A 72,089-nucleotide genomic window follows, 5' to 3' on the forward strand; every position below is an offset into this window, starting at 1 on the left:
AAAGATTGTAACATCTTTTCCTTACCTTTATTTATATTTATTATCTTTTCTTAATTCTGCCAGATTTTAAAGGGACACTATAGTCATCCGAACAACTACAGCTTAATGTAGTTGTTCTGGTGTGTATAATCATTATATATATATATATAATATTATATATTTCATGCAAACAATATCTTTTCAGAGAAAAGGCAGTGTTTAGGGACACCTCCAAGTGGCCACTCCTCAGATGGCCACAGGAGATGCTTCCTGGCTCAGGGCTGCACAGTAGGCAGCACAGCCGTTCAGCGTCTCCACGCTCTGCATGGGGACGCTGAATTTTCATCATAAAAATGCATTGATTCAATGCATCTTTACGAGGAGGTGCTGATTGGACAAAATCACCAGTGGTGGCTCAGGTTGATGGGAGTCAGAGTTCCCACTCTGACTCCCTCTCCTTCCTCCCGTGCGGTTCTCTGATAGCTGGGAGGAGTGACCGGGGCAGTCACTCATAACAGGGGGCCCGGTCGCGCCATTAAAGCGCCGCCGCGCTGACCGGGCGTCCTTGGAAATCCATACCCATCCGCAAAACATGGCGGCTGGTACCCGGTCGAAGGGGTCTGCAGGGCGGCCGGGCCCCCTGGAGTGACGGGCCCGGTCGCTGCTTCGACCCTTATATGTACGCCACAGATTAGAATATAATTGAGATCTAAGCTTGTTATGTAAAATTCGAGGATGATTCTGTGCTGTGCAGTATTACTTCCTCTTGTTGTTGTGTAACTCGACAGAAGCAAAAGTACCTAGGGAGTTTTTTGCAAATTTTAGTTTTACAATGTGTAAAAAACAAACACCAACTGGAAAAATAACTAAAACAGACACATTCTTATTTATTCACACGCACAAAATTATATCCAGGTACAGAGAGCAATAACAAATGAAAATTAAGTTTCTACATAAAATAACCACATATCTGGACAAAAGCATCTACTATCGACAGGTTAATTTCATAGAATTCATAGAATGATGAAGAGGACAAAATGATGTGATCAATAGCAACTTTGTACTGTAAAACCACTCTCCAGGCAACAACAGAAACATTTTGCATTAAATAACTGTTGCTCTAAATTGAAAAAGAGGAGTGGGTGTAGTTGGACTCACCAGCTCCCACACACTCCAAATAGGTTACTAGAGGTATATAAGGGGCTTAACCCCAGGGAAGTCAGAAAAAGAAAAAAATAGTGAAAACTGAATATGGGGAACACTCACATACAATGAGTGTGGACCAAATCCGTCTTCATGGATTATATACCTCAAAGTGGTGGAAGTCACATATAAAGGAAGGGGGGAAGGGAAAAAAAACGGTAAACCTTTATTAGGAAGACAGATACAATTTAAAGTTAAAAAAGGGGCCGTGAAAAATGGCCACAAGTAGGTGCCAATACACACTAGAACCTAAACGGTGGGCAAATAAATTGTCATAGAGTAGATACTCATGAGGGGCCAGAAGCTCCAAGGTATAGGTATCTGAATACAGAGAAGACAAAGAGGGGGGCAGGAGAGAAGGAGCAAAAAATATATTATATCCTTGTGAGTACTAAAGTGCATAAACTTGTGGTAAGGGGTATAGAGGGCTATGATTACTGCAAAAGGCAGGTGTGTAGAGAGTGGGATACACAGGAGCGAGGGAGGTACTCCAACAAAAGGAGACACAATCTTGCTGCTACACAATGCGGCCCGTGTCCATACCTATCCCATAAACCCCACAAAACGTCTCAAGCTTGCCCTAGGATAGCTGTCTAGCTCACATCTGTGAGTGTCAGGACTAACTGCTACTTCAAGGCAGCCTCAAGATATCCCTATATCCCCAAACAAAATGACATGCAAAAATATATCACAATCTCTCCCACCCCTTAGTAGATAAACCACGTAGTGGAAACTTCAAACATTCAGAATATTGGCCCATCCGGATAAAAAAAGGTTTAAATAAGGTTATAGACTCAATCTAAGGAGTAAGCATCGGCTTAAATCATTCCAGGTTTAAAGTAGAGAATCTAAGTGTGAGCATCGGCTCAATATAAACGCTCAACGCGCGTTTCGGCGTATCTACACGCCTTTGTCAAGAGCTGAAAAATCGGCAGTCCAGTTGCCGGTTTTAAAGGGGGAAACTGTGCTTCTATTGGCGGAAAAGCCGCCAATCACTGTGCAGGGGGCGTTCCCAAAGCGCCCCACGTGGATTCCCTCACACCTGCCCTCATATTGGTGGAAGCTTCACCAATCAGTATGTAGGGGGCGTTGCGGGGTTGCACCACGGTGTGCTGGTTCCCTCCTCCATTAGATGTCAGCCACTCCGAGGTAGAAAGGGAGGGGCGGGGGAGGAGAGATCAGAAGCTCCGTTTGGATCCAGAGTTAGAATAAGTTTACCAGTAAGTCCCAATACATTATACACATTTCGCATTGGATCCAAAGTTAGGATAAGTTTACCAGTAAATCCCAATACATTATACACATTTTGCATTGATTAAAATCGCATTAGATGCATATTGGACTCGATATAAGCAGCCATAAGAAAGGTCTCAGTGTATGAATAGTGATTCAAAGTAAATCGGACCATAAATGTGCATAGGGGACACCGGTAAAGATCTCCTAAACAGTGCTAATCAAGCCAAGCCTCAGATGTTATATTAGTTAACCCCTTAATGGAGTTAGTCTTTTCTGGTAAAGAAAACTGGCTCAGTATAATGCCTGATGCCATCACACAAATGGTATAATACAATACAATATGTACCCCGGTAGGTATATAGTATATGATGCAAGCGGGATTTAATAAACTTGGAGAATGTTCATAAACGGTGCACGAATATGACTTTATTAAAGCGCACGATGTGGATGTGCCAAACCCATAGGCAACAGATGGATAATATTATTCCCATATTTACTGTTATTTGTACTTTCAATAGAGAGTAACAGTAATGCTCAAAGGAGAGAAAGAAAATAGGAAATAAACAGAAGTTTAAATATTATGTCGCCAAAAAATATATATGGGAGGCGGGAACCAAACAAATCCCACTAATTATAGTGAGAGAAGAAAAAAATCCCCCCAAAAAAGAAAAATATGATGTGTACAAAAATTCATTATAATAAGACAATACAAAAATACATTAATTTGGCGGGTCTTCTATCCAAGAAAGTATATCTGATGAGGACGTTAATGTAGTGGAATTATTGAAAATAAGCATAGGCATAACAAATCATTCAATATAGTAGAGTTTCAAATACTGGATTCAACCAGGAGATAAATGGCTACTCTAAAAGGGTATTAATATATAGAGCCGATTGCGAGACGGTGCCCAAGATCTTGTAGGGTGCTTATTAATATGATTGAAAAAGGAGGGGTATCTTTGAGCGAATGGAAAGAGAGAGCAAAGGAAGCAAAAGGTGGCTATCATACTCAGATGAATGGAGCAAAGGAAAAGCCCTCATTGAGCCCCTTGGGATTTAGAGTCTTCAAATTGAAAATCCACCTGCATTCCTTCTGGCGCAGGATTTTATCAAAATCCCCCCGTCTCTGTTCTCGCTTCACCAGTTCAAGCCCGCAGAAACGTATGTCTTTGGATGAGCCCCCATGTTTATCTTTGAGATGTCTGGAGATTGGTGTCTCCATACGGTTTTTTGTGCATCTCGCATGTTCCTTCATGCGTTCCTTGAAGGGGCGGAAGGTCTTGCCAACATACATTAGTTTACAGCTGCAAGTAAGGAGATATACTACCCCCATAGAGTTGCAGTTGAAAAAATGTTTAATTTGAAAAGACTGTTTTCCTTCGCTATCCTGGACTCTCTTGGAGTCTCTTAAAATGAGTCTGCAGGCTACACATCTGCCGCATTTGTAAGTACCAACTGGGATGGAACCGCTTAACCAGGTGGTCTGGGGGTTCTGTTTGGCCACGTAGTGGCTGGGGACCAAGATGTCACGTAGGTTCTTCCCCCTACGAGCAGTACTGATTTCAAGTGGGTGTCTTTAAGTAAAATGGGCCAGAATTTTTGGAGAGACCCTTTTACTACGTCCCAGCCGGTGTCGAATGTGCCAATCATTCGAATGATTTTATTCGGAGTGGTTTTGGAGTTGGATGTTTCTAATAGGAGGTCCTTCCTATTGGTGAGAAGGGCCCTTTTGTATGCCTTCTTCAAACACTTGTTTGGGTACCCCTTTTCTTTAAATTGTACTCTCAGGGCTCTAGCTTTAATTTGGAAGTCTTCTAAGTCCGAACAATTTCGTCGGAGTCTGAGATATTGTCCGGTCGGGATCCCCTGTTTAAGGACTCTCGGATGGTGGCTCTCCCATTTAAGGGATAAAGAGTTCCACAACTGGTAATCCTGCAAGTGGGTGTCTCCATTTTAGCTCCCTGAAATATCATTATCATAGGCTGTGTCCTTGGCACCTTGGCATTGGATAGGGAAAGCACACAGAGAAAGGGAGACATTAAACAATGTTTCTATTACTGATTTTTTGTTTGTTGTCCTGATTTAGCTTTTTTCTAAACTGGAATTTGTAGTCATTTTATAAATCTGTAATATAAATTTAAAGGGATAGGAGCATCTCATAAAAAAGTAATAGGTTATTTTGAATATTTTACTCAATGGAATGAACTCCAGAAAAGTGACAGTTCCGCCTTAAGTAAAACTTCTCACAAATGTACCAGTTGTACTTCTGTGAAATATGAATATGGGTGAATTATATTTGTTTTGTTTCAAAACAAAGTATTTTGCATTTCTTTCACTCTGGTACAGTAAGAGCAAGCTATTCTGCAGGTGGGGGTTTGGAGGGGGGAGAGGGGAAAGCAGAGGGGGAGCATTGAAATGCCCCTTTAAGTCCAAACTACAAAATTCAGGCTCACAGGCTCTGATCAATATTTACCCTGAGTCAAAATATACAGTTTTTGGCACATCTCAGTACGGTTTCAGACCACTGCTGCAACGTGAATATCACTGTAAAGCAAATCACAGGTGTTTTTCATCTGCTAGTGTATGTAAAAGCCTTCAATCATATTTATACTTATATACATTATATATATATATTAAGTGCCCAATAGTGCTAGACAAAGAAAATATGTAATAGTAAAAATAATGAATAAGAAAATTGATACCATCATGTGAATTGCTTACTTGAAAATAGTGGATAGCCATCATCTGACTATAATTGACAACTGCTGTACTGTATTAGTAAAATAATGTGAGGTATACCTGTATGCAGTTGTTAATGTAGCATCTTGTTTCAAACTGAGCGTCATCTGCATGGCCGGACTGGGAACTAAAAGCAGCCCTGGAAAAAATTCTATACCAGTCCAACAATGCGTCGCGCTAGCGCATTGTTGGGCTGGTATAGAATGCATCACCCCCAAACACGCACACAAAAAATGCATCACCGCCAAACACACACACAAAAAATGCATCTTCGCTTGTTTTCTTGTGTTTCTTATTCCCTCTTTTGATTTTTTTTTTTAACTTGTTTAGTGTATCTTGTCTCCAATTTTTCTCCTTTGTATTTTACAACCCCCCTTATGTGTCTTTCAACTCCCTCGTGTATCTTTTACTTCATCCCAGCCTGTGTGTCTCTTTTTACCCTTCTCCAGCCCTCTGTATGTCTCTTCCCCATCGCTGTTTGTGTGTGTCTATGTCCCCCCCAGCAAACCTTCTGTGTGTCTCTTTGTTTTCTCCAGTCCCTCTGTGTGCATATTTTTCCCCCAGCCCAGCTTTGTCCCCCACAAATCTTTTGTATGTCTCTTTGTCCCCCAGCAAACCTTCTGTGTGTCTCTTTGCCTTCCCCCAGTCCCTTTGTGTGCCTCTTTCTTCCCGCAGACCCTCTGTGTGCCTCTTTCACCCTCTGTCTCCCCCTCCGCCTGTCTCTCTCTCTTCCTCCTCTGTCTCTTTCTCCTCCTCTGTCTCTTTCTTCCCCCTCCCCGTGCCTCTCTTTCTTCCTCCTCTGTCTCTTTCTCTCCCTTCCTCCTCTGTCTCTCTCTTACCCCTCTTTCTCCCCCACTACCCTTCGGTCTCACTCTCCCCTGTGTCTCTTTCTCCCCCTCCCCCTGTGTCTCTCTCTTACACCTCTTTCTAACTCTCCCTCCTCTGTCTTTCTCCCCCGTACTCTGTCTCTTTCCCTGCCTTCCTCCTGTGTCTCTCTCTTTCCCCTCTTTCTCCTTCACTCCCCTTCTGTCTCTCTCTTCACCCTCTTTCTCCCCCACTACCCATCTGTCTCACTCTCCCCTGTGTCTCTTTCTCCCCCTCCCCCTGTGTCTCTCTCTTACACCTCTTTCTCACTCTCCTTCCTCTGTCTTTCTCCCCCATCACACTCACTACCCGGCCCGGCGGCACCATCATACACTAAGGGGCCGGCCACAAGGTAACTATTGAACACGGCCGGCCCCCTCAGAGTGTGCCATGGACGGGCACCCGGCAACACCTAATTGTGGCCAGCGGCCGACGCCGCATGACTCCCTCAGAATTAGAGCTCTGCAGCCCCCAGGTGCCGCGGGAAATTTCCTGGTATCCCGGTGGGCCAGTCCGGCCCTGGTCATCTGGATGATGAACAAATGATTTCAGGTTTGGATGAAGTTCCTGACAGGGACATAAGTAGGAATCACCTGACACCGGTGCAAGAATCAAAGAAAGGCTCCTCCTTGCTCCTTCTAAGCAATACACCTGAGTGCGATGTGTGTTGTGGCTGAGTGTGATTGAGTTGGTTGGCTGAGTGTATTATCTATGTGTGGAGTTGGCAGAAAGTGATTGTGTGTATATATGTGGCTGGCTGAGTGTGCTTGTATATGGGGTTTGGCTGCGTGTGAGTGTGAAGTGATTGGCCCTGTTTGGAAATGGCACCAGTCCATCTTATATGCAGTAACGCAGTGACAGAGAGCAAGAGGACCACCTGTCACTCAATCTATGGCATTAGACCTTGTGTGCCACTAGAACGCAGGTCTAATGTAGAGGATTCCACTGACATGTAAAAAGGGGACCATATTTTTTAAAGGAGTTTAAGTTAAAATCTATATATTTGCTAGCATTTTTGTTAGCACAATGTATAGATGAAATTTATTGCTCTTTAACATACACTTATTTTATATTTACATTAATATAATACAGATATGTTTATAAAAAATGCACATGTATATATTATGTGTTTTCATTAAACATTTTCATTCTTTTAAGCATACATGCTAATATAGACCCATAAATGCACTCATTGCTACACACTGTTTAACCAACACACACCTTCACTGACAGACACACACACTCTCCGATACACATACACTGACATCAGGGCTGCCATCAGACATTTTGGGGCCCCTAACACAGCTCAAGATTTGGGCTCTTGGGTCCCACCCCCAAGTCAGACAACAGGGCCTGCCCCTGAATCTGCCCACAGTGCCCGCCTTGAGTCTGCCACAAAGATGAACATGAAGATGATGTATGTATTTGTGTAGAGGATACAGTGTGTGTAAAGTGGATGTGGTGTGTGTGTGTATATATGTGGGGTAGGATATTCTGTGTTTTTTAAAAAATGTAAATATTAGTTTACGATTTTTATTCCCCCCCTTCATACCTCATAGATGTGACCAGGGACGGTGGACATTTCACTCCCTGGTGGCATTGTGCAGGGTGCCAGGTGCTGTGTATTGAAAAGGGGTGCAGCCAACATGATCTTTAGCTTCTGGCAGCTCTTCTCTCTAACTCTTGTGAGTCCAGTCTGCGTGTCACTTGGAGGGTTGCCGTGGTAACCCGCGGCAACACTCTGACAGCCAGGGGCTCGCAGGAGTTGTAAAGAGCTTATGGAATTTGAGATTGCATGTGCTGCGCCCACTCTTCACTGTACAAACTGCTGAGGGCCTGCAGGGGCAGTGCTGGAACTGATGTATAGAGGGAGCTGGTGCAAAAAATGTTGTTTTGGGATGCCCTCTAGCACAAGGGTGGCCAAATCTACAATTTGCCCATCTTTGCAGGGTTGTGTTTAGCACTGAGCAGTGTTTGTGTGTTTGAACGTAAGCATGTTTTTGTATGGAGTGTGTGAATGTTGGTTTTGAATGCAAGTTGCATTTGTATGTAGTGTATACACTGCCACACACAGATATAAACATACACACACACACGCACACACTGATAAACATGCACAGACACACACCAACATACATGCAAATACAGAGACATATAGATACAAACACTTATACATACACAGAGATACACACACACTGGCACATACACACAATGACACACAGATACACACACTGACACATTCACACAGACATCAGTTGAGTAAGTGTGATAGGGTTTGAGGAGCAGGTGTGCATGCCACAGTTAGGGAGTGAGCATGACAGGGTGGGGAGGGGGGGGGAGTGAGTGGGAGTTTTTGGGTGCATGAGTGTGACAGGGTAAGGGGTGGTAAGTGATTGTGGGAGGGTGGTGAGTGTGACAGGATTAGTGTTACAGGTTTGAGGGGTTAGTGTGAAAAGATTAGTGTGACAGTGTTAGCGTGACCGTATTGGGGGGTTAGTGTGACAGGGTTAGGGGGTTAGAGTGACTGGGTTTGAGGGACAGGGTTATTGTGACAGTGTTAGGAGGTCTAGTTTGACAGAGTTAGTGTGACAGGATTAGTGTTAGAGGGTTAGGGGGGTTAGTGTGGCAAGGTTAGGGGGGTTAGAGTGACGGTATTGGTGTGACAGGGTTAGGAGGGGCTACTGGGACAGGATTATTGTGAGAGGGTTAGGGGCTTAGTGTGACAGGATTAGTTTGACGGGATTAGTGTAACAGGGTTAGGGGGGACTAGTGGGACAGGATTTTTGTGACAGGATTAGGGGGCTTAAGGTGACAAGACTAGTTTGACATGGTTAGGGGGGTTAGTTTGACAGGATTAGTTTGACAGGGTTAGAGTGACAGGGTTCGGGGGGTTAGTGTGAAAGAGTGAGGGGAACGTGATAGGGTGTGTGGCAGGGAGAGGGGTGGCTATATGTGAGGAGTATGTGTGACAGTGTGTAGGGAGGCTGTGTTAAACACAGTTCCCCCAAAGTGATTAAAAATGCATTTAATATATATTGTTTTGGCCCCCTACAGGGGCAATAATTCTTTCCATGACGGTACAGTGAGTCTATTAATTTGGGCTATTGGCAGATTTGGCGCTCTCGATGCGCCAAATCTGCTTATAGCCCAAATTAATAGGCCCTGCAAGGGATAAGACACACAGGGGGCACTGTATAATGTAGGGGGCATGGTCATTGATGCCAGCGTGCCAGATGTGTTTCCGCAGCTGTTATGAGCACATCACATTGTGAAGGGGGGGCCTGTGACAATCGTCATGGTTGTCACCCCCTAATGGCGACCCTGACTGACATACACTTACTGACACACACACTCATTGACAAACACACACTGTTTTACTTTCACTGTCAGACACACACATTCTCACTGATAGACACACAGTGGCATACACTCAATATCACACACACTCTCAGATACACATACATTGATGTACATTCACTGACATACACATCCTCACTGACAGAAACACACTGACATACACACACACTTACTGACAAACACACACACAGGGCCGCCATAAAAAATGTTGGGGCCCCTAACACAGCTCAAAATCTGGCCCCTTGGTGCCCGCCTCCAAATCCCACCCACAGGAATACACACACAGACACAAACACAGACACAAAAGGACACAGAGACACATACTAACATACATACAGAGCCGGAGAAGATGGCCGCTTAGACCCTGAGCTCCTCGTGGCGCCCGCAATCACTGACCGCACATCGGCGAAACCGGCTCTCATACCCGCCGCAGATGGGCCGCACAAAACGACAGGCAGACCCTGCCAGCACCCCGAGACCCTCCGGACACGGGGGAGACCACACAATCCGGGCATACCTCCAAGCTGCGGCCCGGGCGCAGTCGCCGCAACGGGAGATGGAGGCTGCAAGCCAGTCCAACGAATCACTCCCATCCACACCAGCCAGATTCTCCCCAACACCCTCTGAACCCCAGCAGAGGCAGCAGGACGGTGAGTGGAGAGACATCCTACCTAACCTACTTACCAAGTCAGACTTTGACGCCCTCTCAGACCGACTAGGCCGCGTGGTCCGCGAGGAAGTGGCCCAACTACGCTTAGACATGGCAAACATGGAGGCCCGAATGGCAGTGACGGAAACAGAGACCAGGGCACTGAGGACAGACGTGGAGCAGACAAACACGGCCGTAGTGAGCCAAGAGGCAGATATAGCCTACCTTACTACATGGGTAGACGACCTAGACAACCGCGGCCGCAGAATGAATCTGCGGGTACGCGGAGTAAGGGAGGGAGGCCCCTCGGAGAACATACCAGACCTCCTCAGGCAAATTTTCACCCAAGTCTTGGGCGGCCAACAAATACCCAGAATAGGCCTGGTCCGAGCGCATAGGGCCCTGAGATCGATACCAGCTCCAGAAGAACAACCCAGAGATATAATATGCTGCCTAGACAATCACCACCTCAAAGAAGACATACTACGCACAGCCCGCCGCATGGGCACTATCCGCATGGCAGGCCAAGCCATTTCCATTTACCAAGATTTGTCCAGATATACCCTACAAGCCAGAAGAGCCCTACGCCCAGTAACATCAGCCCTACAACAGGCAGGCATCCAGTACCGCTGGGGCTATCCGTTCTCACTTTCTGCAAGACACGGACAAGACCAATTGTTCGTAAGGAAGCCAGGAGACGTCCCGGGATTCCTACGCAGCCTGGGCCTCCCGCCACAGCAGGTACCAGACTGGTTGGCGAGATCGTTCCTCCAACAACCACCGGGACCACAACTACCACGCAGACCCAACGCTGGCCCGCAAAGACCCCAGCAACAGCAACAACGCGATGGGCACCAGGGCCCAGTGAGGAGGGAGCAGTAACCAAGCACCAAGCAGCGCAGCCGGGGCACGGGATGGGGGACTTAAGCACAACCGCACAGAGCATCGTAACCGTGAGTAACGACAGTGGGGATTAACCCACTCATACCACACATGCCTACAAAAATTGGGGTGGGGGAAAGTGGGCTACGGGGTACAGGGGACACCAGCCATATCAGCCGCACACCACGGGGGATTCCACGCAAGGATAACCACAGGGACACGCATAAACTGCCAACCGAGACGCAGGGGGGGCAGCCAGGACACTTTGGGGAGGGGGACTGGTGGGACCACCACGGTGGGCAACGTGGGGAGCAAACTGACGCATGAACGGACACGATAACTGCCACCGGAGGTGCAATTTGGACAGGTTTCCAAACAGACTCATACTTCAACACTTAACCGGAAAGGGGTGGGGGGATGGGGTGAAATATACGGGACGACACCAGGGGAGGAGGGGGGAGGGGGCATCACACCCGCATCACCGGGAAGAGAGTGAGACAAGTTAGGGGAAAGGAACGGAGGAAACGCAATTAAGGCAGGCAGATGGGATACACTCAAGACAGACAGGCGACGGAGGGAAGGGGAGAGGTGGGAGGGGAGGGAAGGGGAGAGGTGGGAAGAGGGGGAAGAGAGGAGGGTGGGGGAGGGCCGGCGCAGGGAGTAAACACCAATATATGTTAAGATGGGTGGTGGGAAATAGGGGGAAGGAAGGGGGAAGGAAGGGGGAGAGACGACCCAACCCAAAAAAAAACAAAAAACAAACAAAAAAAAACCAGGAGATTGATATGCAAGCCCTCAGCCCCCCAGAGGAAGGCACACGAGTCGGGCACAGCGGTTGGGATCCCATGTCGAGGCGAGAGGGGGTCAGGTTAGCCACCCAGCCCGACCAATCGGGGACACAAGATATACACAAACGGGAGAAGGGAGGCAAAAAAAAACTGAATATGTACAATATGTAACTGTTAAATGTTATGGCTATATGATATACCGCACAAAATTTATAATCCCTGACAGGACAGTGATCAGTCGGAGCAGCTGCCTCGCACAGACGTACGATAGAGCAGAGCACGACACACGTCTAGGGAGACAAACACGAAGATACGCACAGCTCAGAGGCCCAGACTTAACACACCCACTGCTATAACAGAGGAAAAGCCAATACTAGGCGGCACGACAGGAGGGCACCAGACCACCCACACGCCAAATGGCAGCCAGCGCCGAGACAAGGTCCAGAATCTACATAGGCCCCCCCCACACCGCAAGGCGCCCCACCCCATAGGCCCTACAGGACACGCACAAACATTAAATGCCAAATAGCGACATTCCCCCACTCCACGATGATGATTAGCCCAGCCCTCACTGAACTTCAGCTAAACAGTGCGATAGACCCACCCCACATGGCACAACTGGCCCACGGCAACACGACTTCAACTCAGAACAGAAGTAGGAACGCGGCAGGGAAAACACACATAATGCCTAGCACATCACGCACACATGGACAAAAACCCAACACACAATGAGAGACCAAACAGAAGCCACAGCCACAAAGCCACTTAGGAGACGAAGGACCACAGACTACCAATAGTACTACTTACTATTTCCGCCACGCGGAGGGAAAGTCCACCACGGACGAGATACCCGACACCCCCACAGGTATAGGACACAGTAGCCCCCGACACAAAGGGGACGCACAACTCCCAGGAACAACCCGAACCCACCTATAGGTTGGGCAGACAGGTCGATCCACCGGGACGATTGTCCATTCACCAAGAGTGCACAGTTACTATACAACACGCACAGACCCGAACGACGCAAGCCCCTGACAAGGCCTGACACGAGACAGTACAAGGTTATACAAGCTCACGACCCACGACCTTACCCACAGCCCTTCTAGTACCTACCCGACTATCCACCCCCTGCGGCTGCCCAGACGATGCCGGCTCCGGGCCCCAGCGGGTTCACCCGGGAAGACCTGAGCATAGTCTCCTACAACGTACATGGCCTCAACATCAGAGAAAAACGCACAAGACTCCTGAGGGACCTGAAACACTACAGGGCATCGGTGGCGTTTATCCAAGAAACGCACTTCCAAGAAGGCAGGGCACCAGCCCTGAAGGACCGCAACTTCCGAACAGGGTACTTCAGTAACAACCCGGATAAACGCACACAAGGCGTGTGCATTCTTTTTTCAAGCAGGATTCCATACACAGAACTAGCAACCCTCAGGTGCAAACAAGGCAGGTATATTTTCACTAAAGGCACAATTGCAGATCAACTCTACACATTCGCCAACGTATACGCTCCGAACACGAAACAACACCACTTCCTTCGGGACGCCCTAAGCACCTTGATGAAATTCGCGGAAGGCACCCTGATCGTCGGGGGGGATCTGAACCTGGCACTACACCCGGACCAGGACTCCACGACCCCGCACGAAGCGACACCACACAACAGACACGCCAACACTCTCCGCCTCCTACACCTCCACCAATTAGCGGATTGCTGGCGAGCGCTACACCCAACAACCAGAGACTACACCTTCTACTCACAAACACACTCGACGTACACGAGATTGGACTACTTCCTGATGTCCCACTACAACCTAAACCTACTTCAAAACGCGGAGATTCTGCCGATGACATGGTCGGATCACAACCCGATACGAATACGGCTGAAATCGCCGTTATACAGACCCAGGCAGATGTCATGGAGACTAAACGAATCCATCCTTTCAGACGTGGTGGAGACGGACAAGATAGGCAACACCATAAGGGACTACTTCCACAACAACGAGACGGGGGACGTGACGCCGCTGACGTGCTGGGAAGCGCATAAAACGGTGGTAAGGGGCCAGATCATTGCCATATGCGCAACCCGCAAGAAGGCGGCAGTGCAGGAGACGCTTGAACTCGGCAAGGACATAGCGACCCTAGAGGCCAGACACAAACGCACCCTAGACGCACAAACGTACAGAGACCTAACGGCCAAACGAACACAACTCACAACACACCTCAACCGAGCTATCCAACGCTCATACCAACACTATAGACACATGATACATGAACATGGAGATAAATGCGGGAGATTGCTGGCGAGCCTACTGAAACAACGTAAAACACAACTATACATCCCCAAAATAAAGGACGCACAGCAACGGCTTAAACACCTCCCAGATCAGATTGCGAAGGAATTCCACACCTACTACCAGGGTCTATACCACCTCCGGCGAGACGAACCGGGAGACCTGCAACCACACAAACTCCGGGCCATACGTAGCTACCTGGACTCGGCTCATATGCGAGAAATACAGGAGGCCGACCGAGAAGCACTCGAAGCCCCCATCACGCCGGAAGAACTGACACTCGCAATTAAGAAGGCAAAAACAGGCAGGGCACCGGGACCCGACGGACTCCCCCTTCAATACTACAAAGTATTTGCCCAAGACATCGTCCCGAAACTACTGCAAGCCCTGAACTCCATTCAGGAGGGAGCCACGCCGACGGCCCAGTTCACCTCGGCGAACATTACCTTACTCCCAAAGGAGGGTAAAGACCCGACACTGTGCCCAAGCTATCGCCCGATATCGGTGCTAAACACAGACATCAAACTCCTCGCCAGCGTCCTGGCGTTGAGACTGGCGCCCTTACTACCAGCCGTGATCCACCCGGACCAAACGGGATTCATCCCAGGCAGGGAGGTGAGGGACAATACAATACGGGCACTAAACATCATAGCACACGTCAGAACCCAACGGCACGGAACCCTCCTCCTGTCTACAGACGCTGAGAAGGCGTTCGACAGGGTGGACTGGGATATGCTAATGGAAACCCTCCATGCCATAGGCATAGGGCCGAAATACGGTGTTTGGGTGAGGGCACTGTACACCTGCCCAACGGCACGACTCAGGATCAACGGCGCACTGACGGACCCGTTTCGGATCCACAATGGGACCAGACAAGGCTGTCCACTCTCACCGCTACTATTCGCACTGACGCTGGAGCCATTCCTAAATAAGATCAGATGCAACGCAGACATCCAGGGGCTCAAGATAGGGAACACACACCACAAAACACTAGCGTACGCTGATGACATGCTATTTGTGGTCACGAACCCACAGACCTCTCTACCAGCGATACAGAAAGAATTTGAGGACTACGGAAGGGTGTCAAACTTAAAAATTAATTACTCTAAGTCGGAGATACTGAACTTAACCATCAAACACGCGGAAAGACTGACCCTTCAGAGACAACACCCGTACCGCTGGTGTGACCACCGTATGCGATATCTAGGGGTCTGGCTCACCCCAAACCCGGCGGACCTATACACGCAAAACTACCTTCCCATATTGAAAAAAGCGACGGAGGAACTGCATAAATGGAACGCCCTATACATCTCGTGGCTGGGAAGGATAAATGCGGTCAAGATGACACTACTGCCCAAGCTGCTGTTTGTGTTCCAAGCAGTACCGATACATGCCCCGCAAACATTCTTCAAGGCACTGAGGGCAGAGGTCCGCTCGTTCGTCTGGAAAGGCAAGTCCCCACGCATAGCACACACCCAGTTAATCCTACCTAAGCTTCGAGGGGGCCTGGCGCTCCCCGATTTTGAGAAATACTATCACGCGACACACCTGACAAGAGTCGCCAGCTGGACAATAGCCAGCGGCACAAAGCCATGGACCCAACTGGAATCGGACACCATTAACTGTGACCTCCGAACACTACCCTGGATACCCGCGGCGGCATACAGACGCAAACGCATCGCCAACCCCTTCGTGGCAGCGACCATGAGGATCTGGCACAGACAGGGCCACAAACAACACCTGACGACCGACCCGGGCCCGCTGCTGCCACTAAGGGGCAACCCGGACTACCCAGCGGGAGACCTAGGCCCCACACCGAGCCCAGCAGGACGCCCGACAATCCCTCGTATGGTGGACGTCCTCGAACACCCATTCAATATTCGGCAGTTAACAGACCTCTTCCCGGACAGACCACTGACGTTCTCACACACGCTGGCCAGAGCACAACTCTCCCAATACGCCAGGTCGATCCCGCAAAGGCCATCCCTGACGAGAGACCTGACACAATTCGAACGCCTCTGCACGCAAGACGCGGAAACACCCAGAGCCGTCTCACAGATATACACTATACTGATCACCAGTAGATACATACTGGCACCGCCCTGCATAAGAAAATGGGAAGAGGCGAGGCCATGTCAGAAGCGGACTGGGACAAATGCCTCACCCTGATACAAAAAACGCCTAGCTCAGCACGCCTACAGGAAAACTCCTACAAGATCCTTACCAGGTGGTATCTGACACCAACGGCATTACACATCAGGAACCCAGACATACCAGACACCTGCTGGAGATGCGGGGAGGAGGCAGGCACATTCCTACATGTCTGGTGGTCATGCACACGGATACAGCCATTCTGGGACACGGTCAGAGACATCATACACGAAGTAACAGACGAGATGCTCCAGAGGTCCCCGGCGGCCTTTCTCCTCCATCACACTGACATGGCCACACAGCTATATGGCAGATCCATAATACCGCGGTTGCTGAACGCAGCCAAAGCGACCATCCCAATCTATTGGAAGCAGGCAAGCATACCACCGATATCAAGATGGGTGGAGGAGGTGGATAACACCAGGAAATACGAAGATATAAAAGCAAACACCCCGAAACTCAGAGACAGATACACCAAACGCTGGTTCCACTGGCTGAGAATAACCACATCAAACGACTTCCAACGACACCTGGCCCCGCAATAGCCGGACGGGTCGAGAGGCGGGAGAGAGCGACCGGGAGACCAGACGGGGAACGGAGGGACGTGGCGAAGGGGGGCAGCAGCAGGGGATGGAGACACGCATAACCCCCCCCCCCTACCTGAACCACACTACCTACCCCCCTCATACGGACACCAGACCTGACCCACTAACGCACCACACAAGACGGACACAGAAGCAAACCTAGACGGACAGATCTAAAACTGGACACCCCCGCTCAACACGACGGACGGGAGACACCGTACGAACGACACAACACTACATAATGCCAAAAATACCCACACCCGATATGAGTACACGACCAACTGCGACAAGGAGGGGGACACTAATGTAAGCCACCCAGGGAAGGGGGAAAAAAAAAAAAAAAAAAAAAAGCGCACAGGGTACAGAAACCCAACACTTCACAACGAAACACACACACATACATACAACTAAGCCCCGACGAACCTCACAAAGAGTGATACCAGGACACGGGAACGGGCACTACTCACCGAACATCAATAGGCACAAGACCTCGGCTTAGCCGAATAGGGAACAGCACACGGGAACCGAATCAGCCACATAGTCACACCACAATAGAATACCACCCAGGACTGTAGCAGCCACACTTGGCGGCGGAGATACCAATCCGCCTACAACACGCAACGACAGTCAGATACCCAAACAAGCTATCACAAAGCGGAACCTAGAGCCCCGCAGCGCCCAGAACACACAAACTACCGAGACACCCATAGCCATAGTTAGGGCAACATAGCAAGACACACGCACAAACTACACCTATTACCAGACCAAACGAGATTAGGGTACAGCCAACCACGACCACAACACGACAAGAGACACAAGGCAATGGATGCTTGGCAGCACGGGCACCATACCAAAACACGAACTGGTGCAACACAAGACACGGTAAAAAGTTAGAGATAAGCCCCTCAGGAGGCACTGGGCAGACACACTGTACCAAAAGACACCAGAGCAGACTAGACAATGGTACGTCACGAGCACTAACGGGGTCAAGTGAGAACAACTGACCAAGTATAAGCAAACGGTATTACACCAACATGAACCAGATGGCCTCTGCATAGGCGACGTAATGCATACTGACATAAGCACCGTATATATGCGCCCTAGCGTGGGCGACCTATGCATACTCATACAAGCAGGAGCCACACACACATATGCTACGGCAACAATAAGTATACAACAAAACTATAACACAGCTGTAATACTAATCTGAGTACATAGGCCAGTTGACAATATGAACCAATCCTTTATGTCATGTTATACAGGCTAAGACTAATTCGCTTCTGCGTAAGCGACAAACTGTTTATACCTTTACTTACCAATGTTTCGGCCCCTGCGTGGGCAAAGATTTGCTTTAATATGACTCGGTTCGCTAAATGCGTCTATATTATGACAAAAATAAAGATATTCAAAACTAACATACATACACACACACACACACATATACATACATACACACATACATACTGACAAACAGATATACATACATACATACTGACAAACAGACACATACATACTGACATACATACATACATACAGACACATACATACAGACATACATACATACATACAGACACATACATACAGACATACATACTGACATACTGAGAGATACATACATACACACACACACATACAGACTCATACATACATATACATACACATACTGACATACATACAGGCATACATACATATAGACAGATACATACATACATACTGATATATAGACACATACTTACATACTGGTATACATACATACAGACACATACATAAATACAGGCATGCATACTGACATACATACAAATACATACTGACATAAACACACACACACTGACATATATATGTATGTATGTGACATACATATGTGACATACATACTGATACATACATACATACTGGCATACATACTGACATACAGATACATACATACTTTCTTACAGACACATAGATACATACTGTCACACATACACATACATACAGATGCAGGAAATACACAATATGTGTGTACACAAAGTGTAATTAGTGCAAAATAAGATATTAGCAGACAGAAACTTCCCTGTACAAGTTGAAGCTTCCATAGGTACCCCCACAGACTTCCTCCTGTCTTCCATGAAATATATGCAAAAAATAGGGGATGATCTGCTAAGCCATTAACAAACAGAAAAACATAGCGTATAACTGTGTATATGAATAAGCCACAAGTGTTGTATTCACAAACAGCCACTCGCATATTCACTGAAATTAAAGTGCCTTCAGTATAAATTCCCTCCGAGAATTCAATCTGTATTCAAATCACCATGGGTTGGCTGGAGTGTATTTAGTTAAAAGCAATGGGTGTACTATTGCTGATTCACCACCAGGGGTCCTACGCCTTTCATCTGTGTATAGGACTTCCTCAGGGTGTTTGGTAGCGTGCAGTAACAAATCCAAATAAATAATAAAACCCCACTGTGTATCAGTGACAATGTGTGTGCCAGTGTCTATTTCCCAAACACATTGTCACTGATCTATACACTCACTGAGACGCACACACATTTACTAATTAATTTCTATATAGGTTTTTTTTTTAATTCTTATTTACCTACCTGTGAGAGACCTGGTGATGTCTTCTCCCCGGGATTAAGTGGTGCTAGGGTTGATTCTGTCCCTGGGGTCCAATGGGGCTGGTACACTCTTCATGTTCTTCCAGCACTGCTCCCTTACAGACCATTTAGTGATGTTGGGGAGAAGTGATGTCATGTCCTGGCTTCTGACATCACCACAAGGCATGCAAGGGAGCAATGCTGGAAGAACATGAAGATCAGCTCTTCATTTTTTCTCCGGAGGCTGTACATTTGGGCAGAATAGGCACCTGCCGCCCCTAGTAAGAGGGTTCCTAATCTGAGATACTGCATAGCGGCCAGCTCCTGGGCCCCCCAATAACAGGGTGAACATAGAGGGTCCTTATCAAACCTTGTTGTTCTGCCAATGGCTCGTGATAAACAGATCTTGTGCTGATCTGTGATTTTTTTTTTATCCAGTGGTAAAAAGCACTACAATGGAGATAAAATGATTTGTACTGACTATGTTCTTAATCACTCGATAGTCATCTTCTATGTGCTTGTGTGGCCAAACCCTTTACAGCTAAACTAATGTTGTTCTTGAACATTTCTCCTTCGCAATGCAACGCTTGCAAATAAGACAAGCTAACTTGTTGGAAAGGTGGGATTCTAGGACAATGTCAAATTGAAAATCACAGAACTCTGTAGCAAGGTTTACTTGACTCCAAATGTTTGTTTATAGAGTAATCAAGACTAGGTGTATTCAAAGCAAATTTCTAATTTAAGATCAGACCAGCCGAACTGGAAAAATTATGTAAGTCAGCTATACTTTTATTTCTGCTTGTGGAAGAATACTCAAAGCCAGTATTGGCACCTTGAAGCGGTTTATACAGAGCCTGTTACATCTCTTTACTTGTGAGTTTATCCATATTATTTAGCACTCCCATATTTATATACAGATTACACTATGTATATTTGCATTTATCTTTTTTAGATGCCTGCTGATTTTATCGTTGTCATCTATATTTGGAAATGCAATATTACGTATTTTGAGAAGTATATATTTTCTTAACACTGGGTGGTATATGTTATCAGTTGTTTTCAACTATTGGTACTGTATTTATATGCTTTAATTTCGGCGATTCAGGTCTTAAATTTGAAACTCACTTTGAATTCCTGAATAACCCTATGTAGTTGACTTACCCGTCCATCAGACATAGCTGAATGGACAGAACGAGAGGGCGAGTACTACCATAAGGCGCCAGGTGACCTGATGACACACACATACAGATACACTAAAGGGGTTAAGATATTCAAAAGGCGGCTAACAGACAAAAAAATGTTACAAAGTGCCTTTTTGTGATTCTTTGGAATTTTGGATGATAAACAATAAATCTGAATTCCATATCTCTGAAGCACCATATGGCTCATGAAACAAACAAAATGGACAATTGACAAGTTGTTTCGTTAGCTTCACGATTCACCTCTGTAAACAATGTTGCAGTGAAGATAAGAAAAAGAACATGTTTCTATAGCAATTACATTTGCAGGCCGAAATTGTTGCCCCATGATGCACTAGGTAATCTCTTACTCACTTGGGTACATTCTGAGATCTGCTGCATTAGTGCATGAGAGATCACCCATGCTTTCAAGAGCCCATACTTGTTAATATACCTGCATGTTTGGCATCATCATCAGTGATTTAAATTATTTTCTAAGATATGCACTGGTTTTACCAGGATAACTAGCCATACAATATAAATTAAACAAAATAAAAATGGTGCTGATGTTTTTTTTCTTTTTCTTGCGCAACCCAACAGCCCGTAGCTTTTACTTAGCTATCAGGCTGAGCAATAAACATGTGACTGTTCTAATTTAATCTTTTTTGAATGGGACCCAAATTGTGTGCATGGCAATAGCTTGGTGACTCATTATTGAGTTACAAAATTAGCTCAGTGACCTGTTCTTCAAATGTAATATAACGCATAACAAAATAAATCCAACAAAAACCCTTCCACGGACTCATAACAGCGCGAATTAAGGAATGCAGTGCCACTAGAGTAAATAATTTTTTGATGGCTAGTTGCCTAAAATCTGATTTACATAATATAATTATTTGAACTAACAAGGATGCCCTGAAATAGCACCAGAGCCTAATTTTGAATTTCAAACCAGGGATTAAAAACAGCTGGCATAGATAAGGAGAAAAACGAAAGAAGTCCACAGAAAAAAAAAAAGTAATCCACAAAGCAGGAAAGGGAAATGAAAAACATAACCCAATGGAGTATAAATAATACTTTATGTGCCTACTCTGGGGACTTACTTTATCGTACTTAACTTTATAACATTAGAAAGTCTTACGTAATACATTCACAAAGCATTTCAAAGACCAGTTTGTTTAATCAGTTTTATTTTTCAGTGTCAGGAAAAAAATAAAACTAACAGAAATAAAAATATCAAAGAGAGCAATAAAATGAATCCTACGCAGGAAGCTCCCATCTAACTATCAATCCACTCTCCTAATATCCAAGCTGAAGTCATGGAGCTGCTTTTAAGCCTCAAATGAAGTCTTAGCCTCTGTCCCCAAAACTCAAAAGCTGCACCCACTCTAGTAAATGAAAGCCTTCAAAACGTGTGTTCCCAATGCTTTTTTGTTTTGCAGATTTTCTAATCTTTTGCTCGCCAAGTCTTGTATAGAAAGTTAAGATGCTCTCCTAGATTGTAACATGGGAAAAGGTCAATGGGGTATCATAAGGTGTCCTAAGGAAAGAGCTGCATTTGAAGGGGGCATTACGGTTACTATTGTAATTATTTGGCAGCTTTAACTGTATATAGTAATCAACATTGCAGAGAGAAGCTATAAAGTCAACAGAAAGGTGTGAAATGAAGTGCAAGGAAGTTTTAGTTAGCGCTAATGGTAGAACGACAATGCTCAAAGCTCAGATGCTGCTTTGTAGAGTCACCTTACAACTTCATAACTTTCATTGTATTTCCTTACTTTTATCATAGAGTGTGAGTCATATAGTGCTAGAAGTAATGCAACCCACCATACAATAATACGGATATTATGTAGCTTAGTTTGAATTATGAGTAGATAACATTCAGAGAATCTAGCATGAAAATGTACAGTAATGTTCTTTGTCACAGTAAATATAAGTACACACTTAAGTTTAATATATATATATATTTTTAACCTTGATTTTTAAATCATCATCTTGATCTGCCAGAAAGTAAGTCTTACTCATTTCAGTTGATAACAGATTCTGACAAATGGTGATTGCTGGGGATGATTTTTGGAATTGTAAAATGGTGTTTATTAGAGCCTATTACTGTTTACAACCCTATAAAGTATATTGTAAAGCGCTACGGAATCTGTTGGCGCTATATAAATTGCAATGATAATAATAAAGTGGCAATTAATAGATCACAATTTTGGTTTGGTTATTGATTACCCCCATTTTAACATAAGATTTCTCTGTAATGTTGTTTCATTTAATTCCCTCCCCACGATTAACAGTGCCCATATTTCTCATTCTTCCTCTTACAGTTTGTAATCCTCCTCTTTCATTTATTCCCCCCTTTAAAGCCTCCTTACCATTAACAGATTCCTTAAAATGTCCTGCTTTCCTTCCAGCAGGGTCAAAATGTTAACACATTCCTATTACTTTTGTAACACATGTTCTGTATGTGGTTAAGGTTAGCACAGGAGATACTGTGTTCTGGTATAACATCTCAAATTGCCATAGTGTACACAGAACAGTAACTGAAACTGTAATTGTATGGAGTTTTGGAAATCTATAATATCCTAAAATCCTAAAATATTAATGCCCAATTATAAGCTTCAAGCTTGTAACTAGTTAAACAAAAGGACATCATTGTGTCCTATAATTGAGTCAATACGGTATTTTCTAAAAATAGGCACTGCAATGTCAGATAACATTATCTTATACCTCTTAAAGTTACTTATAATGCAGCTATTCAATATTCTGATGCTACATTTATTTTAGTCTGTTTTCAATTATGGAAGATTTAAATAGAAAGCAGTGTGCGGGGGGTGCACAGTGAACAGTCAATTAAGTTTCAAGTTTTGGAAGCACAGACCATGACAGGTAACTTTTATGCAGGATCTCTAAAATGTCACTTACAGTATGTTTCAATTAACCTTTTACCACATTAATGCAGAATATGGTTTACATTTAAAAGCACATATATGACATATGTCCCGCATTAACCCTTCTAAATGGCAGGATCATTTTAAATTACCGTACATCCTACTTCAAGCCATGTAGCTTAACATACAAATGTCCCAGTTGTGAAAGCCCAAAAGGTTCTCCCTCAAACTTATCTTAAACAAAAAAATATATATTTTTTACATATTACTGGGAGGGGAGTAAACAAAAAACATGTCTTGGGCTGGTTGCTTTTGAGAAATTCATCTTAGTTCCAATGTCTATCATGGAATCCAAAACTGAAAGATTAAAACACTGTGCTAGATACATCACAGAAATACCAATGGACAACAAAGGGATTCCTGACAGATGTTTTTTTTTTTTTTTTTAAACAAAGCGGAAAGTAGTTATTACCTGTATCCCAAGAATATTTCAACACTTTATCACTGGGTCATTTCCCACCTGATCCCCGAAAGCTTCCTATCTTGTGCTTTATCTACATGTTTTTATATGTGAAAATCAAGGTCTAGTTTATTTAAAGCCATTCCCCTAAGACTCATAGAAGTGACCTGAGTGAGCAGCAGAAAGGAAATCTTACTACAAGGTAAGGGGTCAGTTAAACATCCTACTGGAAGATCAAGGAGATGATGGTGATTTTAAATACAGCAGCACCAAGGCATCTGTCAGACACAGTAGGAGAAACACCCATCATGCGTCAGAGTTCTGCACTGTGTTGCTACGTTTAGTGACCCCAAATACAATGCACTAAGTTAGTACTCCAGTGGTTGGACCATTGATATCTTTCTGAGTCCCCCTCCATTTATTTTGGGTAGAGTGTTAGGAGGTGATGTTACCCCACATGACAACTTATCTTAATGTGCAAGGGAGGGTGGATGGGTAGGCCAGTTAAGGTAATAAGAATGCCTTAATGACAAGATGAAGACACAGATAGAAGTTGTCATGTAGTCTGTCTTGTAAGGACAAGATAAAGGGGGGTAAGAGAGAAAGGGGATCAACTGCATCAAACTAAAAGCTTTAATGTGTTGATTTTGTATTACCTTCCCAAATAAAAATACTTTAAACAAACATTTTCCTATGGTGGGAGCTGGAAACTGTTTTTGTTTTCATCAATCTGTTTTTTCAGTATTACAAAACCAGTTTGCTTTTTTGTTGCAGTAAGTAATAAAGACAAATAAAAATGGTATATTATAGTATCAATGGAGACAGAATGAAAGAAGGGAGTGAAAAGGCAGAACAGTAGGAAGGATGGACAGATACAGACATCTGGTAATCACCCATGTGACTTGCAGGTTTGGTTTTAGTTTTCTAATTAGCATCATTAGCTCCACCCCCAAGGGACAGATAAATGCTCAGCCCCCTCACATGTGGTGAGGGTGGCATGGCAATCACTGGTCACCAGCTTCACGGCCTTTCAGCAGGTCACCTCCGTGAAGGTCCCGGGAGGGCTTTGCCCCGATTCGCTGCTCTGGGACAGAGTACGAGAGCGTGAACGATTCCCCTCGCTGGAGAGAGAGGCGGTTCTGGAGCGAGAGAGACGAGTCATACATGAGGAAGCCACTGCAATTAAAAAAAGTTAGGGAAAGGTAGAAGAGAAATATAATTAATCACCTTTTTAAAATGAATTCAACCTACATATCTAATTGTTTAGATCAAATGAAACTTTGTAGTTCGAACAAATAACCAAAACGACAATCAGATCTTGTTACTTTACATTGCTTGCTCACACAAAAACACACATAGATACATACACACAATTCTGATAAATCTGGTGGTGAAATTTATATCTGCTGAAGAACAGATAAATTATCTTAGTGATCAGGTTTTTATAGATGTACCTGTAGCTGTTCCATTACTGTTAAGTTATCTTGAAACCATTTACTCTTATAAGCTGAGCAGTATCTTACCTGCAACTCTACTCTAAATAATTATTTGTAATAGTCTACCTTGCTCTGCAATAATCCTTTGGTATTTCCCCAGATTATACCACCATTGGATTTTTTTATACCATTCCAGTCAATCTGCAAAATTGAGACATACTACAAGATTCTATAATGTTATCTGGGTGAAGTATGCAGGCTGATGAGCTGACTGGTATCATCAGCCTAGAAAGGAAAAACATTTACTTGTTTTTTTTAGTTGTAAACGAGCTTTAAATGTTTACCCTCTTGTAAATGTTGAAAATATGTTAAGAACGTAGAACTGTGCCACGGCCACATTGTAAGTTATAAAAACGTGAAATCACAGTGACAATCATATTTAGACATAACAAGTTGGTGTAGAAGTAGGATCTTGCAAACGTAGGTTGAACAATAGTTATCAGCAGTTTAAAGTAGGTTAGTCATGCTGCCAGGTGTAGGGTGAAAAAGCATAAGGAAAATATATATTACGAATAAAAATAAGTACCTAACTTCTTTTTAGTCAGAGGGGTTTACAATGAACTGAAAGCTCGTCTGGCATTGAGGGGAATAATAATTACACCAGGAGCTATATAGACAATAATATAGAGAAACACAGAAGGTGAGAGGGGTGTCTCATGCCATGGACCCAGTGAGACATTGGGTTTTATAAGGTATATAGCGAGTTAAGACCGTGAGAGGACGGGGTGATTGGGAGATCTTCTTAACAAAAATACTTCACCCCGTATTGCGCTTCTTATCCAGGATGTGGGGGACTGGAAACAAGAGACATCAAAACACATAAGAACTGCTGGAACTGAGTAATATAGGTGGAGAATCTTGACAGAGGTGATTGAGACATATCATGATAGTCTCTATGCTATACATATTGCAGGGCATAACAACCCTAATACTTTCCCAATAAATAGACAGGTGAAATATATACAAAGCAAATGGTGCAAGAAAACAGTAATTTTCACAGACAATTTGTGTTCTTTAATCATCATTCTATAATATGATACATAATATAGGTTCCTCTTATGTTTGAATAAATAAATAAATAAATAAGTACTCAAGACTAGAAATATTGAGAGAAGGTATATAAATTCTACCGTTCTGTTGCCTTGTAGATGTTTTCTGGGTTGCACATGTTATGCCCATATTGTGAAAATAGAGGTTTAGAAATTTCCATGATCCTGCGTCTAACAAGCTTTTTACAATTGTAAAAGAGCAAATTCTAGAATTTTTTTACATGTTTTTGAGACCAGATGGCCTCAAGTAATCTTCAATAATGCCATGATTCTGCATCTGTGTGTGGCTTGAATCTTGAATCATCTGAACATGCATATTTTGCCAGTCTGCTGCAAAAGCAACTGAGCACAGCATCTGAAGATAATGATGCCCATCACTGGGAACTTAAGGAGGAGGTATTTTGGAATAAGGAACCCCAAATCATCTTATACATTAGACAAGGTTGAGTTAGGCGTAAATGAAAAGAACTTGGGAACAATGATAGAAAAAAAAAAAGCATGGAAGAAAGGCATACAAGTTTAATATGTAGTTGAATTTGTTTTTGAACCAAGGAGAAATCTGATTGCCATTAAGGAGTCAAAATTATCTTTTTGTGGCATAATTGGCCATCACTTGAAATTATTTTTTTTGTTTTGCCTCCTTTGGAATCAACATTATAAAAAGATGTGGTTTGGAGGTTGACCTTAATGTATCTTTGTTTCTACTATCCCACATTGAATACCATAACCTAGTAAATGTTTCAATGATATTTAGTGGGGTGGAGAAATGAGAATATATATATATGACTACACCAAAAAGAAATACTTTAATGTTCACTTGCAAAAGATTTGTTTTCTTAGAAGAGCATCCTGTGTTGCACTCTTTTGGGGTTCATGATCAGAATATTATGAATGCAATGCCATGTACAGAGGCTACATGGTGCAGATATAGAGAAGAGCTGATAGTCTCCTATATATGAGACCCAAAGCTGCCAAATAAGATGTCCTATGACAATGCCGGGGGTCTCTCCCAATAAACAAGATTTAAAAAATTTATATATATATATAGAGAAAGAAAAGCTAAAATAATACCTTCATTAAAATATATTGAAAGAAAAAACTGTACAACTTTAGGTCAGGGCTCTACGCAGTAGGTAGGCAGAAGTAAAACACTAAGGACATGAGGGATGAACATTTATAGTATAAGTAGTTTCCTTTTTAGCCAGGAGGAGCGTATCCTGTGATTGATGTACATATATCATTTAAACTATCAGCACTAAAAGCCCTTTATATCAGGTCATAAAACACGGTGGGATAAAACACCAAATATTTGGATGATACAATTAATTGACCATACACAGTTTAACGTTATTTTGGGAAAACATAACAGGATTGTGAAATACACACAAAAAAAAATCAATGCTAAGATTGATGGGACAGTGTGAACAAGATAGATGGAACATTGGTTAAAAATGTCAGTAATACTCACTGTATCCCATTCCTTGAACAAAGTATTTGAATGCCTCTGTCAGTTTTCCTGGCTACATTGGGATAGACAAAGAGAAAAATGAAGGGAGGGAGAGACAGAGTAATAAGGGAAATATAAGGAAAGGAAGAAATAAAGAAATAGGTGGAATGTTAGTGTTGGAAAAAGCAATAACTAGGTTAAGATGAAGGGAAGGTAGAGTGGCGCATAAAACAGGGAAAGGAGAAAGATAAGGAATAGATTGAGAGACGCTAAAACAAGGTTAGAAATTAAGCTAGATTGTATGACTGATTTGCAGTCTGTGTTAAGTATTGTGTACTTTTTATTGTGCGTAATGGATATTATCAAACTTGCAACAAAAGTGAAAATGACATTAACATCAAAACTATGGAATATATTTATCACATCCTTCTGTAGAGTTTTTTCTGTCCGCATGTGGTGCATTGAACATAGAAACATAGAATGTGACGGCAGATAAGAACCATTCGTCCCATCTATTCTGCCCAATTTTCTAAATACTTTTATAAGTCCCTGGCCTTATGCCTATATCATGCATGCTTAAACGCCCTCACTGTGTTAACCTCTACCACTTAAGACTATGCCATGCTTCCACTACCCTCTCAGTAAAGTAATACTTTGTGACATTATTTTTAAACCTGTGCCCCTCTAATTTAAGACTATGTCCTCTTGTTGTGGTAGTTTTTCTTCTTTAAAATATAGTCTCCTCCTTTACTGTGTTGACTCCCTTTATGTATTTAAATGTTTCCATCATATCCCCCTTATCTCATCTTTCCTCCAAGCTATACATGCTAAGATCCTTTAACCCCTTCCCGACGGCGGAGGTATCAGGTACGTCCGACAGAAAATGGTCCTTAACGACCGCGGATGTACCTGATACGTCCGCGGGTAATTTGAGCGCTGGAAGTGATCATGATCGCTTCCAGCCACTCTGATGGTATTGCAGCGATGCCTCGATGTCGAAGCATCGTGCAATACCTCTCCTTACTGATGGGCGCCAGGTGATCGCTCCCCCTGGAGCGATCATTTCCGTGTTGCTCCATGTGGAGCCCGGCAGTTAAGCAGAGCATCAGAAGCCACCAGGCAGGCTTCCGATGCTCTTCCTGTGCTGAGTGCCTCAAGGGGTTGAGGCACTCAGTGAAGATAATTATTATTATTATTATTTTTTTTAAATAATTTTTTTTTTTTTATAAATAAATGTAAGCAGGAAAGGGACCTTCAATCAGCGCTTGCCCCTATAACAATGTTTATTCTAATTATGATCCCCATTTGTCTGATCAGGTCAAAATTAGTAAATATTGACTCTGATCAGTGTGGATCTCCCTCAATTTATATGCCCATCAGTTCCATGCTTCTAAGCCAGAGTCTTTTTTGGCAAAGCAGCAATGGGCCCCCATCGATGTGCCAGAATGTAATAAATTCTGGGCACTGACTATGCTGATGGGCATCATAAAGAAGCCCTCAATCCGCTCCTACTGGAGCAGTAGCCCCATCGGCTCAACCCCCATTTACTCCCAGTGTATGTCGAGGAAGAGATATGAAATGATTCTACATTTCATCCACTTCAGCGACAGCAGCCTGTGCCCCCCTCGGGAGCATCCCCAGTTTGACAGGATGTATAAAATCCGCCCCCTGATTACCCACTTCGCTGCCAGGTTTGCAGAGGCTTATACACCTGGAAGGAATATATGCGTGGATGAATCCCTGATGAAGTATAAGGGAAGGCTGGGAATCCCTGATGAAGTATAAAGGAAGGCTGGGATTCAATGTTCCTTCTAAGCGCTCTAGGTATGGTGCAAAGATGTATAAGCTCTGTGATCGTGAGACTGGGTATACTCAGGCCTTCCAGGTGTATGAGGGAAAGGATACCCACCTTGACCCTCCAGGTTGCCCAGAACATATGGACCTGATATTCCCCCTGATGAACAAAGGGTATCACTTGTATACAGACCATTTTTATACAAGTGTCCCTTTGTTCAAGCTACTGTATTGTTTTGATACAGTAGCTTGTGGCACAATCAAAAAGAACCGCGCAGGTTTCGAAAGACAACTTGCACGCACCTGGCTATGAAGGGGGGAGATCTCAGCTCTGCGCCAAGAGCAGCTGTTGGCACATAAGTACAGAGACAAGGATGTGTACCTTCTTACCACCATCCACATTGAGAGGACTGTGGAGGTCTCTGTACGTGGCAGAGCTAAGAGCACAAGGAAGCCAGTGTGCATCAAGGCCTATAACCGGCATATGGGTGGGGTTGATCTGGCAGATCAGCTGCTGCATCCCTACCTTATGATACGGAAGACAAGGGCCTGGTACAAAAAGTTTGCAATCTACTTGATGCAGATTGCAACCCACAACGCTTTTTTGTTGTGCACAAAAGCAAACCTGGAATGCAAATGACTTTTTTAAAGTTTCAGCTCCAGATAATTTCGGGGATTTTGTACCGAGATGCACCTGCTCCCTGGGTGGTGATGGGAGAGAGCAGAGTTGGGGCTACACATTTTATTTTTAAAATCCCACCTACTGCGGCATGCAGAATCCCCAAAAAAGATGCAGAGTCTGTTTTAAGAGGGGGCAGAGAAAAGATACTGTATATTACTGTCCAGATTGCCCTGGACTCTGCATTGGGGACTGCTCCAAACGATACCACACGCTGGTCCATTTAAAAAAATAATAATTTACATTTGCAGTTCAGTTTTTTTTTTTTTTTTAAATCACGTTTACCCTATGTATAGGGGGCATAGGTGTACTCAGGAGGCCTTGCAGAAAACAACCTGGAGTGTTTTCTTGCAATAACCAACAACAGGCTCCCCTAAATCACACACAAATGTATGTGCAAACATGGAAATTGAAAAAAACGATTGCATCAAAGGCATCAAAACACTCCATATACAACACAGTGGGTGGCAACTTTTCAAATATATGCACGCTCATGACAACAAACACATGTCAAAAGATTGGCATTGCACCCCCCAAACAACCCAACAAACCTATGCATAGGTGGTATCACTGTACTCAGGAGATGTTGCTGAACACATATTCCATGCCTAAAGTACAATGTGAGAGAAAAATAACACAAAGAAATGACTACCCAAAAGTAGTTTTCAAAAATATATGGTTTGATGGGGGTAAATTACATTGGCCGGCTTCAAAAATGTCCCAAATAGGACATGGGTGCATGATGACCAGCTGTGAAAATTCCAAGTTAGAAAACTGGAATGCGCACCCTCCAAATAAAGTCTTTTAGCCCACAGAGACCCTGACACACCTATACATGGGTGGTATCACTGTACTCAGGAGATGTTGCTGAACACATATTGGGGTGTTCCTTGGCAGTAACACCTAACAGCAGCTGAGAATCCATGTCTAAAGTAGAATAAAAATAACAAAAAAATTACTACCCAAAAGTTTTGACAAAAACTGGTGGTAGAATTAGTGCATGGAAAGTGTTAAAATACCACCATTTGAAATACCCTAGGGCAGTGATGGCGAACCTTTTTGAGCCTGAGGGCCCAAACCGCAATACATGCCATCTTTTTTTTTCCTCAAAGTGCCAACACGGCAATTAAACCTCAATACTGAGGTATAAAGTTTAGAAAAAACAACTCATTGTCACGGCCCCCGGCACGATCACACCGACGAACTGAGCTTACCTGCTCAGAGGCGAGTCGGGAGCTGCTCCGCTGGATCTTCCGGGCCGCCTGCCCTAAAGAAAAATGTTGCCGACCACGCGGTCGCGGCCATTTATAGCCCCGCCCCCAGGATCATACGAACGTGCGTGTGACATCACGACGTCGGTGCACACGCACATTCTGGGGTCAGAGGTCATCCTCTGACCAATCACAGTCAAACGAGGGATATTCAAATCTCTGAAGCTACCCAGTTCATTGCCCTGTCGTGGTTTCCGTTCCTGGTTCCCGAGAGGGCATTTTCTGTTCCTATTATTGCTTTTCCCGGTATATTGACCTTGGCTATTCCTGACTATTCTGATTTCTGGTTTCCCTCACTTGGCTCGTTTAACGGTATTGTGTATTTCTGGCTTCCTTGATCTCTAATATTCCTTGACCATTCTCGGTCTTTAACGTATTAGTCCGGCCATTCTAAAGGCCGGTTTATGTTCTGTCTTTGTAGATCTTACATAGTTTTGCGTGCTGGACCACACTAGCAATCGTGACACTGCTACAGTTGTCCGAACTAATTAACATCTTTTGTTTTAAAAGAAGAACACAACAACAGAGAGTTTAATGATACAAATTATAAATAATGATATAAATTATAGATAAAATTAAGCTTATATTTATAATAAGGTCTTTTAGCCCCCAGAGAACCCGGCACAACTGTACATGGATGATATCACTGTACTCAGGAGATGTTGCTGAACACATATTGGGGTGTTTTTTGGCAGTAACAGCTAACAGGAGCTGAGAATCCATGCCTAAAGTAGAATATGTGTGAAAAAATAACACAAAAAAATGACTACCCAAAGGTTTGACAAAGACTGGTGGCAGAATTAGTGCATAGAAAGTGTTAATTAAAATACCACCATTTGAAATACTATAGGGGGCCTACTTTTCAAAAATGTATGGTTTGAAGGGGGTAAATTACATTGGCCTGCTTAAAAAATGTCCCAAATGGGACATGGGTGCTTGATGACCAGCTGTGAAAATGTCAAGTTGAAAAACAGGAATGCGCACCCTCCAAATAAGGTATTTTGGCCCCAGAGAACCCAACACACCTGTACATGGGTGATATCACTGTACTCAGGAGATGTTGCTGAACTCATATTGGGGTGTTCTTTGACAGTAACCCTTAAAGTTCTCCGTACATGTATTCTTAAATTGCTATGTGTGTCAAAGAAATCACCAATTATTTGTAATTTTTTTAATTTGGCATAGATTGGTGGTAAAATGCTTGCATGGAAAGCATTAAAATACCTTAGGTTGTCTTCTTTTAAAAAATATATACACGTGAAGCGTTATTCAGGGATTCCTGACAGATATCAGTGTTACAATGTAATTTTGAAAATAAATGGTTTGGAAACAGGAAAGTGCTACTTGTACTAATTACCCGTTAACTTGCAAAAAAAAAAAAAAAAGCTAAGAACATGTTAACATTTGGTATGTAAAAAATCAGGACAATATTTAGAAACTATGTAGCATGGGTGTTTTTTGGCAGTTGTACATGCGCAACAGATTTTGAGGGTCAAAATTTGAAAAAGTGTGTTTTTTTTACATTTTTTCATCATATTTTATAAAAAAAAATTATAGTAAATTATATGATATGATGAAAATAATGGTATCTTTAGAAAGACCATTTAATGACAGGAAAAACAGTATATAATATGTGTGGGTACCGTAAATGAGTAAGAGGAAAATTACAGTTAAACACAAACACAACAGAAATGTAAAAAGAGCCCTAGTCCTTAACGGTAAGAAAATTGAAAAACGGTACGGTTTCTTAGGGGTTATCCTGGTAAGTTTTATCCTGTAATGCATGAACCAGTTTAGTAGCCCTTTTCTAAACTCTCTCCAAAGTATCAATATCCTTCTGGAGATATGGTCTCCAGTATTGCGTCTAACCAGTGTTCTGTACAATGCCATGAACACTTCCCACTTTCTACTGCTAATACCTCTCCCTATGCAACCAAGCATTTTGCTAGCATTTCTTGCTGCTCTATTACACAGTCTGCCTACCTTTAAGTAATCTGAAATAACTACCTCTAATATGAGGTTAGGACTCTATCAAACATTCTATACTCTGCCCTTGGGTTTTTATGTCCAAGATGCATTATCTTGCACTTATCCACATTAAATGTCAGTTGCCACAGCTCCTTCTAGTTTACCTAAATCATTTGCCATTTGGCTTATCCCTCTTGGTGGATCATCCCTGTTACATATCTTAGTATCATCAGCAAAAAGACATACCTTACCATCAAGACATTCTGCAATATTACTAATAAAAATATTAAAGAGAATGGGTCCAAGTACAGATCCCTGAGGTACCCCACTGGTAATAAGACCTTGCTTTGAATATACTTCATTGACTACAACTCTACAATTGTAGAGCTATGTTAGATGATAGTGTGGTGGTAATGTGCAGTTAGTGGAATGGTGGTGTGGTTTTGCAGTGTGGCTATAGAGGTGTTATTGGTGAGCCATATATACCTGTGTTATCTGTGGTTGTCCACCAGAATCTGCCATCTAAAAAAAATTACACACAAAAATAAATAAATGACAATATATGCTTTTTCATCTAATTCCAATTTACAGCTAAATATTATTTTCATTAAAATAGGGAGAACATCTTTATTTTCCTTCTTACATGGGCATCTCCTTAGTCTAGTTAAAAAGACATGAGATTTTTTAATCAATGGTATTTTACAAGAAATATAATTGAGAAGTTGTTGCTTCAGAACCCCATTTCCCCAATTTGGTTTATAATATGGATGACACTAATAGACTTGACTTTCCAAATTTTTGTCCTACTGTACACATATTTCTCACAACAAAGCACAGATTTTTAAACATTTACCTTTAGGAATGATGTTTGTGTTGGATCCAGTTTTGAATTACATTCCACCTATAATTACATATGCAATTAGATTATAGAACTCAACATTGTCCCTTCTTCCAAAATACCCACAGTAACAAACTAACCACTGCATCCTCGTGAGGAGCCTGGTCACCGACCACTAGCAATACTTGACACCTAAAAGGGACAATCCGTGAGAATAGCATAACACAGAGTGACAGAGTAAGTGGCTTTAACAAAATCAGCAAATATACTTACTTTAGAGTGAGGTCTCCTCCACGCTCTAAGTTTAGGTCTCGACGGCTACAGGAGAGAGAAAAGACAACATGGCAATATGGACAGACAAAGGGGAAAAAATACATGCTACAATTCTTATTCATTAAGCTGTGCCATTCTCTACAGATGTATGCAATACTTTGTACATCTGGTGTAGCTATTATAGTACTAGTTGTTGCTGCATTACTATAGAAAAGGTACATAAAATGTGTTTGTATGTAATGAGGTTTGTTCACGAAGTAGTGAATTTTGCTGAATTTTTTTGGCCAAGCGAAAATGGTTTTCAGTATAATACACTTTACTGTTTAGTGAATACATTGAAAATCAATGAAAAAACAAACAAAAAAATAATCTGCTAAATCTTTCATTGTCCAATGCATTCTCACTACTTTTATATTTAAAACATTAAATGATGTCTAACATACATTCTTATTTATCTATACTATGAGAAATAGAGGAAATACATTTTAGTGCATTATATTTATTAATATATTGGATATTTGTGTACCTGTTGTAGCTATTCCAGTACAGTTGGTTGTTGCTGAGAATAGGGGAGTTCAAAATGGCTGTTTTGTACTGACGTACAACGTCAGAGTTCCCAGAAATCTCTTCCTGCACAAACATAAATGTTCTGTTGGTTCAACTGCTCACTTTTACAAAATGAAAAAAAAAAAAAAAACTCTCCTTCCTTTGTACAGTGTTTATGCTACTCACAGCACTGAAGAGATGGCAAAGCATCATTTCAGGGATGGAGGATGTGAGGCCTGTAAGCTGTGAGAATGAAAAAAGAGAAAAGTTAGGACAAGACAAACAAAAACAAGGTAAAACTAGTGAAAAGGAATTATAAGTGGAATCAAGGAAAATATAAAAATTGACAGCAATCGTGTCACAAAAGTACAAAAAATATTTACCTTATGTGCTGCCCAATCCATCCAGCCTTTGGCATTAGGGTCAATGTTAAGGAGGACAAGACCTTCCACTGTGTTGGGATGAGAAAGCTGGGGAGATAAAGAACAAGAAATATATGAACATGTAGGGAGAGAGTCTTTATTTTTTTTTAGAATGAGTGTAACACTGGGAAAACAGCAAGTAAGAAAAAGGGTAACATTATTCTGCTGAGAGTTAGATTACGAAGTGAGAGTCTAAAGGTTATAGATGTCTACCTCATGCCTTCTATGCCAGGCATGTCTCTACTACAGATTAGAATAAAGATGGCTAAACATACGTGGCAAGAACAAGAGGTTCCAGTGAGGACTCCAGAAATGAGATGGAGCAAGTATGAGAATGAGAATGCAGGAAAATATCACATGGCTGCACAGAGAAGAAGACATGTTTGTACAAGGTAAGTGATGGGCATTCAAAATGGAGAGGAAGACAATAATGACAAAAACAAAGGTTGAGGAAGATGACTGTATGAAGTAGGAGGATCGACTGTATCAGCTGGTCTGCAATAGGAATGTGTTCCAGAGAGCAGAGGGATAAAGCGGTCACAAGATTAAAGGGACTAGTGAGATTATGAGCTGTGTCAAAACCAAAAAAGTGATTATTAAAAAGGTCTTATTCATACTGGGTCGCATTGGTAAAATTAAGATAAACTCACTTCACCACTTCATATATTTCTTTCAGTGCTTACCAATCCAATTAGTCAAAGCATATTTTGTTTCTTTACAATACACGACAAGCAAGTTAATCAGGTGGCAACATAAACCGAGGACTATACCTAGTATTCTTTATGCTCACAACAAACTAGGAGATTAGGGCCTTTCCAACGTTATTATGACTATTCAGCCCAGACAAGTGCACCAATGACATATGGACAACACCTAGACTGGGGAGATGCAGTGAGATGACTTGGAGCACTCTATCCATAAATATTTGGGTATCTAAATAACGTTGTCTCCTACCCCTAAAATTGCCCTTCAATTCTTTATTCCATTACACTGTGGAACAAAATAGTACCCCTCCCCCCTCTCCTCTCATGTTTTTTCTCTGCAATTATAAATTCCCTCCAGGCAGGCAAACTATAAACTATAGACTTTAAATCATTTTTGGATGCAGGAATCTCTCAGCACATCTATATGGATGGGAGGGTAAGGTTTTTTAAAATGTTAGTATCAGTCATCTTTAGCCTCCTTCAAAACTTTCTGCTATTTGTAAGTTGATTAACCAAATCCAAATTAGGGAGAGTGATTGCCAACGCCTCACTCAATTTGAGTATGAATGTTTACACAACTCATTTCAAACAGGTCATATTTTCCGTATATATGCTTGTATTTCCAGTTCTCCCTTCTCTAGAAATAGTCTTACTTAAGACAATTGAAGAAAGACTTTAAATTCACTTTAGGACCGTGAGGGTATGTGGAAGGCTACTTCCATTTAATCTGTGTAAATCACTAAGATGATACATAACACTGACTCAGGCCGCCTCAACGCAAGCTAGATCTCGCTCACGATTTGTTGCAGATGACCGTGGGTAGCAACCCCAAGCCGGTCAGTCGGTGCTGGGCATCGTAGTGCCTTGAACGGTACAAGGTAGAGAGCTATACAGTGTGGTGACTGGACTTAATCAGTGAAATCAAGAGGAGTTCTTAGGAAACACGTCCAGTTGTCATGATAGTCAGGCCCTGCCCCCCAAATGCCCCATATTTTGATGCTTTGACGGTGACTCCGGTTGTCATGTTCAGCAAGTTTTAGTGCCGGTCTACTTGAGTTTGGGGCAGGCGGTCTTGCTTAGAAACTACTGAGGCCTGTCAGGTCTTAAAGGTTCAGGGTTTCTTCCTATATGGCCTTAATTCTCCCTGAGAGGATGTGTTGTTCCTTCCATAGAATAGAAAGATCTATCAGAAACAGATTGAGGATGTCACACAACAGTGCCTTGATACTGCTCTTAGTTGCAGGCATATTGGTGTCTTCATCGGAGGTTGGCTGATGCAGGTCCCACATGCGGGATACAACATCCAGCGTATCTAAAGAGGTCTCTTCTCATTAAGCTGAGCAGCCATCTTCGGTGTCGTTCAAGATATGCTGCCGAGCATGACCCTGTGGTGGATTTATTCTTTTTAGCCAATTTCCCTATCTGTAGCCAAAGATTATGTTTTGGCCACAATGCAAGAAAAAAACATAATACATTGGAGAAAACAGTGCTTTCATACAGAGCCCGGGAGAACACGTCTGTTCAGAGCGCTAGTCAGCTCTGCTCCTTTGACTCGTCTAACATAAGAAGAATGACAAATGATCTCTGCTGGAACAATTGTGTTGAGGTTAGTCACTATTCACATGTATGGTGGGAGTGCCACATTCTGTTACGGTTTTGGATGAAAGTGTGGAAACCTTTCTCACACATTATAATGAAAACATATTCCTCTTGATGCTGGAGTTTTCCTCGTATCTAAACCCTTAGATGAACGTACAAATGCAGAAAACAAAAATCAATGTTTCAGCTTGATATCCTCAAGCTTCATCATATGAAAGCTTGAGGATATCAAGCTGAAATGTAGATTTTTATGTAAGACATTAAAAGTTAAGTTTTACGGGAAAGTCCTGAGAGTGCCATCATCTAATTATATATATATATATATGTTAGCAAAAAATTAACACTCTGTCCCGATCGACGTTTCGACCCCCAAATGGGTCTTTCTCAAGATCAACAAGTGATAAAACGAAATAAGCAATATATACAATATAAAATAAAGTGACTTACCAATCCAAGTTGGATAGAAGCGTCACCTTTTACAGGATTTATCAATCTCCCTTCTGTCCATAAAACAAACTACCGTATATACTCGAGTATAAGCCGAGTTTTTCAGCACATTTTTTGTGCTGAAAAACCCCAACTCGGCTTATACTCGAGTCAGAGTCTGTATTATGGCAATTTACATTGCCATAATACAGACCGGGGGAGAGGGGGGCTGGCAGAGCTGTAACTTACCTGTCCTGCAGCTCCTGTCAGCTCTCTCCTCCTCCGCGCCGTCCGTTCAGCACCTCGGTCAGCTCCCAGTGTAAGTCTCGCGAGAGCCGCGGCTCTCACGAGACTTACAGCGGGAGCTGACAGAGGGAGCTGCACAGACCGCGCGGAGGAGGAGAGAGCTGACAGGAGCTGCAGGACAGGTAAGTACAGCTCTGCCAGCCCCCCTCTCCCCCCCACTGAACTGCCAATGACACTGGACCACCAGGGAAGGAGCCCCCCTCCCTGCTATGTATCAAGCAGGGAGGGGGGACAAAAAAATATATAATTAAAAAAAATAATAATAATTCAATTAAAAATTAAATAATAATAATAAAAAAATATAATAATATCAAAAAATAAAAAATAAAATAATTAATAAAATAATTAATAATATATCAAAATGCCCACCCCCACCAGCACACACTGCATCACACACACTCCCACTTCATTCATATACACACACTGCACTCACGCACACACTGCACTCATACACGCACACTGCACTCATACACACACACTGCACTCATACACACACACTGCACTCATACACACACACTGCACTCATACACACACACTGCACTCATACACGCACACTGCACTCATACACACACACTGCATTCATTATATACACACACTGGAAATAAATATTCAATTAATATATACGCACACACACTGCACTCTAACGCACTCACACTGCACTCTAACGCACTCACACTGCACTCTAACGCACACACTGCACTCATACACACACACTGCACTCATACACACACTGCATTCATACACGCACTGCACTCATACACTGCACTCATACGCACACACTGCATTCATACGCACACACTGCATTCATTATATACACACACTGTAAATAAATATTCAATTAATATAATTTTTTTATGATCTAATTTTATTTAGAAATTTACCAGTAGCTGCTGCATTTCCCACCCTAGTCTTATACTCGAGTCAATACGTTTTCCCAGTTTTTTGGGGTAAAATTAGGGGCCTCGGCTTATATTCGGGTCGGCTTATACTCGAGTATATACGGTAATCCCTATTTTGTCTTTTGACACCTTTTGATTGCTTTGGATTTCAATAACAATTCAACACAGGCAATATGAATATTTTACAAAGATGATATCTTTATGAAATACTCAAAAAGTGTCTACAGGTGAGAAAGACCCACTAAATATTGTTGATGATTAGCTAATGGCATTCAAGATTCTGGTGTACATGTACTCTGTATATTATTACAACCCCCTTCCACCCATATTTCCTTCATTTACATTCTAAAAACGGTTTACAACGAGAAAAATGTTGCATGTGGTCCATTTAAGATGTGACATTCCATAATCTGGTTGCAAGGAACATATTTCTAATGGATGCATACTGTAGAAGAGACACTTTTTAAAAAAACAAACTATATTAATTATTTGTGCATGTATACTTTTCCATCAGTCATAGATAAAATAATACATGTAGTGGTCTCAAATGTATTGCCTATTAATCTCTATTTTATTGTCTACCACTCTACCCCATGAGTGGTCTCTACCTCTGCATGGAAGTGTATTCTAAAGAGTGACACTTACTGTGTATCTAGCGAGGACATAGGCTCCCGCTCCGACTCCAATTCCAATAATACTGGGGAAGCTGCAACATAAAAATACAAAGTTAAGCCTGTTCTATAAAAAGTGATGTTAATGTGTGCAATTTGGTAACTTATGGTCACTCACTTCAGGTATTGGAGCACAGATGGGATGGTCTCTGCCAGCTGATCAAGGGAGGGGTACTGATATCTGTGTGAATAGGAGAGTGAATGAGAAACACATGTAGAAAGGAAAATATAACTAGGAAGTAGTTGAAAGAAACAGGAAAATGAGAAACACAGCCCAATAACGTCCGAAGGTTCAGGTTAAACAACACAATCATAATACAGTACAGAACTCACCCAACAGGATAAATTGCGGCTCCTTCCTCTTGTCCTGGAGCATCGATGTGACACACAACAAAGTTCTTCACAATTTCACACATATCTTCGTACTTAAAGAGTGTGTCAAAGCACAGTTTGTCTGAGAAGGCACGATGGGAGAACGTCAGTGCAAAAATATACACATAGGATACAGATTACAGGAAAGAATATGAGACAAAGTTCTGGGATGATCACATTGACTCATAGAGCGTACAAAAGTGCATTAAAGAAAAAGAAAATCATGCTAGTTAATTGGAAGGAATTAGACTGTCAGAAGATGAGAAGCGTGTGATTTTAGATTAAACTGGAAGTGAAATAATATATAATTTTTTCCTGAAAATTGAGTTAACTGGACTAAAGGGAAAATAAAGGTCCCCCCCCAAATCTCCTCAAAAAAACCTGTATAAGTCTGTAGGGTTGGCATTGTTATAGAGTATGTGTTTTTTTTCACAGCATGTTTTTTTTTATATGCTAACAATAGCACCACAAAGCACCTCACATGCTACTGTCACTGGCATTGCCTATACAGTCATACCTGGTTCTGATATAGGTACCATGCTTCTATGAAGAGCTGGACCAATCTAATGGGTGCATTGTGTGAAAGCTGAAATTAGATGCCACAAAAACGTACAACCAGTGTAGATAATAATGCACTTGATGTTAGATACTTCATAGAATTGTAACACACAGCCATTTCCTTCTAATTATATCTTATTTTGCTACCTATCATGTTAAAAGAGGAATGGAGGTTACCATTCCAACTTACATGTGGTACCTTTTGTCTGAAACGCTGTTTCCCTTACCTGGATAAAATGTGCGGTGTGTGTTCCCAAGACAAACTAGAGACATTTAGGGAATGGATGTTGAAGGTTCACCAAAATATATAACAAGTGCTACTTGCCTAACAAACACTACGAGTAGGAATGTGTCATGGTATGCATCTGCTGAGATACTGTGCATATTGTAAAAACTATGTGTGTAATAAATGTAAACTACAGGTTTGCTGGACATCACTGTGCTCCAGCAGCCAGTTTAGAATTTCCTGTAGATGTGAATATAATGCATATAGTCACTGTCAATATAAACAATACTCAGTTTATTGTAGACTCACAATTTTTTTTTTTTTAAATAGATAGCATGAGTTAGACAAGAGCCAAGTTAACCATGAGTCACACAGAGGTCCAGACTGAGTCAATCAGAAAATAACACTGTCATTGGCAGAAGTCACAGGTAACAGTGAGACACAGTCTATCAAGAAGTGTGTTATAGATGCTGCTTTCAGGTGGGTAAGCTAACTACAGTGGTCAGTCAAACAAACAAACAAACAAACAAACACAGACAGATGGACAAAGACTAACATATTACAACAAAGACAATGTGAACACAAGTCATTCACAACAGTCAGTAGGACACAGACAGCCTTCTGTACTCACGGTCCATCCCCACATCATGGAATGTTAAAATTGCAGGCCGCTTGGGTTTGGGGGTGCCCTGAATCGTGACTGTCACCACTCCATAGGGAGTCTCGATAGAGTGCTTCTACACCACGAAACACACAGAGAATAGGAATGAGCTCACTCAAGAAAAACACATACACACACTGTATGTGACACAAGTAAGGTAAATAAGTGCATGTATGCCACGTATGCTATTCACTTAGCACACAAATCCCAATAAAAAAACACACAAAGCAATAACAATATATGTGAACGCGTAATGCAAGGCAATGCTATGCAACACTACATATAGCATCTCCTCTTATAGTAGCAACACATTGCCGTGATATTAACTCCTAGAGCAAGCAATGGCATCCAACATCTGTTTCTAAGTATATTAGGAGCTACATCTCTCAGCATGCCATCCAGTCTTTGGCATGCAAAAAACTGTAGTGTTCACAAATGCAGTGATAGATTTCTTCAAGAAATCCGAAACTTCGCTAGAAAAGCAGAGTAGTTGAGAAAATGTTGAATGTGCAGCAAACAGAATAGGAGTCCAAACAGTTGTTCGTTTGTTGGTATACTCTCACATGTACACATGTATCTTTGAGTATGATTATTTAGGACAGCTAGTTTTAAATGCAGAATAATCCTATTGCACATGCTGACAGCCACACGTATATGCAGTAAGTTATTCTAAAATGAAAATTATAAACTCCAAGAACCATAATCACTTATGCTGCTTGCATATGTTAGGATGCAAAGGGATCGCTGCTATTGTCTGTCTTCATCCAATTCCATAATAGTTGCATTGATGTATAAAAAAACAAGCCTGTGATGCCACAGGGTGATGCACAAATGCAATGTAACTAATACAGGGTCTCATGTAGCTTAGTGTGAAATAATATGTAGAGCAGCTTCACATTTAACTAAAGTTCCTTGTCTGATTGTGTTTCAATCTCTATTAGCTTGCTGAGTAGTTTCATCTTGTCTAGTGGCCATCTTCTTCATGAAACTCTTCATATTGTAACTTCCTTACTATATATCCCATAAACCTTAGTTGGGCAGAGGTTTGTGGTATGTGTGTAAAAACTTAATTGAAAACAATTGTAGAATTAGAATAGGCATAGAATCTTAGTCAATTTAAGCAGCATATTTGTGTTATACATCTTTAAATGAGCATCTGTAATTTAATGCACTATTACCACTATCTCCCTTATACCATAAAAATAGAGGTGGAGGTCAACTGGAAAGTCCCTTTAATAATATTAAAGACATTTGAAAAAAAAAAAGATATATATATATATATTTACATTACTTAAAAAAACAAACAAAAAAAAAACAGAAGCCCAGAGAGGCCATGTATTTTTGATATTTTCCTGACTTGTTATCTGGAGAAAACAACTTTCTATCTTGATAAACCAACTTGTTTTCTAGAGATAACAACTCAGAAAAATATTAAATATCGAGTCAGAAAAACATTTGGGCTTCTGTACATAAAATGTGAATAAACACATAAAATTCCTTAAATTCTTTTTTATGCTCTAATTACACCATGAAAGATAATATGAGTACAAAGCAACATGGGTGTAATAACTGAAAATTTTGCCTAAAAAATTGTTTTTATTTATATCACAAGGAATATAATTATGTACAAGAGTAGATGGAATTTATTGAGCAGTGCCGTAATGTCTTTTTGACGGTAAACAGCATTTGGGCTGCTAAAACTACTTACTATTGTTTTTTTTAGTACGACAACTATTAATATTTTTTATTTTATTTTTTGTGGTAGACTTTTTTTTCCCAGTTGGGGGCCTAAAATTGACAAGTAGTGTGGGGCCAAACTCATAAAATTTTATTTTGCTGAAAGCAAAAGCTTTGAGTGACCAATCTTTTGCTGTGGCCAAAGAACAAACTAAAGTAATATTGATAAATTAACAGATTAGAGCCACAATCAACAACTGGTCCCCGCTAGTCAAGACAAGAAAATATACATACATGTATCTCAGTTACGTGCTCCAATATATACATATGTATTCAAGGCACATACCTGCTCTTGCACTTGCAGTAATTTTGCAGCAAGTTCGGCTGCCTGAAATAAAGAGCATTTCGAGATGTGAGTTAAGGATGGAACGGTCACTGGCTGTTGTTAGTACATAGGAATTCAAACCTGACCTTTAAAGGGTCCTGAAGATCTGTGATCTGGACTTCTTGGAGCTCCGACATCTCCAAACCTGCAAAATAAATACAGTGGGTCACATATTGTAAAGCACTTGACTGAAGCAAATAGGAGACAGTGCCAATAAGTGTTATTTATTGACGGTGACAGTAGTGGGCACATAGAGTTGTACTACAGAACCTGACACCTCAGGCCTGCTGATCTGTTTATAGACACCATTAACCCTCAAAGAGTACATTTTGATATGTATTAGCTGTTATGAAACTACGTAATTAAAATGTTATCTACAAATCATGTAAGGAGAGCTGGGGATATTCTTAACAGCACAGAACAGGACATTTCTTCGAAGACTGTTGATGGAGCATCAGTCACCTGAGAAAGCTAGGAGAGCCACAGTAAAAAAAGGCAATGACAATTTCACAGTTGTACACAAGCAAATGACTAGCCCTGAATGTTTTGTAGTGCAAAACATTCAAGGTTAGTCATTTGCTCAATCATTAAAAAAATAATAAGACAGGAAATAAAGATCAGAAGCTCATATTAATAATGAAATTCAAATTTTGAAGGCTGTTGAGAATAGAATTTCCAATTTATGTTTGACGAGGTGTAGTATTGTGGGAAAGGATTCTGCTCAGAAATCATTCTACTAATAGAAACCAATCACTGAAATAATGTAGACTGAAGTAGAATCAAGTCTATTTTCTGTTAATCCAAAAGAAGTCAAAACAAACCCAACTTGGACTGATTTCCAGTTCTGCTGCATAAGAGGGAAAAATGTAATTGGATTTAAAGCGGAAATCAGATTTCACTTTAGATCGACAAGCTGTTAATAATGTAATAACATTCATTATAAAAGCCCTCGATTATCCTGCCAAAAAAGCATCCGACGGTGGCTATCACAACTTGCATCCTGTATGACAGATACCAGACGCTGTCAAACCACTATGGATTCTGGCACAACCCCCTCGTGCTATGTCCAATGCACATAAACACTTACATAATCCTTAGGTACAACTTACATGGAATCCTTTGTCCACCCCACTCTTCAATCAGAACAGTGTGAGGCCCTGTGTGTTACTTGCCATCTGTTAACTTAAAGGGACACTATAGTCACCCAGACCACTTTAGCTCAATGAAGTGGTCTGGGTGCCAGGTCCCCCAGGTTTTAACCCTTCAGATGTAAACATAGCAGTTTCAGAGAAACCCTCGCACATTCACTGCTCCCTCGCACACACTGCACCTCTGACACACACACACTACACCCTTCAAACACATGCACACAGCACCTGACAGACACACGTAGAAAAAAAGTATAGAATTTTTTTTAAATAGATACATTTAAGTATTTTTTTTTTTTTAACAAATTCTCCTTTCTAAAATAAATGTAAAAAAATTTAAAAAATTAAGTTACGCTATAAAATTAGTTACAGCGGCACTGGTGGGCGGTAAGTAAATTTTACTATCAACAAAGATACAAAAGTGGGCGGTAGGTATTAAAAGGTTGAATACCCCTGATTTAGAGTCATATGTATATAGAACAATTTGGGGGTCTCCTGTTCCTAGGTAAGAGAAGCTCTACCTGGCGGTCAGTTGTCCCCATCAAAACAGTATCAATTCGTTTTCATTTTCTCCAAATATACTGATTCATCAGCTAACTCTTTGTGCTCTCTTATATTGAAGTATCAAGGGTTAAGTTTTACTGTTCAAGTTAGGAACTGATCAAACCCCCTGTTGAAATTTTTACTGAATATTCTGACACTCACTGTTAAACCACTGGGGGAACTACTGCCGGTGCGGCTGCTCCAAGGCCTGCACACTGAGAGGGCACACTGTGCGGCCCATTCAGTAAGGGCCAGCTGATGGCAATGTGTCTTCAGTGGCCAAGACAGTACTGAAGCTTATTAACAGTGCGACCAGGCCCTTTTACTGATGTCAGTGCTGGGAGGAAGTGACAGACGGTCACTGGCTCCCAGCTAACATAGAGCACCACGCAGGAGAGGCAGAGAAATGGGAGCCATTCTCCTGTTTCCTTAAGGTAGGAAACAAGATGGTGGCTAAAAAATGTACATGTTCTACGGATGCCTGTTTGTGTGTATCTTTTGTGTGCATCTGTGTATCTGTATGTATACATGTGAGCCTATGTATTTTACAACAGTACACAAAAACACAAATTCACCCTAACATTCACATACACATACTCCATACAAACACATGCTTATATTCAAACACACAAGCAACTGCTTAGTGCTAAATACAACTCTGGAAAGTTGGGCAAATGGTAGATCCCCAGCTGGCAAAGCATTGCGGAAGTTGTACAATAGATGTGAATCTACCTGTTGGCCATCCTTGCGATAAGGGGGTACTAAAAAATTCTTGCACCAAAACATTTTGCACCAGACGCCACTGCCTAACACAGGTTTGCTCTTACTCAGATTCACATGCCTTGTACTGCAAACTGACACTGGTTCTGTCAATAACAAACTTTGTGAACTAGCCAGAGAAATTATCCGAGGACAGCTCTTCATGTCCCACTCTGTTTTTGTGTATTTACTAAGGTCTACCTAAAGCTGGCATTTTACCAGCTGGACGGTTAAAACAAAATCAAAGAATATTAATTCAAGCAAATAATAAGTAAAACCAAACAAGCTCATGAGCAGTATTTGCTAAAATAAAATAATTGCTAGCTACATCTATCGTAGGATACACTATGTTTGATGTAGGCTAAGAACAAATATTACCTCCCACCCCTGTTCCTGGGTCTGCAGCATAGTTATATCCACAAACTGAATATATATTTGTTCTCCAATTAGAATCCTTCTGGAACAAAGGATAAAATAGTGGCACTCCTTTGCCTTATGCTTCCTTAGAACTGCACTAGCTTCCTCCTCCCATACTTGACATACTGCTCTTACAGGGAACAGCACAACACAGTTTTAAGTCTCATCATTATGGTATTTTGCAGCCACAAGTGGGTAAAAGCACTACCCCCTTGCCAATAATAGTGTGTCCCTGCCAGCAGGGGTGGAGCTGTGGCATGGCTCCCAGGAGTTACGCAGCTTTTGCCCTTCAAATCTTGAAGGTCATGAGATCAAACCATGAGACAAAAACAGTAACACAAATACTAATGCACACACAAATACTAGTGTGTATTTCAGCAATAGAAAACTATAAATGGTATGAAACATAACGTTAGGAAAACAAATAGCATACGAATAAATATGTATTTTTATACTACAAAACCACTGCACACAATACAGAAATACAGACATATATTTACAACTGCTGGATAGATATTTCAAGATAAATGGATAAAAAAAAGTATATATTATGCAATTTGATTCATAATTCTCAGCAATCCATTACATTAACCAGGATATATAGACATATATTTGTAAGTACTAGGCATGTTTGTTTATATAATAAGAGGTTTAGTGCGTGTATTCCAAAAGCATCTGGCTATGTTTTTAACTGATGGGCTATTGAGCACAGAGGTTTTAGATTGATTAATAGAACTATTTCTGGTGTAAAAGACAAGACACAATAAAAATGATCTTTGAGATTTTATATTGTTAACAGGGGTAAACAGTTGCACTGTCTCAGCATGATTTGAGTGGCTGTCTGTCCACAATCTGGCACACCACAGACTTGCCACACTATCCCTGCCTGCTAAGCTGCTCCTATTTAGGGCATTGACGCTGACGGCTAGCATTGGCACCTCAGATATTGGAGTGCAAACATGTGGCTCTTAAGATATAAAAAAATCACATACATAGAGGTGAATTTAGTAAACGGTGACTTGGCCAATTTTGTAAAACATTGGTCAAAAAGGAGATATTCCCCAGTTTGTTTTGTTATATAATTTAGAATGTATTTGTCATCTTACTACATTATAAAACGGAACAAGGAAAACCATTAAGGGTGTAGCCTCTATTGCAAAAAATTATATTTTAATGCATAGGTTAAGGCATTGTTAAAACTTATGCGTTTATTTATTTAATTTTTTTTTTTTTTAAACTCTCCTATCTCTTAAATTCTTACCAGAAGTCAGTACTGAGCTTCTGAAGATCATTTAAATGATTCTCATTTTGAAGCAATTAGGAAAAAACATGTGATTAACCAATCCAATGCTAAGTATTAGTTTGTCAACCACACAGCAGCCTGCACATTCATAAACACCTTGTAGAGATACATCAAAGCATTTCGTGCCTACTCAACTACCTTGCAAAGCACTGCCTCTTAGCTACATCTTGCTAAGCCCCCCATTTTAGCTGCATCACCCACCTTTTAACAGCAGCTACAAAGACAAAAAATATATAGGCTGTGTGCACACTTGATTGTAGACTAAAATGCCATCACAGAATAGGTAGTTGCTGGAAAACAGAGCCTCCTTCCCAAGTTAGGCTTTCTACCCAGACCGTATCAGTTTGCAATTTTAGCATCAGCATCCTGAAGTTGCATGTAGCACTGCACCGAAATGCGCCTTGGGCGTTTGAAGCTCTGGGTGTTCACTTTTTCACTGGGCACCTTATTTTTTTTTTTTTTTTACTCACTTTTGATTTCATTGCATCACTGAAACAATCTTTCACATTCAAAAATAACAGTTGCAGGTCCAAAAAGAAGCAACAGACCAAAAAATCTGACAGACATAATAAATTGTGCCAAAATAACACACGATATAGTCCAAAAAAATGCACAAACCTGTCTGCAACACTTTGACAAAGCTCCTCTATCGTCTCAGTTCCAGGATAGAGGTAAATATATAAGTGTGGATTTCTACATTTCATTTTATTTTTTTAGACCTCACAAACGTGCATTGAGAATAAGAAAATACAAAGTCTGTCCGGAAAGTATCCAGCCATGTAATATGAAAAATAGAGATAGATATTGAAGAAATTACAAGATATAAGAAACATGGTTCATGGGACATTGACACCTCAGTCCCCTTCAAATTAGGCACCTTGGGACCTCACACAGCTGCAAAATCCTTTGTTGGAATCGCCATCAGCTGCTTCGTTGTATTTACCTGAATCTCATCGACGGTCTGAAAACTCTTTCCTTTCAGAGGTGATTTTAGTTTTTGGAAAACCCAGAAGTCGCAGGGCGCCAAAACTTGCAACAGATTCTCAACCATCTTTAAAACGTTTGCGCCACACTTTTATTTGCGCTGTACTCATTGCATCGTCCACTAATATGTTATATTATATGAATAATCTGAATAGATCCTATGTTCAAGTTTAACGCAAAATTTATGCAGATACATTGCTCTACTCACTCTTTTTGAATGTGACAGCCACACAGTACAAATCCTCACTCAACAGCGTCTAGCGCCCCCCGCTGACTAGTACAGTGAAGTTGTCATTGTTTAAGCATTCACATTCCGGTCCACTGTTCTTGCTTGCCACGTTACATCGATATAGAGCAAACCGTTCTCATTATATTAACAATGGCTAGACTTTTTACGGACAGACAAAGTAAAATAAAAATTTGCAAAAGTGACAGTACCCCATTAATTTAGTGGAAGGTTGCCTCAGTTTTCAAGTTTTTTAAGGTAAATGCAAAGACACTGGCTGGATATTAAGAATATAAACACAGATTGTGACACATAATTCTAAGGGTAAGCCATGCGTGAAATCAATTTTGTGATATCTCCTAATACACCCCTTTCTTCCTCAGCTACTTATGAGTGGAGGATAGGTCTGTGGTCTAGTAGGGAACAGAAGAGTTGTGACTAGGTGCCAGGAATGTGATGTCCAATTCTGTTGGTCACTGTTTTTGACTGTGTACGAAAAAAGGAAACATGGAAAGGACAGCTATGGCAGATAGGCACAATTACCCTGCTCCTAACAAAACAGCCAATCAAAAAGTTGTTTTTTTGAGTATAGCCTGATTTTGCCCCTATTCTCTTCAGGAAAGGTTATGCACATCATACACATTCTCTCAAAAATATCCAGTTCAGATATTTTCCCAACTCATCAATTTTTTCCCTAAAATTGAAAATCACATCACTTATTTTAGAGATTCCAAATGTAGTGGTTCTATTTGCCACTTGCAGTGGTAAGCTTCTCTAGGACACCTAATATTCTACCTTTAATGTTATATTTTCCCTCTGTTAAAGGAACACTCAAAACACCATGAACACTACAGTCTGCTGTAGTGGTTATTCTGCCTGGAGTGAAAAACTACTTTTCCACTGAGCTAAGCCATGCCACCCATCAGTATCAGGTAAGTTGTCAAACCATTCTTAAACAGATTGACTACTTACTGTTGGAGTGTGCCAGATCATTCTAGGCAGCACCATAACTACAACTGTATACTGTAGTCATTATGGTGTTTTGCGTGTTCCTTTAAAGTAAAGGTTGGATTGTGGTAGTATGTCTTTCCTACAAGTAGTTTATATGTCTATTTCACTATTTACAATGTAACCAATATTCATTTGCAAGGAGCTATGTACATTTTTAAGGTTCACATTTATCGTCAATCATTATTGAGAAGGAGTTAAGCGATCACACGTTTGCACAAAACAAAGTTGGTTAAGTTTTCTGTGCAAATGAAGTGGAAAAAATGTTATAAAGAAGATTATGATAATACGGATATAAACTGGCAGGCACACTAAAAATTGTCAGAGAAAAAAAAGCCTTCTTTTAACCCTGTCAGTACAAAAAGTATGAATTAAGTATAACATTCTAAAACATTTTTTCTTCTTCTAAATCTTCTAAAATGTAAGCAGTAAAAGGTTGTGAAATATCTCTAAAGCATATAACAAAAGTGTAACTTCTAATTTTGATCATCTAATTTATTCTATTAATAAAAGAAATGAATATCTGTCTTGTCGCAAACATTGTTTAAGCAACAACTCTGATGTGTGTTACTGTGTGTGTGTGGGGTGGTGGGGGGGGGGGGGGGTAGTATTTGTAAAATGTACTAATGAATTCTCAAAGTGGAGCAATCTCCATAGAAACGTGCTGGTTTTCCTAAAGGGCTAAACTGGATCAATATTATATATAGGCTTGTTTCAATAATGAATTGAGCTACATAGCCTCATCATCATGTGACAGGAGGATTTAATTAGTAAAATGCGTAGGGATGCCATGGACAATATATTAACCAGGATCCGATGATCTTACCCCAAAGAGAGAAGAAAATCTATTATTTGTCGTTGCAAGTTGCCACCAATCTCCTGGTTTATAGACTAGTGTAGTGCCCCCCATAGTGCTCCTATTAGCTTTATCCTTACATAGTGTGCAAATGAGGTGCACTAGCACTAGTAATGTACACAATTCACAAGGTGGAGGATTTCCAATGTCTATGACACAAAATAACTCAGTATGTATATCGTCTTCACAAAATATTCCATAATTTTGCATAAATCCAGTATTGTCAGCTAAATTAAGTACTTTTTTGCCCAATAGAAATATTTTCATGGGACACTCCAGGCAGGGAATGACCTGAATATTTTAACAAATTATATAAAAAATGCATTAAAAATATGCAAAGTATGTAAAGAATAATAATAAAAATGCTCACTGCAGCTGTAACACACTAAGTGAACAGTCCCTTGAATTGCAAATTATTTTGTAATTAGTGTGAGATGTAACTTTTTGGAAATTCATGATTTTTGACCATTGATGTGTATCATTGATCCCTTTGTGGACTTGTGTTTAATTTAGACTTTGTCCAGGTTTATGCCACAGGGAAGTGATTACAAATATCAAACAGGTGGGATGAATGAGGCTTTTCAATGAGGCATATCCTCTTCAGTTTATGTTTAATGCTATATGCTACTAGGGGACATTTCCCAATATTTTGTCAGATAAGAGAGCTATGTGTTGAGCGTTTTGGACAAGAATATCTCTATTTCTCTTACTTATATATGCTCCGTGTTTTTAATTAATTTTAAATTGACTCACTAAGAACCATAACCATTGTAGCTTATTGTTGTATTTATGGTGCTAGGAGTCTATGGATTTAGTCCTCCTGGTACTTGGCAAACTGTTTTTCAAGTGGTTTGAGATAAACAGTGAATTCGTTGGCACCCATAGCCCAGTCCTCACGGCTTGTGATGTTATTATGAAGTTGTAATATTTGCATGAGTATGCAGGATTTGGCCAAGTCTAACTACCATTAACTTTTTGGGCACCATATCAAATGTAACCCTTTTGGTGATGCTAAACTGTCCAACTGTACATATATTTCAAATATGGTTTGACAATAACTTGTAGTACTCATGGTGCTTTGAGTGTCTAAGGAGGTAGGTGTAATATATTTTAGGTTGGCAAGTGTACATCCTATAGAGTTCTTTAGAAACGTCCACCAAGTTATTTGTAAATGTTTCTTACAAACTAGTTTACACACACACAAGACTACAAGAATTGTATATCCATTGTCCAATTCAGGCTTCTGAATATTTCTGTGTACATTAGTGTGTGTTTGGAACACTCAATTCCACACTCGCCTTATTATAGAAAGAAGAGGAGGTAAAGATCCAACATGTGGGACATTAAAACATGTGGGACATTATTTGAGCATGCTCTCACATTATAACGGTTTATGTCACTTATCTAAACAACATACCGGTATGTCAAAGGGCTTCAGTGTTTTTATCCAAATGTTCAGTTACAGTTTATCTTACTGTTGCCCAACTTAAATACTAATTTAAAGTATTTAGTCACTAAACCATAAATTGTGGATAAGTTAAATAGTGAATTGTAAAGGCCAAAATAGCCAACTAAGATAATCTTCAAGACTAGAAAGTTTGGCCTAAAATGTTTAAAATCTCCGGTCAATTCAAACTCCAGTGAATAATCCCCATTGTATGGATATTTAAACAATTAAAGATATATATAACCAATTTACCTGCAGCACAGAGGCTATAGATATTTTATCTAGGTGTGTTAGTGCACCACTCATGTAGGTACTGTAAAATAAAGCAAATGCACAACAGTTACCACTAGTAAAGTTAAGTTTTAACAAGGTCAATTACTTTTGGAAATGGACATATTATTACTTGTAATGGTTATGGTGCTAGGAAGCTGTAGTATATTTTGATTCACATCTATGTTTTTAATTCACATCCATGTATTTTCTTTTCTGCTTTCTATCATACGGGGAAGCCCATCATTCCCATTGATCATTTGGCCTTTCAAATCAACATTCAACATTTTTGCACAAGTCTAGTTACGGTGCTGTTACATCTTTCCCAAGGGAGGGACAGTCCTTATTTATGGCCCTAATCATTGTGTCCCTGTTTTCTATCCCAATATTTGTCTTTTTTCGAGGAGTTCTATATTGTTGGTGTGTCTGAGTGTATAACAAAGCACCACTGCGATAATGCTCTCAGTAATGTGTCTTTAAACTACAATAAATGTGTTTAGAAATCAGTCTGTGTAAATAAGATACATTGTTCTTGTTATAAATTACATTTTAGCGGCACAAATTGTTACAAACCTAAGATGAAAATGTCCCTCTTTGTCAATTTAAAATGTAATGATCTGCTGTGAGCATGCATGGATGGGCATAGGTCCCTGCCAAGCCCAGTGATCAGAACTAGAAAATAAATGGTGATGTTTGTATGCACAGCCTCAGAACAGTTACTGCAACTGGATGCTGACATTAACCAACAACTTGAATGGCTCATTGGAGGAACTAAACCATATGATGTCAGTAGGAAAGGGGGTGAATCTTTGACGCAACAGATTGACACAAATACATAAAATGCTATGGTATTAAAACTACATGTTCAGGGCCAGATTCCTAGTCCATTAACCACTACAGTAGTTTTTGAGCTTGGACAGCCCCTTTAAGCTTCTCTGTGCCAGTGGGGGAGGGGACATACTGTGATGTATAACTCACCCATCTGGCATTTAAAGGGCTAAAAGAGAATCTGTCTTTGCCGGCTCAAAAGTTAATTTAGAATGTTCTCATCTCTAGGTCTCCGAAATGTGCTGTGCGTAACTGGTGCTTATAACATTGAGCAAATAATAACATATAATCCTTCCCTACAGCTTCTCCAAATGTCTCATACAATGTGTCCCCATAACCTTTTTGTTTACTCATGACATCTGTATAAAGCATTATATAATTTAACACATTTAAAATTAAATTTAAAAAATGTAAATTCTTTTGTTTCTCTGTGTGTTTATGTTTTGTGAATACTTTGCACTACCCGATTATTTGATTGTGCATTGGTACAGAATATGATGTATTTTTGACAACTGTAATACAAAACAAAATACCATTATATACTGGAACAATCTTTTGAAATACAAATTATTGTGACTACAAACCCTAAAACATCTATTCTCCAATTGTATATAGTTCCATTTGATCCATTACCTTTATTCACCCCTATCTCCCCCCTCCCTCTACTTTAACCCCCTCCACAAATAGTGTCTTGTTATCACAACCCTGGGAGGTCTGGTAGCATTGATAGCTTATACAGGTCTCAGGCGCTCGCTTGGATAACACCCACGATATCATCAGGCTGTGGTCCTTTTTCCTACTCTTTAATTAAATGCGCCTTTGATTGGGCCAAGCCTTTAGCAACCTTACCTTTCAAGATTCCCAGTTAAATATGGACATAATAATGTTTATTGTAACCTCATTTTACTCAGAAGAAATATTTGCTCATATTATTGTACCCATGTCTGCAGAGTTTTATCCTTGTGAGTTACTTAAATAAGAATGAGAAAAAAAATATTCCCATGAACACAGATTAATAACTAAACTCTGAATTGCACTAAATCGAAATCCAAAAGTGAAAATATAGGCTTAAAATGGTCCAGCTTATTATGGATTTTTCCTGGTGGTTAGTGGTGTGTGCTTTTTATATCTTTTCTTTTGAGAGATGTAAGTAACAATCTTTACTATTGAGAGATGGAAGTAACGAAAAAACAAAGTAATGCTAAAAGGACAATGTTAAGAAATATTAGATGATAACAGGCAGTACATGTGAGTGCATCACTAACAATAAATATGAATCTGAAACATGTTGGATTGATAATGAGGAAGCGTGGAAAAAAAGTGAAAATGTTTCTTCAAAGTGCTTGAAAAAGGTTTGACAAAAACTTGAGACAATGTATCCATATCCACCTTGTTCTAGAACCACTACAATATGCTGTAGTGTCTATGCTGTTTGGAAAATAAACTATCACTCCTGGGTATTGCAAAAAGGTATAATATTTCTGAAATACTCATGCAGGCTGCATTGGAATTGCATTGAAATTCAAACTCAATCCAAAGATACCATCCTCCATAGACCTCAGCGTTGCCCTCTTCCGCATGCGGAGAGTCCAACATTGATACTACTCCTTGCAGAGTAAGCAAGATCAGCTGGACAGGGTACCTGGGAAGAAGATGGCGGCAGCCACAAAGGAAAGCTTCAACCCGTGGCCACTGGAGAAGTCAACTTCAGGGGACTTTGCAAAATATGCAAATATATCTGAAAGTGACAGATCTAATTTAAGCTCAGCTTTCCTTGTATCCAGTTTATTTTTATTTTTTTGATTGTTTTTTGCCCAACATAGGATTTGAATCTATACAGAAAACAAAAACACTTGTTTGGGAAAAACAGTTTGTCTTAGATGCCTGTGATTCTCATGTTTATAATTCTTTTTATATACGTATTTCAAAATGTGCTAGAGATTAATTAGAGAGTTATTTCTATGTACTACCGGTATCATCTGCAATATTCTCCCATCTCAGTTGAAGCTACTGCATAAACTATTGCAGATATTTGCTGAAACTATAGTTTTTATTCACTGAACAGTGAATAGCTGTGATTTGAAGACAGCCAAGCTGTGACTATAGCTGACAAAGAGATTTTTTTTCTCAATCATGCATTTTACACTGTTTGCAATTCAGTACATATGTTGTTGTTCTGGTGACTATAGTGGACCTTCATAGATTAAGCTGAAGTTGTTCTAGTGACTACAGTATCTCTTTAATTCAGCTTCTTTATAGACATGGTGAGAGATGCTGTGAAGAGAGTCAGGGTTATTCACTAAATTGACAATTGTCTTGTATTAAAAGTGAATTTCATATTTGATTCTAGTTCAGATATTTTGGCCTTAAAGGGACACACCATTGCCCAAATACATAACAATATAATACAAATCTATGTTTAGTAAATATACTCCTGCTGAAAACATGTATGCATTTACTTATGCAGTTTTTGGGAGTACATCTATATCCTGCAGATATCTTGTATGCAAGTCCTTCCCTTCTTTCCCTTCCCAGACTTTCAGTGGCTGTCCAATCACAGACTTCTCAATGCAGTTCAATGAGAAGTCTTTGCAAGGCAGGTGCAGTGAGAAATTGCCCAACTCTTGAGTTTAATTAGCTCCACTAAGCTAACCAAACCAGGACATAACAGTACAGGTTGTCTGATTGACAGCCTTGGGAGTGTGACAAAGTTAACTGATAAAGGTGCCATTTTCTATTGAAATCTGCACTTTTAGCAAATGAAATCGACGACACACTCTTCACACATAAAGCACTTTAGCAAGTTGAAGAGCTTTATGGGTGTGCAGTGTCCCTGCAAGGTTGAAATGCACCTTTAATTCACTTTGAATTACCGACAGTTCTCACTTTAGTGAACAGCCCTTTATAACAGACAGAAGATCATGTTATATATATATACATATATATACTCAGCTGTCTAGACCTAAAGTATAAAAGTATGTTTTCATTTTAATAATATTTGGTGCTTAGTGCGATGCATGAACACCAACTTAGAGTGCATCTTCTGATGTAAATGGATTTCTGTTTTATAACCTTTTATTGCTATTAATCTCCTGTGAAAATGTCAATAACGTTTCCTAGAATTAATATGCATCAAAAAGAACAAACAAGTTCCTCTGTAATTCATGTGTAATACTCACATGCAACAAACACAATATAATAAAGTATTGCAGAATATTTGCAATATATATATATTTACTATACCAACAGAATTTTAGAAATACCAACTTTTGAGAGCTCCTCGCATCTGATGAAAACATTTAAAAAAATGTTTAAGACACTAAAAAAAAATTTAATTACATGAATCTGTAAATAATATACAGTACTAGAGTTGTTTGTGAAACTCATGTGCTCCCTGTGTGAAAGTGGATAATCACAAATAGGGTTTATCCATTAAACATAGAATTGTAGTCAATTGAAATCAGAATTCCAAAATGTAATATAGTTATGCTGTGACTATTGCTGAACTGGAAATATTCCAGATAACAAAACTGAGCCTAAGTTTGGCAACTCAATTTTCAATTTGCTGAAATTTGCAGGGTCATGCAGTAATGTGAGAATACAAAGAGAATTTAAAAACTGATGCAAAAATAACTGAATTATAAAAATTGTCTAAGTCAATTCTGTTTTCAGCTTGGCTACTTCAGCCTTAAAGGAACAGTATAGTGTCAGGGACACACACACTTATCCCTGAGATTTAGTGTTAAAATAACTATTTAGGTGTTTGGCTCCCTCTCTGTGCAGTAAAAAGGTGTTTAAACTCACCTTCTTTCCCATACAGAGCGTGGAGGGGCTAAAAGCACCTCTAGTGGCCACTTGAGTGACTGCCAGAAGAGATGCTACAAAGCAGCAATGTAAACACTGCCTATTCTCTAAAATAAAACGGCAGTGTTTACCTTAAAATCCAGCAGGCACAGGCTATACACACCAGAACATCTACATTAAGCTGTGGTGGTTCTAGTGACTATAGTGTCCTTTTGAATTTGATATCCACCTTGAATTTCCAACAATTTTCACTTCAGTTCTCTGTGTTTAGTGAATAAACCAGAGAGGTTACATTAATTTATTTCACACAAGGAAGTATATGTTGGTTCCCTATCCAACATAGTAAAGCATCCTCTAGAATGTAAGCTTGTTTGAGCAGGGCCTTAAACACCCTCTGTTCCTGTGCTCATCTTCTTGCATATACGTCTGATAGTCCACATATTGTACTGCGCTATGGAATTTGTTGGCGCTTCATAAATAATAATAATTCATATCACCTTAAAATTTGGCAATCCTATATTTTCCAGTTTGTAGCTCAACTATACAGTAGTTTGTCCCACTTAACATACTGTACCATTTAATTCTCCGTGATCTGCTGAAATCCACACTTGGTACCATGTCGATAATAATGTACCACAGTGTGCAGTCAGGTGCAGCAAGGCACCAGCCCGTTTGAAGCAAACGTAAGGCACGTGGGTCAGTGTGTTTGTGGGAGGGGCCATGGGCTGTGTCAGTGTGCTTGTAGGTGCGGCCATCAGAACGTGGGTGGGTTGCTAGTGCAGTGGTGGTATGTTTACTTGAAACTGTGGTCCGTTCCACCAGTAGCAACGGCGTTCTATTCCCTGGGCAGGATACGTTTTAAATGTAACAAAAACATATTCTACAGACACACAAATGTAGACATAAGTATACTCGAAGCATTTATCTTTATACTGGTTAGATGTGTGTACACATATGTGTATGACTTTGTAATTTGAGATATTTTTTACTGTGTGCATATTGTATTTTAGTATTAAACCGTATGCATGTCATGTCATTGTGTGTGTGTGCTGTGCGTGCATGGACCCTGGTTGTGTTGTTATTGGTGATTCAATGTGTTAGAATTGCTGCTTTGTGTAATGTATCTCGTGGTGCACACAGCATTCCCAATGACTTGCAAGGTACAGATAAACCAAGCCGCCTGGGGCCACTGCTAAACTTGTGTGACTTTAAACGCAAGGGCACGCACTGACAATCACCAGTACTACAGCATGTGCCAGAATGCACACTTCCAGTGACAGACACACGCTGAAAAATACACGACAGAAATACACAGTGTACTCACAAGCTGCCTGGCACACTGCAAGTCAAACATCAGACAGGGGACACAGTGACACCCAGGCCATCTGTCAAAATCCACACGAGAACAACCTGCTATGTACTGCGACCAAAAAAACAGATGTAAAAAAAAAACACACGATCCACACACTGTGTGTGTGTGTGTAGTGGCCCTTGATGGTGTAGAGAGGTACACACATTACACTCACACCCAAGGGCACACATTGCATGAATGGCACACAGCACAGGATCAGACAGCCCCCTTACTGATGCACATATTAATAGATCCAGTGCATTAAAATTTTTTATCTTACATACCTGACAACAGTAAGATAATGCAACATCACATACACATACACACACATACACGAGACTGGCATTCACAAAAAAACCACACAGTCTACATACAGAGATTTCCTTATAGCCGGAGTACACGAGGAACACAAAAGGACTATTGCATCCACAAAGGTTATTGGGGACACTCACTGTGATCGGAGGCTGTCTCTCTTTGTGCTGTCTCTTGTCGCCTAGGTCTTCGCTGTGCGGCTATCTTGAGAGATTTGAGAGACACCCAGACAAAGACACACAGACACTCCCAGAGAAAGAGACAGCAAGGGGAGGAGATATGGGACGGAGGGAGGGGCAGAGACTGCTCTGCGAGAGAGAGGACTTGAGCAAATCAGGGACAAAATGGGGAGAAACCACTCAAGGGGAGAAAGAGAGGCTGATCTGGCCAGAGACAGCAGAATAATCAAGCTGAGGGGCTGGGTTGGGGTGCAGACTGCATAGGCAGAGAAATGCAATGTAATGGCCAAGAAACAGGATGTCAACAAGAAAGTGAGAGAATCAATGCGACATGTAAATACAAAGTGTGATAGATAGGGGCTCTGTATAAACAAGGGGCTGGCCTTCGGAATGGCATTCAGAAGCTGTAGGACACAGGCTAGGCTCAGAGATGGGCTGCCAGGAGAAAGCCACAGCTAATTTACAAAATGTAACACTTTGCAGGGGAAAGATACAAAGCTACAAGTAGCTGTGATCACAGATAAAGCTCACGGAGACAAAGAAAACAGCAGGGGATAAAGGCAGGGTCTCAGCCATGCAGGGATATGTAAGGAGTTGGCAGCCAGTAAGAAAACACAGGCAATGGAAAAAAATAACCTTCATGGCTTAGCAAGTGCAGAGCTCCAGTGGCAGTTGGACTTCAACTCTCATCATCCTCTTGTTAAGAGTAGTATGAGTTGTAGTTCAACCAATTGACATTTATAAAAACGAGGCAATTCTTGCAGAACAGGATAAAGTTAAAACTACCCCCATCTTCCCAAACTCTTCCCATAACCGGATTTTCTGCATTTTGACATCTTATCACAGCATGCCAACCACAGGGAGCAAATGTAATTTACCTACACGGTTAAGAACAGAAAAATAACTATATGTTTAACAGGGAGTGGAAAATTTGGCAGGAGATACTTCGTCTTCTGCCAAAGATTCAGTGAAAGTGACAGAGAGAACTATGACAAAGACATGTTTGTGTGTGGCTGTCTCCTTGAAGTCTAGTTTTGTCTGTTACACGTTTAATTCGGAGTTTATAATACTCAGTTTGCGTTTTATACAGGAAGTGTTGTTAGTCTTTAGATTCCCCACTTGTCAAACCTGTCTATTATTGGAACAGATATACCTGCTAAGAACAGATCAGATCTATCTGGTGCATCAGGTTTTTTCTATACCAAAATCTTATCTCTGAGCACAAAACAAGCCCTGTAGCACACATGGGACAACACATTAGCAGAAAAAGCAAACAAACAACTGTATCACATACAGTAACAGATATAGAATGCTAAATGACCACATGATTATTTGCAGATATTTAGCAATATGCAAAGTATACTCAACAGATGAGTATTGAAATAATATAAAGTAAATTCAATAACACTATGAAAACATAATGGTATATTATTTGGAGATTGTAAAAATGGACATCATTTGCCAACAATGTACCCATGTGGGTAGATTTGCAACAGCTGTTTTCTTTTTAAAGTGGTCTCTAAAGTCACCTTAGCACTTTATATAAAAAAAATGACAGCAGTAAATATCCTCTTTAGTAGATTATTAACTTTCCTTTATTGCCTTTGATGTGTCCTGTATCTGCTGAACATAGCCGATTTACCAGTGTTGTTATATGTTATATTTTAACAAAAACAAAAAATTAGTTTTTCACCAGCATTTGACAAGATAAGCCTTGAAGGGAAAGCATCCTAAAAGGCAGTGAATCTAACCTATAGAATGTAAGCTCGATTGAGCAGGGTCCTCTTCAACCTATTGTTCCTGTAAGTTTATTTGTAATTGTCCTATTTATAGTTAAATCCCCTCTCATAATATTGTAAAGCGCTACGGAATCTGTTGGCGCTATATAAATGGCAATAATAATAATAATAATAACAGTGAAATTGCAGAGGCATGATCTATACACAAAAACTGATTCATTAAGCTAAAATTGTTTTGGCGACTATAGTGTTCCCTTTAATCTGGAAATTGCACTATTAAATAAAGTAAGTAAAATCAAGCTTTTTCATGGGATCCTACTTTTTATATTTATATTAAAGATTTACCAATTGGCAGTGGAGTTTAGCTCAGTCCTGGCACGGCCACACATTGCACAAAGAAAGAGAAATGGAAAATATTTATTCTTCTCTCGCTATGTTCTCTCTGTGTTCTCTCTGACAGGTGCAATGCAAAAATTAAAGAAAAGGACAGAGCTTATAAGAATGTTTCTTTTTCCTGTTAGGTGACGTTAACAGTGTTTGAAATGACAAGAACACTCTATGCAATTTAACTGCTAACAGTGGATAGGTTGCCTAGAGCCCATTCTGCCATTACACAATTTAATATCAAAAACAATTTGATAACAACCAGGGCTTTTCCATACTAACTCATCCTCAGTACTCTGAGCCAATCATTGCCACCTAGTTTGTATGAAACGGACAGTGTATTATTATTATTCTCATTTATATATTGCCAACATATTTTGCAGTGTTTGTTAGGGAATATTTGACTGAAATCCAGAATGTAATATTCAAAGAAGATTGCAAACAATCTAGAAAGGACTAGGCAACTGCAAGGCCAAGACATTTCACAGGTCAGATATCCAGACATCAAGGTTCAAGAGCAGTAGACAAGCCAAGGGTCAGGTATCCGGGCGAATAAACAGGAAGGTGTCAAGTGTTAAAGAAAAAAAAAAACAAGTGGCAAGAGAGGTGAAACGGTCAACTCAATTAGCCTGCCCTTTGGTGGGTCCCCACTCAGATCTCAAGCTGGTTTTAGCTCAACTTGTGCCATTACAGAGAGAACATACCTGAAGCAGATCAGACTGGTCCCACCTGTACGGGCAGTCCAGATCCAAAATGCCAGCAAGTTCCCTCTGCACCAGAGATATGGCAACCCCAGACGATAGTTTCAACCTTGTAAGGTATCATCAGTGAGGTATAGCCAATATCTCTCTAGGCACTGTGAGCAAGTGTTAACTGAATAGCTCGGCATGCCCCGTCTTACATGTCCCTTAATGTGGAGACTGTCAGGGAGTTTAGGGTTACCAGGGAGCTTGGGTTTTAGCCGCGCTTGCTGCCCTTGCCATGCAGCATATTCTGAGTGTGCACTTCTCCCTGGTGTTGCCCGGGAGATGTGACGCGTATTGGGTCGAGGTCGCGGCCTGCCCCTTTTCATCACATGTGCGCATGTGAAGGGCAGCTGTGGCTTTGAGCAGTGAGAGAGCAGATGGAAATCATGAGAGTGCTTTGCAATTATAAAATGGGAATAGGAATTATAAAATTGGAATATTGAAGAAGGCCCTGGTCAAACTAACTTACAATCTATGAGGAAAGGGTAAAGACACAGAAGAGAAATAACAGCATGGCGGAGGGGATAGGAATTGATGGATAAGCAGGACGGATGGGGGAATCGCGGGACACACAATAGGGAACACGGAACACCGGGTGGCGGCATATGCAGATGACCTGCTCTTCTTCCTGGAACAGCCCCTGGTCTCCATTCCAAACACACTAGGCCTATTCAGACAATTCGGGAGGATCTCGAATCTGAAACTTAACACCGAAAAGTCGGAGGCCATAAACATCTCGGTCGCCGCCGATCTTGGGGCACATATACGTTCCCACTTTAGATTCAGATGGTGCGGCACCAAATTGAAATACCTTGGCATTTGGCTGACCAAAGAACTTTCACACCTCTACCAGGCGAACTTTGTCCCAATCCTCACCTCCCTACAGGCAGACATGAACAAATATCTATATCTCGTGGTTCGGACGTATTAACGCAATAAAAATGAATATCCTCCCACGCATCCTCTATCTTTTCCAGACGGTACCGATCACCATCCCACGGGCCTTTTTCCAAGCCATTTCCACCGCAATTAGACACTTTGTATGGAAGAGAAGAGCGCCAAGAATCAGTAGGCATCAACTGGAACTACCCAAACTGCGGGGGGTATTGGGTCTCCCCTCGATCATAGGCTACTACTGGGCAACCCATTTGCTGAGGGTCACTGATTGGCACTCCCACCCGACGGAGAAGTTGTGGGTGAAAGCAGAAATAGCGCAGGCAGAGGGGAAAATACCCTTGGAACTATGGAGGACGGGAATTACACCTCACGCTCTCAGCACTGGCAACCCCCTGATAGACTCAACCATCAAGACTTGGTGTACACTCCGTTACCCCCAACAGCTGACAACACACAACAGCCCACTCACACCTCTCACCCACAACCCAGAAATCGGAGGAGGACTGACACCGCAGACCTAAAAAATTTCGGACGGACGGATTAGGCTTACATACACCAATGGTGCACTAACGGCTCCCTAAAAACCTTACCCGAACTAATCCCAGATAATGTCCCAACGGTGCTCGACCGGTTCCGATACCACCAGGTCAAATCCTTCTACAACTCCACAACGGCCAAACAACAATTCCACCGAGACCCCACATACTTTGAAACAATTTGCATCAATAGACAACATATGGAGAAGGGAATCTCGGCGCTATTCGCACTGCTTCTGGAAGGAGAGAACAGGCCACCACCGAAATACATCGCCAGATGGGAGAGAGAGACGGGGGAGGTTCTCGATGCCCAAGAATGGGATAAGATTTTCCTACTCACGCACAAGAGTTCAATCTGCTCAAATTTCCAGGAGATGAGCTACAAACTACTAACCGCCTGGTACAGAACCCCTGACGTACTACATCGCATGAACCCAGACAACGATGAGAAATGCTGGCGTTGTGGTGAAGAGAGAGGCACTATGATCCACATATGGTGGACTTGCCCAGCCATCACCCCATTCTGGGAGATGGTACACACCAAAATACGGGAAATTTCGGACCCGGAGCTCCCACTCCAGCCCCTCCCCATGCTACTACACCACACCACCATGTCACTGAAAACCTATAAAAAATCCCTCACAAGACACTTACTGATGGCAGCTAAATCACTGATACCCACCCTGTGGAAAAGGCCAACCACCCCCACATTCCAACAATGGGTTGACAGAGTGGGAGAAATGCACACCATGGAGACCATGACAGCAGCCCTCCAAGGCCCCCTTTTTACTCCCAACCCCTGCCTCGCTTCTTTCTAACTAGACTATACCCCCCCCTCTGCCTCCTAAACCCCCCCATCCTCTTGACTGCATCCTGACTTGACCACCCCCCACCATGTACTAGATTAAGACATTCAACCCAAGAGTACATTTTAGAGAGGGCTACACCGGACACAGACATGTTGAGGGCCAGTTGATAAAAACCTTGAAGATCGAAGCGAAGTGCTGGGTACACATAGGACGCCACAAAAGCCTGAAAATTATATGACCCAACCGCAAAGACAACCACACGTTAGGCCACTCCACTTCAAGTACCAGGGTCAGCCTGACAACACACAAGCCACACTCCTACCTTGCATACATACTTAAGGGATGTGTTGTACACCCAGGCCCTACCAAACGCAGACAGGGACGCGCTCTACAAAGTGCGTACACCTGGACACGGGAGAGATGGGTCTGGCAGCTCTAGCTATAACAGCGACAAACCCAAATCGGAACTATCTGGGGAGGGGCCGACACCGACGGACACACGCACATGCACGGCCCGTTGATAACCCGACTCAGGAATGGTTCCACACCACCTTGCTAACACACCTCCCTGGAACGTCATGAACGCCCAAAAAGACAGGGGTACGACACTATGTGAGCCGTAAGATGCACACCTATACTGTCTGATGTAAATAGCAATTACTACTATGCATACCCTCCAGTACTCAACTAACTCGGGATCTGTACACGCAAAAATAAGCAATGCTTTGTGACTGTGAAGGTTTACTACTGCTTCTGTGTACTGCAAACAAATGTCCAACATCCCTCCCTTTATCCCCTTCTGTAAACCCCTCTTTTACCTGACAAATTGAAAAATTGGAAAAAATGAATAAATAAAGATTGTCAAAAAAAAAGAAGGAATTGATGGATAAGATGCCGGTGTCGAAATAAGCTGGTAAAAGTGGTGTAGTGGAAAAAACTTAACAGTGGCAGGAGAGATAGTGTGCTGGGCCATGGAGTCTAGGGAACTGATAAGGACAGTATCATGAGAGACGTGTCACCCAGGAAGATGGTACGCTTTCTTTGAGAGGTGTGTTTCCAGCGACTTGTTAAAAGACTGGAGGATAGGGAAGAGTCTGATGGCATATGGTAGCAAATTCCAAAGGAACGGGGCAGTCCATGAAGTGGGGCAGTGCGGGAAAAAGCAGATGTCAGGAGAAGGTCAGAAAGGAACAAAAAGTGGTATATTTGTTGAGTAAAGAGAAAATCTAGTGAGGAGTAGAGTTAGTGAGAGCTTGATTGGTTAGTTGTAGCAGTTTAAATGGATCCCAAAGGGTGCAGGAAGCCAATGTAATGATTGACAAAGAGATGAGGTGTGGGACTAGTGGTCAGTCAGGAAGATGAGCCTGACTCCAGCATTTATTACAGACTGTAAAGAAGCAATGAGGGTATTAGGATGACCAATGAGCAGTGAGCTGCAATAGTCAAGCTGGGAAATGATGAGTGCATGAACAAGTGCCTTAGTTGTATCTTAAGTTAGAAACGGCAAATACGGCAATATTTTTAAGGTGAAAGTTACAAGACTTGGAGACAGACTGGATATGAGGAGAATAGGAGAATGCCCATGCGGAAGGCAGCCAGCTTAAAGGGTGGGGAGATATGAAGAGTTCAGTTTTAGAAAGATTACGTTTTAGAAAATGGGAGACATCCAGTTAGAGATAAATAAAATACAGTAATGCACCAGGAGAGAAGAAGAGAGGTCAGGAGAGAAGGTAAGGTAAATCTGAGTATGATAAACATATAGATAGAAGGCTCTCTCTTTATGGCCTTGGAAGGGAAGTTTGATTCCCGAGTGAGCAGCCCAGTTGTAGCATGTCCCCAGACTTATCCACGCCAAGATTGCAACCTTCAACCTTCTGCCAACATACCAAGTAACAACTTTGGCGAAATATCTAACATAATAAATATCTTATAATTAGGATAGCCTTATGCCTATCCCACGCATGCTTAAACTCCTTTACTGTGTTAACCTCTACCACTTCAGCTGGAAGGCTATTCCATGCATCCACTACCCTCTCAGTAAAGTAATACTTCCTGATATTATTTTTAAACCTCTGCCCCTCTAATTTAAGACTGCAATTTTGTTATGGTAGTTTTTCTTCTTTTAAATATAGTCTCCTACTTTACTGTGTTGATTCCCTTTATGTATTTAAATGTTTCTATCAGATCCCCCCTGTCTCGTCTTTCCTCCAAACTATACATGTTAAGTTCCTTTAACCTTTCCTTGTAAGTTTTATCCTGCAATCCATGAACCAGTTTAGTAGCCCTTCTCTGAACTTTCTCTAAAGTATCAATATCCTTCTGGAGATACGGTCTCCAGTACTGCGTATAATACTCCAAGTGAGGTCTCACCAGTGTTCTGTGCAATTTCATGAGCACTTCCCTCTTTCTGCTGCTAACCAAGCATTCTGCTAGCATTTCCTGCTGCTCTATTACATTGTCTGCTTGCCTTTAAGTCATCTGAAATAATTACCCCTAAATCGCTGTCCTCAGATGTTGAAGTTAGGAATCTATTAAATATTCTGTACTCTGCCCTTGGGTTTTTATATCCAAGATGCATTATCTTGCACTTATCCACATTAAATGTCAGCTGCCACAATTCTAAACATTTTTCTAATTTACCTAAATCATTTGCCATTTGGCTTATCCCTCCTGGAACATCAACACTGTTACATATCTTAGTATTATCTGATCTCTGATCTCTGATCTTGAAATCCATGTGATTTTAGATGTTCAACAATCTAATCCTTTAACAAGGTTTCATTACTTTCCCCACTACTGAAGTAAGGCTTACTGGCATGTAGTTGCCCGACTCCTCCCTATTACCTTTCTTGTGAATGGGCACACCATTCACTAATTTCCAATCTTCTGGGACTACGCCTGTTAACAATGATTGGTTAAATAAATCTGTTAATGGTTTTGTGAGTACACCATTAAGTTCTTTTAATAACTTTGGGTGTATTCCATCAGGTCCCATTGACTTATTTGTCTTTACTTTTGACAGTTGAAATAGAACCTCTTCCTCTGTAAACTCACATGTAACAAATGACTAATTTGTCATTTTTCCTACCTGAGGTCCCTTTCCTTCATTTTCATCTGTAAATACTGAACAAAAATAGTAATTGAGGCAGTCAGCTAGACCTTTACCCTCTTCTACATACCTTCCTTCTTTTGTTTTTAGTCTAACTAATCCTTCTTTTACTTTCCTTTTCTCATTTATGTATCTAAATAATGTTTTGTCCCCCTTTTTTACTGACTGTGCTATTTTCTCTTCTGTGTGTGATTTGGAAGCTCTTATGACTTGCTTAGCCTTTTTCTGCCTAATCTTTTTTTTTTTTTTTTTTTATTCTTTATTTTTGTCGTGCAGTGCATAAATATAAGCCGACAAGTCCAAGCACAAATCTTGCATATAATCAATATTGTACAGGAGTCTTTCTGCGACTGGCTTTATATAGAAGCACATTTTACACTTTTCATTGTTATTTTAACGTTTAACCAGGTACTATGACAACATTAACAATCTCTTTAGCATAGTGTAACTTGTTCTGATTTTTAGGTAGAGTACAGGGCTATCTGTACCTTTTTGGATTATTTCACATGCCCTGTATGAGAGGGCCACGGTTTCTGATAAATAGAAAGTGTAAATGGAGGTAAAAGAAATGGAACGAGAATAAAAATTGAAAGAAGAAAAGAAGAGAAAAGAAAAGAGATAGTAAAAGAAAGAAGAAAGAGGGAAAAAAGAGAAAAGAGAAGAGAAGGCGCAGCGGTTAGATGCAGGTGGGCGGGAGGAGGGGAAGGGGACCAGAGGCGGCACGCACGGAGGCGCCCCCAGAGTCTTAAATGTTTAGTGGGCTCTCATCCCACAGCTCCCATAGCCTCTGGAAGTTCCGGTAGATCCCCGCACTCTAGCCGTCAGGTCATCCATTAACCTAACTTCTCTAATCCTCGTTATTACACTCGCTATGTGTGGCATTTCTGGTTGTAACCACGTGAATGCTATTGCTCACCTTGCGGCCAGGGTTATTTTGTGGATCAATTTTTTCTGCCTAATATTATAGATCATTCTGTCTTCCTCACTCTGTTTTTTTTTTTTATAATTACTAAATGCTATCTTTTAGTTTTTTACTATTTTGGCCACATCTGCGGAGTACCACAGTGGTTTCTTGAGTTTTTTGCTTTTACTGACAAGCCGAATACAATTTTCTCTTGCCTTCAGCAGTGCAACTTTTAAATAATACAATTTCTCTTGGATTCCATTTAAATTGCTCCAGTCTGATACTGACTCATTTACACATATTCTAATTTTAGAAAAGTCTGTTTTTCTAAAGTCTAAAACTTTTGTTTTTGTGTGGTGTGACTCAGTCACTGTTATATTAAACCACACTGACTGTTGATCACTGGATCCTAAACTTTCACCTACAGTTACATCTGATACCAAATCTCCATTTGTTAACACTAAATCTAGTATGGCCTCTTTACAAGTTGGCTCCTCAACTACTTGTTTTAGAGACAATCCCAGTAGGGAGTTTAGAATATGTATGCTCCTGACACAAGCAGCTATTTTTGTTTTCCAGTTCACATCAGGAAGATTAAAGTCACCCATGATGATAACTTCCCCCTTCATTGTCATTTTAGCTATTTCCTCAACTAGTAGCTTATCTAACTCTTCTATTTGTCCTGGAGGCCTATAAATCACACCTACACAAGTTACTGTGTGATTACCAAATTCCAACATAACCCAAACAGCCTATGTTCACCTCACTAACTTTTATTAGGCTAGATTTTATGCTATCCTTCACATATAGAGCCACCCCTCCCCTTTCTTGTCTTCCCTGTCTTTTCTAAATAAAGAGTACCCTGGTATTGCTATATCCCAATCATTTATCTCTTTATGCCATGTCTCAGTAACAGTCACTAAATCTACATTATCAGTTGCCATTTTTGCCACAAGTTCATGGATCTCATTCCCTAAACTGCGAGCATTTGTAGACATGATTCTAAGCTTATCATTTTTTTAACACACTTGCTACAGGCACCTTCTGTCCTTGTTTTGGGGGGCAATTGGATTGATGTTTTGTCACCATTTTGCCTCCGCCCCACCCCCTTCTCCTACTTTACATACATCCTGACCTTACCTCACTTACTTAATTTCTCTCGCTCTTTTCTGGCTGTGAAAGCTAGTTCATTGAATTGGAACAGGTACAAATAAAAATTTATATGTAATGATAGGTGCATAAAAATATCAATGGTTACACTTTATACAAAGTATTTGTTTAGAGGTAAATCATATGCAGAAACAACCCGAACTGATAAAAATCACAAGAATATCAGATCCACTTTGTTTAAGTTGAAACATTGTTTCATTTGTTGCCATTATGTTACGCTCGGTGTATTGTAAACACTGGTTATCTTTGTTTTATGTATTTTTTGCTCCTATGTTTCTCAATATCTTTAGTACTTGAAGCTAGAATTCTGGCCATATTTGTCTGTATATACACAAAACGTATGTGCCAGTTGAAGCTGGTCTAAAGATAATATTGGTGGTGACGTAAAAAGCACAATTTTCATGCAAAGTTGTTATGTGGAGCAATCAACTGGTACATTCTATTGGTTTCCACTGTGATTGTTTCACTTTTGGAACTACTCATTATACATAAAACCTATGCTATCTAGACATCCGTTGTGTGGTGTGTGGTATCCAATAAAATGGGTATTAACACAGAATATAAGCATTTGCATCTGTTTCAATAAACTACAAAATAAACTGATGCTGAACTCTTCTGTTTGTGAACATCCCACCATTATATACTGGATGAATGATGTCTGCTACTTTTTTGGAGGTGGTGTATAAGTCAAATTTGACTATATTTTTTATAATTAAAAACTGTATTAAGATAAAAGTAGCATACTTGTCCTGTGACATAACCACAGCCTCTGAGTACAAACATCGAGAAGAATTCTACATATTTTGCAGCACAACAGCAAAATAAAATGAAATTATCTGTGACATGTCATTGGCTCCTAACACACCCCTTCCTCCATTAACCTATAGGAGAATTAAACCGAAACAGTGAGACATTAGGCCATCCTTTACATAAATTATACATTTAGACTTGATGCATGTCATGTACATATTCCAAAACACCATCCACTGTTTAATGAAAACATTAAATGTGAAATAAGAATAATTGTACAATTTCAGAAAGAATCTTGTCATATTAAGGTGTTGAAAAGAGGAGGAATGCAAGTCCTGGGGGTTTCATGTGGCATTTCTTTTAGCACCATATAATTCTAAAATCTTTGTGTAATTAATTTCTCTTCAGTTTATTTTAATTAAATGTTACACACATGTCCCACTTGTATTAGTGATGCATTTTTCATTTTTAAATCTGAATTTATAATTTGTATTAGTAATGTATGGGCAAGGCTTGCGCTCTGTATCTGAAACTAGGTGTAAAAGATTATTTAAAAATGTTTGCACAAATAGGAGAGATGGCTTTGGGTAATTAAATAAGGAACTTCTTTTGAGAGTAAGCATCTGTTTGAATGAGTTTTAACTTTTGTGATATAATGGCAAATAGTTTTAGGTACATAACACACATACATACACACATAACCCTTGTGCATTGAAATTGCTTTCTACTGTAGTAGTATATTCATGTTACATGCAGTATGTACATGTAGTGTCTTTGTGTGCGTTAGTGTGCACCAATGATTTCAAAGTGTCGTTTTCTAGTGTGTGAATTGAGCTTAAGCCTTTGGATTTGCAATGTGTGAATCTGACAAGTGAAATTCAAACTGAATTCGAAGTGAATTAAAAAATTGTGCCAATAATAGCCAAATTGGAAAACGATTACCCAAGTCGGCTAATTTGGCAAAACATGTACAATTCACTTCAGATTCACTTTGCATACCCTACTACTGTAGTAATTAATCACGTGCTGACATTTTCTTTTGGTTGACACAAACAAGGTTGTTCACAAAATTCAGATTTGTTGGGAATTGAAAACTGAATGGCAAACGTTGATCCTTTAGCCTCAATTTCACTTTGTTACAATTTCATTTTTTTTTTTAAATAAAGCTGATATTATTAATGCTGTTAATGCGAAAGATCTTTGTATAATACAAATAATAATAATAATAATAATAATAAGAAGAATAATATCAGAGTGTATTTGTGTTCTTGTATTGCTATAGATGTTGATTGTGCGTGACTTTGCAATATGAATTTGAGTGCATTTGCTTAGTGTATGATCCACAGTTGTATGAGTAATATTGCTTTAAAATGTGTTTAATACATCACCATAACTACGGAATATGTGGTTATATAAAGAGCAACTGTAGAATATGCAGTTTGTACTTAACACTCCTTATCTCCTAACCATAATGACTGTAACTGCACCAAAATCACGTGAATGTATCAAG

The 72,089-nt window shown here is 40.9% G+C and overlaps 1 protein-coding gene across 3 annotated transcripts; it reads right to left on the minus strand.

Annotated features, from left to right (window-relative positions):
* Window positions 1-24,448: 24,448 nt before the first annotated feature.
* NDRG2 (NDRG family member 2) lies at window positions 24,449-59,801 on the minus strand. Of its 3 annotated transcripts, none has more exons than XM_063454791.1 (17): window positions 59,497-59,801; window positions 44,187-44,245; window positions 44,062-44,103; window positions 42,009-42,114; window positions 40,555-40,675; window positions 40,340-40,402; window positions 40,196-40,256; window positions 35,578-35,664; window positions 35,381-35,437; window positions 35,175-35,278; window positions 34,649-34,693; window positions 34,516-34,567; window positions 34,391-34,438; window positions 34,024-34,059; window positions 27,847-27,898; window positions 26,090-26,123; window positions 24,449-25,009 (listed from the first exon to the last, which is right to left on the minus strand). In XM_063454791.1, exons 2-17 carry the CDS (start codon window positions 44,235-44,237, stop codon window positions 24,838-24,840), a joined length of 1,131 nt encoding a protein of 376 aa, XP_063310861.1. In that variant the 5' UTR covers window positions 44,238-44,245; window positions 59,497-59,801; the 3' UTR covers window positions 24,449-24,837. The 3 variants fall into 3 exon arrangements, with proteins under 3 accessions (XP_063310861.1, XP_063310862.1, XP_063310863.1); XM_063454792.1 differs by lacking the exon at window positions 59,497-59,801 and adding an exon at window positions 46,929-46,947; XM_063454793.1 differs by lacking the exon at window positions 26,090-26,123 and having other exon boundaries at window positions 59,497-59,796.
* Between the last annotated feature and the right edge of the window lie 12,288 nt (window positions 59,802-72,089).

Source organism: Pelobates fuscus, chromosome 5 (assembly GCF_036172605.1).
Source record: "Pelobates fuscus isolate aPelFus1 chromosome 5, aPelFus1.pri, whole genome shotgun sequence".
Taxonomy (NCBI): Eukaryota; Metazoa; Chordata; class Amphibia; order Anura; family Pelobatidae; genus Pelobates; species Pelobates fuscus.

Coding starts and splice junctions, on each gene's coding strand:
- NDRG2 (XM_063454791.1), bottom strand. CDS start 44,237: ATGTCGGAGCTCCAAGAAGTCCAGATCACAGATCTTCAGGACCCTTTA. Junction 40,676..42,008: donor CCATGATGTGGGGATGGACC/GTGAGTACAGAA, acceptor GTGCCTTCTCAG/ACAAACTGTGCTTTGACACA. Junction 35,665..40,195: donor ATGTCCTCGCTAGATACACA/GTAAGTGTCACT, acceptor TTATCTCCCCAG/CTTTCTCATCCCAACACAGT.